The 72089-nt window shown below is 37.9% G+C and overlaps 2 protein-coding genes across 6 annotated transcripts; both read right to left on the bottom strand.

Moving 5' to 3' along the window:
- Positions 1–36561: 36561 nt before the first annotated feature.
- LOC140991415 (protease Do-like 9) lies at positions 36562–50913 on the bottom strand. Its single transcript, XM_073461360.1, has 9 exons — positions 50312–50913; positions 48563–48762; positions 48299–48479; positions 39704–39895; positions 38612–38844; positions 37499–37600; positions 37353–37403; positions 37139–37243; positions 36562–37046 (listed from the first exon to the last, which is right to left on the bottom strand). Exons 1-9 carry the CDS (start codon positions 50886–50888, stop codon positions 36948–36950), a joined length of 1740 nt encoding a protein of 579 aa, XP_073317461.1. The 5' UTR covers positions 50889–50913; the 3' UTR covers positions 36562–36947.
- A 1406-nt stretch (positions 50914–52319) lies between these two features.
- LOC140991530 (uncharacterized) lies at positions 52320–60637 on the bottom strand. Of its 5 annotated transcripts, none has more exons than XM_073461522.1 (6): positions 60417–60590; positions 59860–60316; positions 58971–59058; positions 57861–58232; positions 53245–57672; positions 52320–52507 (listed from the first exon to the last, which is right to left on the bottom strand). In XM_073461522.1, exons 3-5 carry the CDS (start codon positions 58977–58979, stop codon positions 53278–53280), a joined length of 4776 nt encoding a protein of 1591 aa, XP_073317623.1. In that variant the 5' UTR covers positions 58980–59058; positions 59860–60316; positions 60417–60590; the 3' UTR covers positions 52320–52507; positions 53245–53277. The 5 variants fall into 5 exon arrangements, with proteins under 5 accessions (XP_073317623.1, XP_073317622.1, XP_073317621.1 ...); XM_073461521.1 differs by having other exon boundaries at positions 58971–59055; XM_073461520.1 differs by lacking the exon at positions 58971–59058 and having other exon boundaries at positions 60502–60637.
- Positions 60638–72089: the final 11452 nt, after the last annotated feature.

Raw genomic sequence — 72089 nt, 5'->3', positions numbered from 1 at the left:
TTGTGAATTCTGCATCTCATTCAGTGCAGTAGATGACTTGTTACAAGACTGAATGAGCTCAGTCTATTTTGAGTTTTCAAGAAACAACTTCTGGATTAATGACTGATTTTTGTTTCTCTCTGCTTTTAACTCAGCAATTTCCCTTTTTAGACTCAACCCATCAACTGATTCATCAGTTTTTATTTAATTGTCTGTGGGATCAGTTTGCTTTGCTTTGATTTTTTCAAATGATGATGCAAGTTTTTGATACTCATTTACCATGTCATGTAGTGTTAGAATGAGTTCTTCTCGTGTGAAATCAGTTGAGCTGAAATCAAATACCTGTTGGCTAGATGATTCTTCTTCTGCATCATTAGCCATTAAGCACTTGACTTCCTCATCATCACTAGAGCTGCATGAGCTTTCTGGTTCTGACTCCTCACTGTCAGTTTCTGCCCATTTAGATTTGTTTTCTTCAGCTAAGAGTACCTCATGTTTCTTTCTGAAGGACTTCTTATCTTCCTTGGGTCTTCTTTTGTGCTCATATGATTTCTTTCTTCTATCAGTTGAGCCTTGACTGTCCTTCTTGGGTTTAGGACAATCAGCCATAATGAACCTTCCAAATTTTTTGATGAACAATGACATAGCATCACTGCTCAACTGATCAGCAGATTTCTCGACTGAACTGATTGGTTCTGTTCTGACAGCAGCTAGAGCAGTTGTGGCTGCAGGGGTAGATGGTTCTCCTTCTCTGGTCTGCAGCTCAAATTCATAAGCCTTTAAATCAGCAAACAGATCATGAAGTTCAATCTGGTTCAGATCTTTGGACTCTCTCATTGCCATGGTCTTGACATCCCATTCCTTGGGAAGACCTCTCATTACCTTTAGTGCAATCTCTTTGTTGGTATACACTTTTTCAAGTGCATTTAACTCATTGATGATACTGCTTACTCTTTCATCATACTCGTGCATTGATTCTCCTACTTTCTTTTTGATGTTATCAAACTTTTGAACAGCAATAGAAAGTTTATTTTCTTTGGTTTGATCATTTCCTTCACTNTTGTGTTCTCCGTGATATACTTAACACACTCTCTCGAGAATAAAGATGTTCTCCTCGTAACCGATACTGTATTAAAAACCTTACCCACAACAGCAGCACCCCTAATATAATTGCAACAGCTGGAAAGGCACATTTTTCTCTACTTATCCAGTAAGGACTTGAGTAGTAACACGCACTGGTTGTATGAACATCTGCACTGCCCTTCGGCTACTTGGTAGATTAGATCCGTGGACTCCGTTTCAACACAGAAGCCTTTCTTCTACTCGAAAAAGATCAATAATAAATAAAAACTACTATACTTCTGGCTTGCCGGCTTAACTACCGCTCTTGTTCCGATTCTTCCTTTGTGTCCTTGGTTCCCTTACGATCGGTTGTTTAACTAATCTTCTTTCTTCTAGTCTGGCTATTAAACCAATATCTCATACTCGGTTCCATCCGGTCAGGTCAATATAATGGTATGGTATGATTAGATCTGAGGAATCTTTGCGTTTTTCTTTAAAAAAAGTTTATTATTTATATAAAAAGAAATAACTTAATTTAAAATAAAAAAATAAAATACACAAAAACTCATATTAGTTCATCTCATATGTCAATTTAATGAGACGAATATTTTTATTTGACTCGATTGATGAAAAAATATTGTTTTTTATGTTGAAAGTATTATTTTTTATGAATCAGCATATCTCATCACAGGAGATGCACTCAACAAACTGTATGCAAATGTCATATTTTATTTCTTTATCTCTAGAGCAGAATCATGTTTTTCAATATATGTATTTCTTTCAAACAAATTGTGATTGTATGAATAAACTTTTCTCCACTATCGTATTTAAATATTAAAAGTAATTTGGTTTACGTCATAAAATAAAAAAAAATAAAAACACTTTTCAAAGTAAAACTTATATTGATACAAATTATACACAATAACCCGGTAAGGTTGTCTAATGTCACTGCAAAATGTTACTCCCAATCATTCCATTTTTTATTCAAGAAAAATGGGAACTCCATGGGATAAAAGTTTGGAACTTTTATTAAAGAAAGCTGGGCCAATGAAAAGATGTCAGGTTAAAAACTTTTGCCAAGTAAATTATTGGTAATATGAATTACATTATTCACATCAAAGTTAAATATCATATGAATAAGTGGCTAAAAAATTAATTGTATTATGTAAGAATGGGGCTACACAGATTCAACCGAAATGAAAATCGTGGTGACGTAGATTGATATTTACCGGTATCGCATTATCAATTATCATATACAACATAATATTATTGAAATATTATATAAGTATATTCTGAGAGTCGATGTTTGATGTCTTCTCTTTCAAATATTTGTTTACTTATACACATACCTCGATTTATGTTCTCATTTGGTTCAAGACTTCTTACTCATATAGGAACTTTATCACCATCGTTAAAAATGTTGACTGACCAACCATTAAAAGTATCAAAAAAAAAGGCCACCGTCAGATTTATTAAATCAACTTTTCCCTGTTTTCAAGATTCTTATAAACCGTTGGATCTTGGTCTTTTGGGACATTTTAATGTTAATAATTAATAATAATATGATGACGCCAAGCCGTGACGCTATTTTGCGGTAATTGATTACGTAGGCTATGGATGTATATATGTAATTAATTAATTTCCTAAATATATTTAGATTAGGGCAAAAACTTGTGTGAGACGGTCTCACGGGTCGTATTTTGTGAGACGTATCTCTTATTTGGGTTATCCATGAAAAAATATTAATTTTTATGCTAAGAGTATTACTTTTTATTGTGAATATCGATATGGTTAACCCGTCTCACATATAAAGATTCGTGATAACGATCTTTAATATTTCAATAATATTATGTTGTATATGGGTTATCCATGAAAAAGATATTAATTTTTATTCTAAGAGTATCACTTTTTATTTTGAATATCGATATGGTTGACCCGTCTCACATATAAAGATTCGTGAGAACGATCTATAATATTTCAATAATATTATGTTGTATATGATAATTGATAATGCGATATCGGTAAATATCAATCTACGTCACCACGATTTTCATTTCGGTTGAATCTGTGTAGCCCCATTCTTACATAATACAATTAATTTTTTAGCCACTTATTCATATGATATTTAACTTTGATGTGAATAATGTAATTCATATTACCAATAATTTACTTGGCAAAAGTTTTTAACCTGACATCGTTTCATTGGCCCAACTTTCTTTAATAAAAGTTCCAAACTTTTATCCCATGGATTTCCCATTTTTCTTGAATAAAAAATGGAATGATTGGGAGTAACATTTTGCAGTGACATTAGACAACCTTACCCGGTTATTGTGTATAATTTGTATCAATATAAGTTTTACTTTGAAAAGTGTTTTTATTTTTTTTTTATTTTATGACATAAACCAAATTACTTTTAACATTTAAATACGATAGTGGAGAAAAGTTTATTCATACAATCACAATTTGTTTGAAAGAAATACATATATTGAAAAACATGATTCTGCTCTAGAGATAAAGAAATAAAATATGACATTTGCATACAATTTGTTGAGTGCATCTCCTGTGATGAGATATGATGATTCATAAAAAATAATACTTTCAACATAAAAAACAATATTTTTTTCATAAATCGAGTCAAATAAAAATATTCGTCTCATTAAATTGACATATGAGATGAACTAATATGAGTTTTTGTGTATTTTATTTTTTTATTTTAAATTAAGTTATTTCTTTTTATATAAATAATAAACTTTTTTTAAAGAAAAACGCATAGATTCCTCAGATCTAATCATATCATACCATTATATTGACCTGACCGGATGGAACCGAGTATGAGATATTGGTTTAATAGCCAGACTAGAAGAAAGAAGATTAGTTAAACAACCGATCGTAAGGGAACCAAGGACACAAAGGTAGAATCGGAACAAGAGCGGTAGTTAAGCCGGCAAGCCAGAAGTATAGTAGTTTTTATTTATTATTGATCTTTTTCGAGTAAAAGAAAGGCTTCTGCCCAGTAACGGATCTCAAACAAACCGTGGCTGACAACACAACGATACAATTATCAGGGACGTGCACTACTATTGAGCTAATAGTCGTCGCAGTTGATTTACCTAAAAGAGGGAGTCCTATTTTCCAATCATCAAATTCAACCGCTCTGATACCACTTGATAGGATCGATTAACGAAACAAGAGTGTTTAGAAGGGGGGTTGAATAAACACTCACAATTAAAACTGATCTTTTCGAGTTTTGAGTTCAGTTTGGTGAGAAACTGATTCTCGGAATCTTGTTGGTCAATGACAATCAGTAAACTGAAGTAGTTGCGGAAATTAACTGACTGAAAGATAAAATATAAAACTGAAATAAAAGACACAAGGATTGTTTCTGGATGTTTGGAGATTTCAATTACTCCTACGTCACCCCTTCTATTCAAAGATAGGATTTCCACTAAAAGACATTGATTGAATACAAGATTTGTACTGACCCACTTCAGTTTTGACTTATCACTGCCAAAAACTGAAACTCTTAGTATTACAGAATGTTCTTAGTGCGTAATTGATCTTAGCACAATCGAATTTAACGATTATTACAAAGTGCTAGTGAGCTCATATTGTAGCCTTGACTGCTACGAATAAATCAAGTAAGTGTGAGCTAAAATTTTGACAGAGTAACAGCAAGCTTTGAATAGAGAGTCTGTGCGCGTCCCTTTTTCAGCTGATCTTCTGTCATATTTATAATCTTCCCTTCCAACGGTAACTTGAGATATATTAGAATCTTTGTATCTGTTGATTGCCACTTCATCATTCCTTGGGCATTTTTTGCTTCGTTTATTGTAATGCGGCGTCTTAATTGCTTTAGCCGAAATGCGTTGTTCTAAGTTGTATTAATTGAAGTGCAGCGTTTCGTATTTAGTTGCAATCTGCTATGTCTCTTTGTCGGTTGAATGTTCTTTCCCGAGACATGTTTAGTTGAAGGAAGCATACGGCTGAATATATCAACTGATCGGTTTCCAACTAATCAGTCAGCTGTCTTCGAGAATTCAATTAAGTTCAACTGATCAGTTTCCAACTGATCAGTTGGTTTTCTTCGAAAGTTCAGTTCAGCTGGGTTCGGTTGCCTTAGATAATATGCGCGATACTCTTCAGTTAGGCAAGCTGTATAGATCGAATATTTGATCAGTTAGTTCCAATAAATAATCGGTTTGTCAAACATCCGAAATTAAGTTTCCAACACTGACCCACTTCAGTTTGGTCTTATCAGTGCCAGAACTGAAACTCTTAGTTATAACAGGCTATTTCAGTTCGTGACTAATCTTAGCACAACTTAACAATATAACAAAGATTACAGTGTGCTAACAAGCTCAAAAAATAGCCTTGAATGCTACATATAGAACTTAGTAAGAGTGAGCTTTTGATTTCAGCAGAGTAACAACTTGAGTAAAATAGTTGTTCTTGTATATTGTTCTTCAGCTGCTCTATTCGCCTATTTATAGGCTTCTATTCCAACGGTAACTTGACATAATATTTGAATTTTATATCCGTTGATTGCCACGTCGATATTCTCCTGACAATCGTACTTTGTAGACTCTGAAATGCGGCGTTCCATTATGAGTTGCAGTCTGCTTGTACTGATGTCGGTTGAACATCCCTTTCATTTGATGACGTGTATGGCTGAGCGATCAGCTGATAAAAGCAGCTGATAAGCTTGTGCTGAGTGAATCAACTGATCCGTTTCTAACTGATCAGTCAGCTGTCTTCAGAAATACAGTTAGGTTCAACTGATCAGTTTCCACCTGATCAGTCAGTTAACATCGAAGGTTCAGTTCAGCTGGATTCGGTTGCCTTTGATAACTCACGTGATACTTCAGTTAGGCAAGTTGTATAATACGAATACTTGATCAGTTCGTCCAATAGATGAATTGTTTGTCAAACGGCCGAAATTAAGTTTCCAACAATTTCCCTCTTTTTGGTGTTTGACAACACTAATCGAATGATAACTGATCAGTTAAGATTATAGACGTCCTTCAAATCGGTTGTAGATAAAATAATAACTGTCGTGTACAGATTCGTACAATGAAAGAATGAAATAATCTGTATAAATAATTCCATGTACAAATAAATCCGTTAAATCCGTCAACTGATTTGACTGTAGCTTAGGTCTTTATTCCCCCTTTTTGTCAAACGTCTCCATTCTGATAGATAATCTTTTAATATCAGTTGATAGAACTTTAACAGAAGTGGCTACGTCTGAGACTGCATTCAGCATAATGGTTTGCATCAAGTATACCTTTCTGGAAACAGATGTCTCCACAAAGTCAACTCTCTTGCTGATTACATCTTGGGTGACAGAGAGACTTTCAGCTAAGTCTCTATTCTTTCTAATATCTTCTATTGCAAGGGAAAGAGAGGTCACGGTAGCATGAACTGCCTTCAGCTTTTCTGAGTTGAATACCACTACATGTTCCAGTTTTAGAGTATGAGCGAGTTGAGTTCGCTAAATCTGGGAAACGGCAGTAAGTATTTTGTGCATATTATTCTGAATGTCTTGAATTTCTTCGAGAACTGCTTCAAGATCACCAGACGACTGAGGAGGTAGATGTCCAGAAGTTCTAGGTTCTTGTTCTTTGGAGACTTGATCAAAGACCACCAAGGTCCTGTCATATACAACTGTCTCGGCAATAGTTTGTTCTGGAACAACTGATTCAGTAATCTCTACTTGCGCTGGAGGAGGAGAAGAAGGATCCTGAGTAGCAACTGAACTGTCCTGATGTAGAGGTAAATCTGTGATACCTTCAGTTGGAGGATCATCAACTGGTGCTTATGCTTGAGAATCAGCTGAAATTTGGGTTGGCTCGTTAGTTGGAATATTTTCAAAATTGAGCAACTGAGCCACCACATTTTCAACGATTTCTTTATCTGTGGACTGAGCTGGCACATTAGTTGGATCATCCTGCTGAACGGGCTCTTCAGTTAAGATAGGAGCCTCTACAATTGCTTGGTCAGTCGAGTGATCAACTGATTCAGAAATGAGCTCCTCTGGTTGAGATTCATGTACTACTGACTGAATAATTTCATCAATATTTGCAAGTGTTAAGTCAGCTTCTGAGTACAATGGAGGATCAGCAACAGAGGGTTCAGGCACATCCTGAGCTTGCTCTTTATTCGGAGATGAGGGTTCTTCCTCTTCTTCTGAAGACCCTCCATGAATAACTAATTCTTGATCTTGTTCCCAAAATCGTATCTGTACATGCAGGGAAGTAAGATCTGAATCCAACTGAGTAAGAACAGCTCGATCATTGTAAGCAGTTAGATTCGTCGGAATGTAGTTGGCTTTCAACTTTTCAACTAGTTGAGCCAATTTCTTGGCTCTCATCAAATCAAAGAAATAATTTTTTCTTTCCAAAGCCTGCACAATAGTAGCAGCTTTGACTATCCTCAAAACGATGGCTTCCAACCTGATAAACTTCTTCAGCTGAGACTTCTTCTTCAATTGTTTGGCAAAGGTGTGAGTTCTGTATGTGATCCAAGCCTCATAAGTTTTCAGTTTGGATGCTGCAAAAGCATTGACCTGTTCCCAAATTCGGTCAATATGGGTCTGGATTGCATTTGTTGGCCTGGGCTCTTCAACCATCTTGCCCTTTCCTTTCTCATCAGAAAGAATGTGTGGAATGTTCAGACCCGAACGAGTCGTTTCCACCAGTTCTCAAATAGTGATCCCTTTAGGTCGAGCCTGAGTAAAAATGGTAGGGCGGTTGACAGTTTGCAGAGAAGATACGGCCCTGACTGACTCCTTTTCACCTGCTGAGGTGATGACCTTCTTGGATGGATCAGTTGATTTAGGCAACTGATCTCTTGCTGAAACTTCAGCTGGAATGGCTTTTAGAGGAATAGCCTGGATAGGCAGTTGAGCGTCTGAAGGTTTCAGCCTTTCAGTTTGAATAGATTTCAGCGAAACTATTTGCTTGGTTTTCTGAGTTCTGGGTTTTTTGGTAACTTTGGGAGATGGAGTTTTCTCCAATTCCGATTCACTGACAATCAGCTTCCTCTTGGAGGTCTTCAGCTGTGCTAGAGTTTTTGCCCTTTTCACAGATTTGGGAGCAGCCTGCTATGCTCCAATCTCCTTTTTGATCTTGACGAATTGACCAGGAGTAAGATCCAGTTTGGCTTTGGGCGGCAGAATATTCTTAGCATTGAAAACCATGAATTTGGATGATCTTTCAGAATCATCAGCCACCAACCCTTTGATTTTTAGAAAATAGCTCAACTGAACAGCAAATCCTTTGGACTGTTTGGTGGATTGAAGCATGTTTTTCAATATATTGAAGGTGAGTTGCCTTCAGTTGAGTCTTCGTCCTGCCATGATAATGGTAAGGGCTTGAAATTTCTCCAAGGTAAGGGCAGCAAAGTATCCTGCCTTTGCCACTAACCCCTTGTCTACAATGTCAGCCAACAACTGAATCTCATGTTTGAGTTCCTTCTTTGGATCAAAAACTTTGATTTTTCGTCCATCAGCGGAGAGTTGTGTCTGCATCTCTTCAATATCTGATGCTTTAACATCAGCAAGGTGTGCCAATCCATCAGACGGCAACAAGAATATCTCACCAAAAGAGTCTTCAGATATGGTCAACAACTGACCATTGACAATAGATGAGATGCTTCCATCCTGATTGATAAATCCACTGGAGTAGAAATCAAAAAGCTCTTTTGGATAGATCTCTTGGGAAGATTGTCCCAAGAATGTTCGGAGTCCAGCTGATTGAAGCTTCTGAAATACATTCTTGACCTCGGCTTCTTTAATAGATAGGACTGAATCATAATTGATTGCCATAGCATTCAACATATGCGCTGGAATCTGGTTTGCCATTTGAGCTGAAAGATTTTCTGCGAAATGAAGGCTTGAATTTGCTTTTGCTCTGAGAAATTTGGATAAACGTAAGAAGAAGAACTGAAATGGAGCGGGAAAAGTACTTTTGTACGCGACTGTTCGTATTATTGGACATGTGTCAGTCCATGAAAATTTTGCAATAAAAACGGGTGTTTGTGTGGTAAGAACGTGTGTAGTAAATATGTGGATTATATGAGTCCACGATTCAACTTGTCATTTGTTAAAAGATAGCATTTAATGCTTGATAGATAGTCACGTCACTTAATTTGGAATAAAAAAATGGTTAATTGGTTAACGTATGTGAGAAGATTAGTGGAATATCCGACTGAACGATCAGTTGTAAAACTGTGTCCTTTCAGCTAAAAATTTACTAACTTCTGTCTTCTCAGTTAACCTCTTAAGACCAATATTCTCCCTTAATAAATGCATATAAATATTAAGCGAACTTAAGCAAGATTAATTAAATAAAATCTTATGCTTGGAAGATTAATCTTCTGCTGCAGTGACTGAGCACTTTCATCTTCTTTGACCCTGCGCTATAAATAGAAGTGGCTCAGTTAGTATCAAACATATCAGTTACGAATATTCAGTAGATAAAATGGCAGGTGCAAGTAGCTCAAGGCTTCCAGATATCGCTGAAGAGTTTATGAACACTGCTCAGGAGAAACGTAAAGTTGATATGGAAGATGAGGTTTTTCATAAAATTCTTCGCTATTGTGAGCAGCTGCAAGGACTCTAGTTCTTCTATGAATGTGGAGAAGCGAACACTCCTAGAGTGTTGGCAAAGCTGGAAAAATATAGAGAGCGTTTGCACGTCGCCGAGACGGTGAGCCTCTTTGAGGATGATTATGTCTACCAGCTGATGCTCCAGAAGGAGAGGACTATTCTGGAGCGAATAGCTGTTTCTGATAGTTTTCTTGAGACTGCAACTGTGAAATATCCGGTTGGATGAAAAAATGGAGGGCTTTTGTTGAAGAAGAATATTTTGGTGTAATCCGCAACAATTTCTTTAAATAAAGACTCATTTTGTTTTAGCGTTGCCTTTTATTTTTCTGCAATAGTTAATCTCATTAGCTGAAAAATAGGTGACTAACTGAATCATAATAACAAACTGACAAGCTAACATCAGTTAAGAATTAGATAAAAAGCACAAATATATTAACAACTGAGATATAATCATGGAGAACTAATTAAGATAAGTCTATTAAACCAAGTATGTTGCGAAAGTGAGAAAACTAAGTCTCGGGTAGTGGTTTGGTGAAGATATCAGCTGCTTGCTGCTCAGTTGAGACGTATTCCAGTCTGATGTCCTTCTTCAAGGCATGATCTCTGATGAAGTGATGCCTGACATCGATGTGCTTGGTCTCTGAGTGAAGAACTGGGTTATACGTGATAGCAATCGTGCTTGTATTATCACAAAATATAGGTGATTCCTTGACGATAACTCCATAGTCTTTAAGTTGTTGCTGAATCCAGAGCAGTTGAGCGCAGCAACTTCCAGCAGCAAGATATTCTGCTTCAGTCGTGGAAGTAGCTATGGATGTTTGCTTTTTGCTGAACCAAGAGATCAGTCTGTCTCCTAGAAACTGACATGATCCACTTGTACTTTTTCGATCAAGCTTACATCCTGCATAATCTGCATCTGAATATCCAACTAAATTGAAAGATGAGTCTTTAGAATACCACAGCCCAACATTTTGTGTACCCTTAAGGTATTTTAAAATCCTTTTGACGGCTGAGAAATGTGATTGCTTAGGGTTTGCTTGAAATCGAGCACACATGCATACAGCAAATACAATATCAGGACGGCTAGCAGTTAGGTACAATAATGAACCTATTAAACCTCTGTATAATGTCGCCTCAACTGATATCCCCCCTTGTCATTGTCTAGTTTGACTGATGAACTCATGGGAGTGCTTGTTGCTGAGCATGATTCCATGCCAAATTTCTTAAGCAATTCCTTCGTATATTTGGTCTGACTGATAAAGATACCAGTTTCCAGTTGCTTCACTTGCAGTCCAAGGAAAAATGTCAGTTCACCCATCATGCTCATTTCGAATTTGTCCTGTATCAACTTAGCAAACTTCTCGCATAATTTGGGGTTATTTGACCCAAATATAATATCATCAACGTAAATTTGATAAGCAGAATATGATCATTCTTAGAGAATTTGAACAAGGTCTTATCAACTGATCCAACTGAAAAATCATGATCAGTTAGGAATTTTGAAAGCTTTTCATACCAAGCTCTTTGAGCTTGTTTCAGACCATATAAGGCTTTGTTCAAATGGTAGACATGATCAAGAGAAGTATGATTGATGAAACCTGGAGGTTGCTCTACATAGACTTCTTCCTGCAGCTGACCGTTTAAAAATGCGCTCTTCACGTCCATCTGGTAGACTTTGAAGTTCTTGAATGATGCATAGGCAAGGAATATTCGGATAGCTTCCAGTCTTGCAACTGGGGCATATATTTCATCATAGTCAATTCCTTCTTCCTGCCTATATCCTTGTGCTACCAGTCTCGCCTTGTTGCGCACATCTGAACCATCCTTGTTCAGTTTGTTCCTGTATACCCATTTTGTACCTATAACAGTTTTTGAAAGTAGTCTTGAAACTAAGTTCCACACATTGTTATGGGTAAACTGATTCAGCTCTTCTTGCATTGTATTTATCCAGTTTGGATCAGCAAGAGCCTCATCAGTTTTCTTTGGTTCCAATTGTGATACGAAAGATGAATGAATAAATAAATTAAGCATCTGATTTATTGTTCTTACCGGATCAGATGGATTACCTATCACCAATTCTGGAGGATGTGATTTCTTCCATCTGAGTTCAGTGTTTGTTGTATCCAAGTTGGTAACTGCTTCTGTATCAGTTGGAGCTTCATCAGTTGGCAGTTGAATATTCTCAATAAGCTCCTCCAACTGAACATCAGGAATAGCTTCTTGTTCAACTGGTTGTTCTAGTACTTTTGGTTCTGGTGTTTGGAGGTTGTTGTGATTGATATGATTATCTTCTTCATCTTCATCCTCCAAACTGATCTCTATAAGTCTATCAATTAGCTCAACTGGATCAGTTGGCTTATCAATTAGAGCGTTTTCTTCAAAAACAACATGGATAGATTCTTCAACATTCAAAGAATTTTTATTGAAAACTCTATATGCTTTGCTAACTGAAGAATATCCAAGAAATATTCCCTCTGCAGATTTTGCATCAAAGATTTTTAAATGATTTTTACCATTATCGAGAATAAAACATCTGCAGCCGAATATTTTAAAGTAGGAGACCACACTTTTTCTTCCATGCCAGATCTCATATGGTGTTTTCATATGATTCTTATTAATCATCGATCTGTTCTGAGTATAACACGCAGTGTTTACTGCCTCTGCCCAAAACCTTTGAGAAACGCCCGAATCAGCAAGCATTGTTCTAGCAGCTTCTTTAAGAGTCCGGTTTCTCCTTTCAGCTACACCATTTTGCTGAGGAGTTCTAGCTGCTGAGAGCTCATGCTTAATTCCAGCATTTTCTAAAAAATTTGAAAGAGTTTGATTGATGAATTCAGTTCCTCGATCAGATCTGATTCTATCAATTCCAACTGATTTTTCATTTAATAATCTTTTGAAAAGCTTTATCAGTTGTGCAGCAGTTTGGTCTTTGGATTTGAGAAAAATAACCCAAGTAAATCTTGAAAAATCATCCACAATCACCAAGGTGTATTTCATTCCCCCTAAGCTCATGATTGGTATTGGACCAAAAAAATCCATATGTAATAGTTCTAAGCATCGGGAAGAAGATTTACTGCCCTTGTTTTTAAAAGAAGACTTTACTTGTTTACCAAACCGACATGCTGAACAAATTTTATCTTTGACAAAGTCCATTTTGGGCAAACCAGTTACAAGATCGTGGTTACTCAGATATGCAATGGATTTAAAGTTCAGGTGGTTCAATCTCTTATGCCACAACCAGTTTTTAGAAATTTTTGAAGCAATGAAACATACTGGTGCATAATGTTGATCATTCCAACTAACTTTGTAAGTGTTTCCACACCGTTTGCAAGTTAGAATAACCTCATCAGTTGAGTCTTTGACTGAACAAGGGTATTTGTCAAACTGAACTGAGAATCCATTATCGCATAACTGACTGATGCTAATCAGATTATACTTGAGATTCTCAACTAATAAAACATCATTAATGGTAAAGTTACCATGGATAAGCTTACCCTTACCCACAGTTTTACCTTTGGAATTATCTCCAAAACTGATGTTTGGTCCAGTGTACTTGATCACTTGAGATAACAGATCTGCATTTCCCGTCATGTGTCGTGAGCATCCACTATCCAAGTACCAGATTGATTCCTTAATTGTACCTGTTACCTGCAGTCACATACAAGATATAATTTTTGGTACCCTTTTCTATTTAGGTCCTAAGCTGATTAGTCCTTTAGGAACCCAGACTTGGATTAGTTTGACTGACTGTCCAGTTGCTGTATTCCAGATGGTCTTTCTCGATTTGTGTGTGTTTGGTGTGTAGTGTGCAGATGATACAACATGTGATTTAGCTTTGTTCGACCGATTGTTCAGCTGATATCTTTTCTGAACCGGCTTGCTGTTATGGTAATTGGAGTAGCCATTTGAATATTTTCCGCTGAATCTTTTTGATGACTGACTACGTGAGTCAGTTGAAACTTTTGGGCTATAACCAATACCATATCTTCTAGCTTTGTTCGTACTTTCAGTCGGCTGTTCAACCAGTTTACTTGGCTCAGCTTGTTCTTGTACCATAACTGATTTGTTCCGAGCCTGTATGAGCTCAGTTTGCTTTGAATTCTCAAGCGTCAACTTTTGAATCATTGATTGATTCATGCTCTTTTCAGCATTGAGCTCAGCAATCTCCCTTTTTAGACTCAACACATAAACTGATTCATCAGTTTTAGTTTTATTGTCTATGGGATCAGTTTGCTTTGCTCTGGCCTTTTCAAACGATAAGGCAAGCTTATGATACTCATTAACCATGTCATGAAGAGTTGAAATAAGTTCTTCTCTAGTGAAATCAGTTGAGCTGAAGTCAAAGACCTGTTGACTGCTTGACTCCTCTTCTGTATCACCAGCCATTAGACACTTCACTTCATCTTCACCATCATTGGAACTGCATGAGGTTTCTGGTTCAGACTCCTCGCTGTCAGTTTCTGCCCATTTAGATTTACTTTCTTCAGCTAAGACTACTTCATGCTTCTTCCTGGAAAACTTCTTATCATCCTTGGATCTCTTTCTATGCTCATATGACTTCTTTCTTCTTTCAGTCAAGCCCTGGCTTTCCTTCTTGGGTTTGGGACAGTCAGCAATGAAGTTACCAGGTTTGCCACAGTTGTAGCAGCCATTTGATTCTTCTTTAGAATTATTTCTCTGATAATTCTTCTGGAAGTTCCCTTGACTTCTTCTAATAAATCTTCCGAATTTTTTAATGAACAATGACATAACATCATTGCTCAATTGATCAGCAGACTTCTCGACTGAACCAGTTGGTTCTGTTCTGACAGCAGCTAATGCAGTTGTGACTGCTGGAGTAGAAGGCTCTCCTTCTCAAGTTCATAACTCAAAATCATAGGCTTTCAGATCAGCGAATAGATCATGAAGCTCAACTCTGTTTAGATCCTTGGATTCCGTCATTGCCATGGTCTTTACGTCCCACTCCTTGGGAAGACCTCTGATTACTTTTAATGCAACTTCTTTGTTGGTATATACTTTTCCAAGTGCATTGAGTTCATTGATGATGCAGCTGACTCTCTCATCATACTCATGGGCCGATTCTCCAGTTCCCATCTTGATGTTGTCAAACTTCTGCACAGCAACAGAAAGTTTATTCTCTTTGGTTTGTTCGTTTCCTTCACACACCTTGATCAACTTTTCCCAAATCTCCTTAGCTGTCTTACATATCTTGATCTTGCTGAAGGTTACTTTGTCCAGTGTCTTGTACAGTATATCCTTTGCCACATTATCCATATTTGCTTTTCTTTTGTCTTTTGTTGTCCATTCATCTCTGGGCTTTTCAATACAGTGAGGTGCCCCTTCAGTAATAGCCACTGCTATATTGGCTTTCAGAATCTTCATCGGTCCGTCAGTGATAACGTAACACATGTCATCATCTTGTGCAGCTAAGTGAGCCTGCATTCTTATTTTCCAGTCATCGAAGTCCTCTCTGGAAAACATAGGGATCTTGTTGAAAGAAGACATAATGACCAGTTTGAAAGTGTAGATATTCTGAGACGAGATATAACCGCTCTGATACCACTTGAAAGGATCGGTTAAGAAGTGAAACGTGTTTAGAAGGGGTTGAATAAACACTCACAGATTATTTTCGTTTTTCGTAAGTTGAGTTCAGTTTAATAACAAACTGACACTTAATATCTCGTTAGTCGATGACAATCAGTTTAACTGAGAAAACATTTGCGAAATAAACTGACTGAAAGATAGAATGACTAAAATAAAAGGTAACTGAAGTGAAAAGCACGCGATTTGTTTCGGGATGTTCGGAGAATGGAATAACTCCTACGTCATCCCTTCTATCACGAAGATATGATTTCTACTAAAAGACTTTGATCGAATACAATGTTTGTACTGACCCACTTCAGTTTGTTTTATCAGTGCCAGAACTGAAACTCTTAGTTACAACAGGCTATGTCAGTTCAGGACTGATCTTAGCACAACTTAACAATATTACAAAGATTACAGTGTGCTAACAAGCTCAAAAAATAGCCTTGAATGCTACAGATAGAACTTAGTAAGAGTGAGCTTTTGATCTCAGCAGAGTAACAGCTTGAGTAAAATAGTTGTTCTTGTATATTGTTCTTCAGCTGCTCTGTTCGCCTATTTATAGGCTTCTCTTCCAACGGTAACTTGATATAATATTTGAATTTTATATCCGTTGATTGCCACGTCGATATTCTCCTGACAATCATACACTGAAGACTCTGAAATGCGGCGTTCCACTACGAGTTGCAGTCTGCTTGTACTGATGTCGGTTGAACATCCCTTTCATATGATGACGTGTATGGCTGAGCGATCAGCTGATAAAAGTAGCTAAGAAGCTTGTGCTGAGTGAATCAACTCATCAGTTTCCAACTGATCGGTCAGCTGTCTTCAAAAATCCAGTTAGGTTCAACTGATCAGTTTCCACCTGATCAGTCAGTTAACTTCGAAGGTTCAGTTCCGCTGGATTCGGTTGCCTTTGATAACTCAAGTGATACTTCAGTTAGGCAAGTTGTATAATACGAATACTTGATCAGTTCATCCAATTGTTAAATGGTTTGTCAAACAGCTGAAATTAAGTTTCCAACACGTGGGTTCACATCTCAATGTGATTCAGGACTAAACATGTCCTTATATGAGCATACCCCAGTTGCTCCATTCTTACTTATCAATTCCTTGATAATAAGAACGTCAGAACTCAAGTCTGATAGTACCCAACCAATCATGTTAAACGCCTAGCTGCATCGCTTACATGATTCCCTAGGTATCAAATGATAGTGCCTGGAAGAACCAATCTATTATGGTTAGCGTATAGTACGGTCCCTTCAGGCTTCATCTCATATATCCCAACCGATTCGACAACTATTGGTATATCGAGAGCTGTCAAAGAATCGATGCTATGTGTCATGTCGTAGTTGCATCGATGGTGTAATCTATGAAACCCCTTTCATAATTACCACCAACACTTTGATCTGAGATTTCATACTACATACACATAGGATACCCATACCCGAAGGTAAGCGGTGAATCCCCGACTACAATGCATCGACTCCTATATGTTTCGACAGAACACCCAACCTTGCCATATGATGACCCTATGAGAATCGGTAAACAAGTCAAAGTGCAACGCTAACATATAGAGTCTCAATGTTGTCTCGGGTCATAAGGACTAATGGTGTACAACCATAAACTAGGACGTTTCCACTCGATAAGTGAGAACCACTTGGAAAGTCATATATGGGGGGTTGTTCAGTGCACTCTACCAGGATCACCTATCTGCATGCTTGGACATCACAATGTCCCCTACCAATGAAACATGGTACTCACATCGCAGATACTAGTCGCAAACTCGAGCGACCTATATCCTTCTTAGCGGCGGCTGAATCGACTAGGAACTGTTTAGAATATACAGTATTCCAAATATGAGTTTCATGATACTCATCATATGTGCATCTCATATTCTTTCTACTATTTGTATATTCGAGGACTTTATCTATGCAACTAGCATATGTATACAGATAAAGATGTGCCAAAACAATAATTTCAAATATTATTAAAAAAAAGATTGTTTATACATAGAGTTTCATTGTGAACACTCGGCCAACACTTGGCTCGACGGGCACCTAACAATCTCCCACTTGCACTAGAGCCAACAACCCATATGCTTCAAACCCATCGATTAGCGATGCTTCTCGAATAATGGTCCAGGTAAAGGCTTAGTTAGTGGATCAGCAACATTATCTGCAGAGCAGACTTTGTCAATCGACACTTCTCCTCTTTCCACAATCTCTCGGAGGATGTGGTACTTTCTCAATACGTGTTTGGATTTCTGAAGAGACCTCGAATCCTTTGCTTGAGCTATAGCTCCTGTGTTGTCAAAAAACACCGGGATAGGAGCAAATCCATTAGGAATGACGCCCAACTCTTGGACGAAATTCCTTATCCAAACAGCCTCCTTTGCTGCAGCTGATGCAGCAATGTATTCTGCTTCAGTGGTGGAATCCGCAGTACTGTCTTACTTGGAACTCTTCCAAGAGACAGCAGCACCATTGAGCATGAATACAAACCCAGAGGTTGACTTCGAGTCATCGATATCGCTTTGGAAGCTAGAGTCGGTATAGCCTTCCAATTTCAATTCTCCACCCCCATAAACCAAGAACAACTTATTAGTCCTTATCAAATACTTGAGGATGTCTTTCACAGCTTTCCAGTATGGAAGACCAGGGTTCGATTGATATCTACTCACTACACTTAGTGCAAAAGCCACGTCAGGACGTGTAGATATCATCACATACATGATGCTACCAATTGCAGATGCATAAGGAACGCTTGTCATTGTCGCTATCTCTGCATCAGTCTTGGGAGACATAGACTTGGATAGGGACACGCCATGACACATTGGTAGATGTCCTCTCTTGGACTCATCCATCGAGAACCGCTTCACGATGGTATCAATGTATGTGGACTAGGTGAGACCAAGCAATCTTCTTGATCTATCTCTATATATCTGTATTCCCAATACAAAAGATACTTCACCCAAGTCCTGCATCGAGAACTTACTAGCTAACCATATTTTATTTGATTGCAACATCCCTACATCATTCCCAATGAGTAGAATGTCATCAACATAAAGCGCCAGGAATGTCACAGCACTCCCACTGACCTTCTTATACACACAGGGTTCCTCATGATTCTTAGTAAAACCAAACTCTTTGATTGTACTGTCGAATCTGAGATTCCAACTCCTAGATGCCTACTTTAGACCATAAATAGATCTCTGAATTTTGCCTACCATATGCTCACTTCCGATAGATGTAAACCCCTCAGGTTAAGACATGTAAATCTCTTCCTTAATATCCCCATTAAGAAAAGCTGTCTTTACATCCATCTGCCATATCTCATAGTCATACCATGCAGCTATGGCCAGTAATATCCTCAACTGGAGAACAGGTTTCCTCAAAGTCAACACCTTGTCTTTGAGTATATCCTTTTGCCACCAATCGCGCCTTGATGGTAAATACCTTCCCATCCGCCCCAAGTTTCCTTTTGTAAATCCATTTACACCCTATGGGAACAGTTCCCTCGGGTGGATCCACAAGATTCCACACTTGGTTTGAATGCATGGAATTCATCTCAAATTCCATAGCTTCAAGCCATTTGGATGAATAGGCATCAGATAACGCCTCCTTTAAGGTCCTTGGATCACATCCATGGTTAGGCTCATCATTGCCCTCTTCAAGAAGCAGACCATACCTCATAGGTGGTCTCGAGACTCTCTCGGATCTTCTAGGAGCTTGTAACTCTTATCTTGGCTCTTCAGGTGTGGGTTTTTCAATTGTGGGTGTCTCTCAAACCTCTTCGAGTTCTATCATCTCCCCTTTTCTATCCAATAGAAATTCTTTTTTCAAAAAGTTGCATTCCTAGAAACAAACACCTTTATATCTTGGGGATGATAGAAATAATATCCAACTGAATTCCTTGGATATCCCACAAAGTAACATAAAATGGATCGACTATCCAATTTATCTCCCACTACCTGCTTCACATAAGCAGGGCATCCCCATATTCTAAGGTAAGAATATTTGGGAGGCTTACCCATCCATATCTCATATGGTTTCTTATCAACTGCCTTTGAATGGACATTGTTCAACAAAAGTGCCGCTGTCTCAAGCTCATATCCCCAAAAAGATGGCGGCAACTCCGTGAACCCCATCATAGATCGAACCAAGTCCATCAAAGTTCGGTTAGGACGCTCTGAAACACCATTCAACTGTGGTGTAGCAGGAGGAGTCCACTGCGAGAGAATCTCATTCTCCCTAAGATACTCTTGGAACTCGGCACTCAAGTACTCACCACCTCGATCCGATCAAAGTGACTTGATACTTCGTCCCAATTGTTTCTCTACTTCATTTCTGAATTCTTTGAACCTTTCAAAGACTTCAGATTTGTATTTCATCAAATACACATACTCATTCCTCGAAAAGTCATCGGTAAATGTGATGAAGTAGGCATGTCCATGCTTAGTGGTGATGCTAAGCGGACCGCACACATCGGTATGGATCAAATTCAATAACCCTTTGGCTCGCTCCACATGGCCCTTAAAGGGAATTTTGGTCATCTTTCCTTTTAGATAGGATTCACAAGTCGTGAGAGAATTAATATCAGACATATCAAACATGCCCACTCCCACTAGCTTGTTCATCCTTCTTAGAGAAATATGTCCTAATCAAGCATGCCATAATTGTGCTGAATTTAGAGTATCTTGTTTTTGTTTGTTTGTTGTTGTTATTGCTTGGACATTGTTTAGTGGAATATCTTTAAATTTTAAGTTATAGAGATCGTTTTCAAGTTCTCCAGTACCAATCAAACATTTATTCTTGTAAATGTTGCAAACACCTTTGCTAAATAAACAAGAATATCCATCTTTATCAAGCATAGAAATGGAAACAATGTTCTTCACCAAATCAGGTACAAACAAAACATCTCTTAAAATCAACGTAAAATCATTGTTCAAAAGCAAGTAAACATCTCCTATGACCTTGGCAGCAACTCTTGCTCCATTGCCCATCCTCAAGAAGGTCTCACCTTCACTAAGTCTCCTACTTCTTCCAATCACCTGTAAATCATTATAGAGATGTGAGCCACAGCAGGTATCCAATACCCAAGAAGCAGAGTTAATTGAAATGTTTACTTCAATTTAGAACATACCGTTTCCAGAACTCTTCTGGGCAAGATATTATCTGCAGTTACGGCTCCAATGTCCAGGCTTCTTGCACTGATGACATATGTCAACAGTCTTGTCAGCTTTAACTGGTGTAGCTGCCACAGCGGGACTCGAAGCTTGCCTCTTCAAGGGCACATTCTTCTTGGGACGTTGGAAAGAACGCTTATTTCCCTTCCCATGTGGACCAGTCTTCGCACCAGATGAATAACCCACATAAAGAACCGATTTCTCTTTCTTGGTGTTAGCTTCAAACGTAACAAGCATGTTCACCAACTCCTTAAGGGTAGGCTCCAGCTTGTTCATGTTGAAATTCACCACAAAAGGATCAAATGAGCTAGGCAGCGACAAGAGCAACACGTCAGTGGTCAACTCCGAAGTCAACATAAGATCCATGCCAACGAGCTTGTCCACGAGCCCAATCATCTTCAGGGCATGCTCATGGACCGAGGTCCCATCTCGCATGCGCAAAGTGATCAACTCCTTGCCTAAGAGGACAAGTCTGCTCACCAAAGAGCTCCTTGAGATGCAAATGAATGTCAGCAGCACTCTTTGCATCCTCAAAACGCCTCTGCAGCTCATCATTCATAGAAGCCTGCATATAACACTTCACTCGCAAGTCATGGTCACACCAATCCTTGTAAGTCAGCAATTCCTCAGGAGTGCAGCTAGTCGGAGCCTCAACAGGGGGCGACTCAGTCAGTGTATATGTTATCCTTTCAGAATTCAAGACGATTTTCAGATTTCTTAGCCAATTGAGATAATTAGGTCCAGTTAAAACGTGTTTTTTGAGTATTGCAGATAATGGATTGCGAATCGAAGACATTGTCAAATTTGTACTGAAAAGTAAAACAGATAAATGTTAATGACTATTTTAAAATATTTAGTAAGATATAAAGTATGGATTTTTACTTTATAAATATTTACTCCCACCGTTTTAACATCTTTCACTACCCTCTAGTGAAAACGAGAAACTCCTTTCCTTAGTAGGTACGTAAGGTCCAATTAGCAAATTATGATCCCGAATAATATTAGTCAATCATAATTCCTAAAAGGTAATTTCCAATTGCATCACCATGCAACCCTTTACGTAAACTTTTGTAACGCCCTTACTTCATGACATTAAACTATAAATACTAAAATGCGGAAGCCTTATAGAACATTTGGAGAAAATAATAATTAATAAAATTTTGGCAAAGTTTTCACATAAGTATAGACTTACCAAATATTCCCAATCAAACAAAATAAGTAATTACCAAAATCAATCTTTCCAAAATAAACATATATTCTCAAAACCTCCACTAAATATTTAGATCTCATCTCCATAAATACCAAGTGTTTGACAAAAGTTAAGACATAATTTTCTTGTTCAAAACATGAACCAACCTCGATATATTGTTACCTCGACTAATATTCTCCTTTCGTCTTTCTCAAGCTTAACTAATGAACTCATAGGGGTTGTTGCAGCAGAGCAAGTTTCCATTTCAAATATTTTAACAACTCTTAGTGTATTTGACTTGGTCCAAGTGAATTGCTATCAACATTGTTTGGAGTGGAATCAGTTTGGTTCTCCTCAGCTTGGGTTCCCATCAGCTGGCAAAAACTGCACTTTTTCTTTCGCATTAGCCAAAGTGGTAAACATGAAAGTTGTAGCCCTATGTCTTTTCTTGAATTTCCCACTAGTTTCAGGTCATTTGGAGGTCTAGGTAAACAGTTATGCCGATTCTACCAAACTGTGTCAGTGCAAGAATGGCGATATACATAACACACTTCGGGCCTTTTTTGACTCATCTTCCTCCACTACGTGAACAAAACTCAAAACATGAAAGTTGTAGCCTTGGATCTTAGCTTTCTAATGCAATTGGCCTCATGTCATTTGGATCAATATCTCATTCATTGTACTAAAAACCGTAACAAATACAAAAATTTTCATACCGTTTCTTCACCCCAATTACATATTTGGCTCAAACCATCCAAACCATCAATCAAACTCCCAAAATTAAACCTTCACAACAATAACAACTCCTCAAATACACAACCATCTACTTAACCATACCCAAAACCATATAATAATTAACCATGAATACAATGTAATAACCATATTGATGCTATAACATAAAATACCAACCATTCCATCAACTATACTCATAAACCATAACAATAACCATGATCAATAATAACTTAACCATATATCCATAACACCAAACCATAGAATAAAATCATTAACAATAAAAGGATTAAAGGTTGGGATATTACAATCTCCCCCCTTATAAAAATTTCGTCCCCGAAATTTGCTTACATCAAAATAAATCCGGATAACGTTGTCTCATCTCTTCCTCCAGTTCCCATGTAGCCTCTTCAATCACATGATTCCTCCAAAGAACTTTAACAAAGACAATTTCTTTGTTCCTTAGCACTTTAACTTTGCGATCAATAATTTGAACCAGTACTTCTTCATAGCTCAGATTAGGCAAAAGATCTAATGCTTCGTGTCGAAGAACATGGGATGGATTGGACAAATACTTCCGTAACATTGAAACATGGAAGACATTGTGAACTCGATCCAAATCCGGAGCCAAAGCCAATCGATACGCTATTTCACCAATCCTATCCAGAAGCTCGGAAGGTCCAATATAGTGAGGACTCAACTAACCTTTCTTTCCAAACCTCATAACTCCCTTGAGGGGAGCTATCTTGACGAACACATGGTCACCTACATTGAATTCCAAAGGCCTTCTTCGAACATTTGCATAACTTGTCTGTCGAGATTGAGCCGTCTTCATTCTCTGTCTGATAAGTGCGACCACATCAACCATTTGCTGAACCAACTCGGGTCCCAACATCTTCCTTTCTCCTACTTCGTCCCAATATAAAGGTGATCTACACTTCCTACCATATAATGCTTCATATGGTGCCATGCCAATCGATGACTGGTAGATGTTATTATATGTGAACTTGACAAGAGGTAACTTCGAATCCCAACTACCGGGAAAGTCAATAGTACATGTCCTCAACATATCCTCCAAAATCTGTATAACTCTCTCTGATTGCCCATTGCTCTGAGGATGATAGGATGTGCTGAAGGCCAACTTTGTACCCAAAGCTCCATGGAGACTCTTCCAAAACTCATATGTAAACCTTGTATCACGATCTGAAACAATCGACATGGGTATCCCATGAAGTCTTACAATCTCTTGGACATACGTTTCCGCATATTGAGTCATAGAATATGTCGTCTTGATAGGGAGAAAATGTGATGACTTGTTCAATCGATCCACAATCACCCAAATAGAATTATAGCCCTTCTGAGTTATTGGCAACCCAACAACAAAATCCATAGTGATGTGTTCCCACTTCCATTACGGTATAGGTAAGGATTGCAATAAGCCCGCCGGTCGTTGATGCTCAATCTTTACCTGCTGACAAGTCAAGCATTCAGAATTAAATGCTGCTATATCTTTCTTCATACCTGGCCACCAATACAAACGATGAAGATCTTGATACATCTTGGTGCCACAAAGATGTACTAAATAAGGTGCAGTATGAGCTTCCGTCAAAACATCACGATGAATAGCATCACCAACATGAACACAAATACGGCCTTGAAATGTAATCAGGCCATCACTGTTAAATCCAAACTCAGAATTCCCCTTCTTCTCTGCCTTTGCTCTCAAGTCCAACAAAAGAGTAACCAACTGTTGCTCATGCTTAATTCTGTCAATCAACCTCGGTCGAATAACTAAGGCTGAAAGTCGAGCGATCGTACCTTCCTCAACCAATGCGATCTCACTTCTCTGCAAATCCAGCAACGGAGGCTTTTGAATCATAGAACACAATTGCATACCTGACTTTCAGCTCAATGCATCGGCAACCACATTCGCTTTTCCTGGATGGTAACTGATAGTGCAATCATAATCCTTCACAAGTTCTAACCACCTTTTCTGACGCATGTTCAGTTCTTTCTGAGTAAAGAGATACTTAAGACTTTTATGATCTGAGAAAATATCACATTTCATGCCATATAAATAATGTCGTCAGATCTTCAAAGAAAATACCACGACTGTCAACTCAAGATCATGAGTCGGATAGTTTTTTTCATACTCCTTCAATTGACGAGAAGCATAAGCAATAACTTTACCTCTCTGCATCAACACAGCACCAAGACCTTTCTTGGAAGCATCTGTATACACCACAAAGTCTTCAACTCCCTGAGTAAGTGCTAACACTAGAGATGAAGTCAATTTGTCCTTCAATACTTGAAATGCCTGCTGACATTCATTAGTCCATTCAAACTTAACTATCTTTCTCATCAGAGTAGTAAGTGGCAAGGATATTTTAGAGAAATCAGCAATAAAACGACGATAGTACCCTGCCAACCCAAGCAAACTTCGTACCTCAGCAACTGTCAAAGGAATAGGCCACTTCTTAACTGCTTCAATCTTAGCCGGATCCACAGCAATTCCTTTCTTGGAAACGATATGACCTAAAAATGCAACTTGCTCCAGCCAAAATTCACACTTCTTGAATTTAGCATATAACTGGTTGTTCCTCAACTGCTGTAATATGATCCTCAAATGCTCCCGATATAGATCTCGAGTCTTTGAATAGATTAAAATATCATCAATGAAGACAATAACGAAACTGTCCAAATATGGCTTTCAAACCCGATTAATAAGATCCATAAATACAGAAGGAGCATTGGTTAATCCAAACGACATAACCAAAAACTCATAGTGACCATACCTGGTTCGAAAGTCGTCTTAGGTATGTCACACTCCTTTAATTTCAATTGATGGTACCCAGATCGTAATTTAATCTTGGAAAATACAGTAGCACCTTGCAACTGATCAAAAAGATCATAAATTCTGGGCAGAGGATATGTGTTCTTGATCGTTACTTTGTTGATCTCTCGATAGTCAATACACAATCTCAAAGACACATCTTTCTTCTTCACAAATAATACTGGTGCCCCCCATGGAGATGAACTTGGTCTAATAAAGCCCTTATCTAATAACTCTTGCAATTGACTCTTCAACTCTTTCATTTCAGTTGGGGCCATTCGATAAGGGGCTTTAGAAATCGGTGCAGTACCTGGTACAATATCAATAACAAATTCCACCTCTCTATCTGGTGGCAATCCCGGCACATCATCCTCAAAGACATCAAGATAATCCTTCACAATATCAATGTCGCTCACATTCCCACTCCCTTCTCTAGTTATATCCACCACCGATGCTAGAAACCCATGACAACCCTTAACCAACATCCGTTGCATTTGCAAGCAAGAAATAAAATAAAGGTCAAGAGAAGTACCCGACCCCGTGAAGACCCTGCTATCACCATGCCCTGAAGGAAAACGCACTGTCTTGGTTACACAATCTATCACAGCTCGATAAGTAGATAACCAATCCATTCCCAAAACAACATCGAATTCAATCATGGGAATGACAATCAAATCAGCATTCAACAATTCCTCATCTACTTGAACAGGGCACGCTCGAATAACACTTGAAGAATGAATATAATCTCCCAAAGGAAGCCCAATAGAAAAGTGGACAATTTCACCAATAGGAGCAAGACCCAGAGAATGCATAAATTGCTCAGATATAAAAGAATGTGTGGCGCCAGTATCAATAAGAGTAATAGCTACCTTGCCTGAAATAAGAATGGTATCTGAAATGATTGACGAATCAGGATTAATTCCTTCCTTGGTCAAAGAGAAAATACGCCCCTGAACTCGGCCCTTGCCCGATGATTGGGTGCAATTAATCACAATGTTCTCAACACCTCCACATCTATAACATTTGTTGCTTCCAACTAGGCACTCTCCTTTATGTGGTTTGTGGCATTTAGGACATAAAGGCTTATCTGATTCAGATGGCACCGAAAGAGCTTTACCGCGATATTCTTCCTTTCCTTTCCTCTTGTGTCTTCTTTTTCCTCCTTGAACTGAAGCTTGACCCTTTTGGACAAATTATTGCCTCCTGAATTGTCTTTCTTTATCAATCTATGCTTTCTCAACAATCTCCTTGTAAGAATTAGCCTTCGACATTCGAACATCTCTTCGAATCTCCGCCCTCAACCCCCGCTTAAAATGCTCAGCTCTATCTTTCTCGTTGCTAGCAATGAAAGGAACAAAAAGACAACCTTCTTCAAACTTCAAGATGTAATCACTCATGCTCATTGTCCCTTGTTTTAGCTCTAAGAATTCTTTCACCTTGCGGGCTTTAACATCGCTAGGAAATTACTTTTCATAGAACAAATCTTTAAACTCATTTCATTTCAATGTTTGAACATTAATCGTTACCTTGGTTGCTTCCCACCAAATTCTTGCGGTCTTGGTTAAGAGAAACACAGCACAACTCACTCGATCTTTATCATCAAAGTAAGGTAATCAAAGATCGCCTCGACCGCCTTCACCCTCTCCATTGCAATCAAAGGGTCCGGACTTCCTACAAATTCGGGTGGATTCATTTGAATTTATCATAAGCTCCCTCAACAACTCGTTCTTAAACTCGTTGATCACGGCCTTGGCCTCTACCTTGAACCGGTGTTTGCAATCGGAGAAGTTGTTGGATTAGTTCCCCATGCACTTTAGCTTGCTCATGAAGTAGCCTACTAAACTCATCAACTACATTAGAGGAAGTACTGTCTCAGTCTTCTCCGGCTCTCTTTCTAAGAGGTACATCAGGAGCTTTTCTCTTGGGTGGCATTCTCCTATATTACATCTCAATTTAAAATCATTTTCATAACATATTACATGTAAAGCTTATCATCATACCAATACATCAATGAGAAGCAGGAAGATACATACCGAAGTGTCACAAGCATAGGGAGACATGTGCCAAATCATTGGTCCGAAAAACGTTGCTCTGATACCACTAAATGTAACACCCTTACTTCATGACATTAAACTATAAATACTAAAATGCGAAGCCTTATAGAAGATTTGGAGAAAATAATAATTAATAAAATTTTGGCAAAGTTTTCCCATAAGTATAGACTTACCAAATATTCCCAATCAAACAAAATAAGTAATTACCACAATCAATCTTTCCAAAATAAACATATATTCTCAAAACCTCCACTAAATATTTAGATCTCATCTCCATAAATACCAAGTGTTTGACAAAAGTTAAGACATAATTTTCTTGTTCAAAACATGAACCAAGATACAATACTCAAAAGCCATGTTATAATTGCCACATTTTATCAAAACATCATTCTCCAAGCTTTGGCACATGCACCTTCCATGCCTCGACACTTCTATCGCTATTCTTTTTTATCTGCATCACATGACATAACTGGAATGAGTTTACAAAACTCAGTAAGTGGAACTTTCAATAACAATTATATATACAATAGTGTAAAGAAAGGAATCACTACAATTGAACCATAGGAAATGCCATCGTTCAATGGAATATATAGATAACAATTATAAGATGGCATTCTATCAACCATTTCTTTTATTTTCCTTGTATGGCATTGATAAATCATCCGCCGATGGTATACATGTACATTTCAGTCAAAATCAGTCACTGTACATGTTAAATGTCGATCAACTTCCGTTATGTAGGTTTAGAAGTGCTAAAGCACCACCACTACCATATAACTATCAAGCCATAAAAAGAACCATTGAATCATTCTATCAAACATGTGGTGTGCATGAAAAAATAGAACTAGCTCATTTCTTAGCAATTGACATCAAAATTCCTTTCCCTTTTATTTCAATCAATGAACCATTACATAACAAGTATATAATCAATGAATTAAAGGAGCTAAGAACAATAACAATATCATTCATCATACATATAGGCCATGAGATGCATTCAAGGAAAAGCCCACTTACAACCAATAGAACTTGTTGTGATAGCTTCTTGGTAGTTGTTCCTACAACGCAAGATCAAGATTATAACATTAACGTCACATCTTTAACCTATAACTATCATTCAAGCCTAAACCACCATTCCCTTCACTTCAACCAAATATCCAAAAGATAATTTTCCTTACCTTGGTTACTTGCTCTTGAGGATATAAAGATCACACCTCCAACTTGAACATCCAAACTTTGGAAAGAAATGAATTAAGAGAATAAATGAAGAGCCCTAGCTCCCCAAGTCGATGGATGCAAGAGAAGTAAGAGAAATGGCATAATAATTGGCTTAGAAACTCTTTAAAATGTTTTTTCTACGCCATAGACACGGATCCCATGCCCCCTACGTGTATAGGTCCGTGTACACACTGAAAATCACATATTTAGCTTGGCAAGACCAGGACCCTGTGCTTGGGTCCGTGTGGGGTCCGTGTACCCTCGGTCCAAGGGCCAAAACTGCATTTTTCTTCCGAATTAGCCAAAGTGGTAAACATGAAGTTTGTAGCCCTATGTCTTTTCTTGAATCTCCCACTGGTTTTAGGTCATTTGGAGGTCTGCATAAAAAGTTATGTCCATTCTACCAAAATGTGTCAGTGCAGGAACGACGATATACATAACACACTTCGGGCCACTTTTGACTCATCTTCCTCAACTACTTGAACAAACCTCAAAACATTAAAGTTGTAGCCTTGGATCTTACATTTTAATGCAATTGACCTCATGTCATTTGGATCAATATCCCATTCATTGTGCTAAAAACCGTAACAAATATCAAAATTTTCATACCGTTTCTTCACCCTAATTACCTATTTGGCTCAAACCATCCAAACCATCAATCAAACTCCCAAAATTAAACCTTCACAACAATAACAACTCCTCAAATACACAACCATCTACTTAACCATACCCAAAACCATATAATAATTAACCATGAATACAATGTAATAACCATATTGATGCTATAACATGAAATACCAACCCTTCCATCAACTATACTCATAAACCATAACAATAACCATGATCAATAATAACTTAACCATATACCCATAACACCAAACCATAGAATAAAATCATTAACAATAAAAGGATAAAAGGTTGGGATATTACAAACTTTTGTCTCACGTTTGATTAGGACCCAATAATATGACGTCGTTCATCTTTATGTGTCAAGCCTTACCCATCGATGTTGAATCTTAATGGACGGTCGCCATGAGTTTCATCAATAATATGAGCCGAAATCTTGGGAGTTCCACTTAGTTCACATCACCATGTCAATGGATCTCACAGCTTTCCGGTGTCCAAGGCCCCCCCAATAATATTAGCCGAGCCCTGAACACGGGTAGCGTTCATCATGCACCAATTTTCGATGGAAGACATGGAAATTATAAACACCTTTATAATTCCACTTTTCGGACTTGATATTAATTTTGACACGTGAAGACACCTATAGGCTCGAGTGAAAAATTGTGCAAAGATGATGTTGCCGAAAATGTTAACAACACTTTATACCGCAGCATCATAGGTAGCCTCTTGTATTTGACAGCCAGTCGACCTGACATTATGTTTAGTGTATGCTTGTGTGCTAGATATCAAGCCAATCATAAAATTTCTCATCTAAAAGCTATGAAGCGTATCCTACGTTACACAGCAAGAAGTATTGATTTAGGATTATGGTACACTCAAGAAAACAATTCGAAATTGGTAGGATTTTCTGATGCTGATTGGGCCGGTGACTTAGATGATAGGAAGAGTACATCTGGAGGTTGTTTTTATCTTGGAAATAATTTGATCTCGTGACATAGTAGAAAACAAAATTGTGTTTCACTTTTCAAATGCTGAATCTGAATATGTGGCAGCTGGAAGTTGTTGTTCTCAACTTTTATGGATGAACCAAATAGTAAAAGACTGTGGGCTTAAGAGTGAAACTCTAGTTGTGTACTGTGATAATTCTAGTACAATCGAAATTTCAAAAAATCCAATACAACACTCTCGAACAAAATACATTGACATTATACATCACTTTATTCGAGATTTAGTAGAAAAATGATTGATTCGAATTGAATTTGTTGGTACAAATAACCAACTGGCTGACATATTCGCAAAAACATTAGATTTTGAGAGATTCTCCAACATTAGGAAATCTATCAGCATGTGTTCTGCCTAAACATTCATAGCTGTTGTCTCAGATGTTACAACATCTCGGAAAACACCTAACATGCATGTGCATTTTTAGGACTTAGGCATTCTGCATTACATTCATATTATGATATGTTGTGTTGAACTGTGTTGCATAGTTTTCTGATGCACTTACAATTCATTGTTTTATTTTAAATCCTCACAATTATACATGTGAACACAGTCACAAATGATTTAAAGAATGGTCACGTGACTCTAACCAATGTGACAAGTAACTTTAAATAAAAAAAAAAATGGGTCTGTGTCAGAAAGAAAGATGGAAAAAACTGCCTAAAAGAGCCCAATGAAGGCTGTGCTTTTAGTGCGGGAGCTACATCTTCTGAAATTAAAACAGAAATAGAAAAAAATGAAAAAAGCTACCTAGAGGAGTCCAATGAAGACCGTTCTTCAAGTGTGGGAGCTACCACTACTATGTTCAGGAAGTTGTTAAGTCAGTAAGTGTGAAGAAAAATAAAAATTGTTTTTCTCGAATTGTACGGGTTGTCGGAAGATGTTGCTAACATTTGTGACAACACTTCATCTGTAAACATATATCATATTTGTTTTCATTTCTGTTACATTCTGCTATTAGGCATAAATAGGACATGCATAAAAATAACATTATGAATATTGTTGTGTCATGAGGAATGAGTATTTCGACAAAGAAAATTCGATGAAAATCCAGATTTTACGAAAAATTGGATGTGTTATCTTTGATGTTTTAGTGGTGTTAAAATCGTTGTGGGTTTCCAATTCTGGCAATTATTTTGAAATCAAATTGAGCTAAATTAACATCATCGTACATAGCTAAATTTCCGGCGGTTTAATTTTTATCTCGTTAATCTTTTTACTGTTAGAAGCAATCAATTGATTGTAGACCCTGATTTTGTTACCGTTGTGGTGATTGCGGATGCTTATCTCTTAATCCACACTTTTACTTCAAAATTCAATTTATCCGCATTTCTATTTGCAAATCTTCGAAAATCATATGTGCGATTTCACTTTTCTTTCTGAAATTTCTTATTGTTCTCCCTTTCTTGAAATTCAATTCATAATCAATGGTAGGCAAAGACTATGATCCTCATGATATTAGAATCAAAATGGGCTATCAGGACGATGTTGCTCCTGCACCCGCAACATCTGCCACAACAACGACGGAAACACCCATTGCAGAACCATCCATGGCGTTGATGCCAGTTTTTGAACAACCTGAACCGTTGGAGACCATTCTCCCAGGAGAACTAGGGAATGAATATGAGGTTGAAATCCCTCCTTGGGATTGGGATGCTTACAGGCGTATCGTTCCACCCTCTCCTCCAATACGATCAAAGAGAATGAGGGGATACAATCCTGACTTAACCACAAACAAACGGTTTCATCACAAAGGGGAACCATCAAATGTCCCATCTCTTACAGATCTAGAGAACACTTCGTGGGATGACTCAGATGACGCCGATTATGAACTCGTGGCTTGGTAGAAAGTTGAACCTGAAAAGAAAAGCAGCTCTCGGTCTGATGAAGCAACAGAATCCGATGACAATACCACCACTGTGTCTCCACCGGAGCCTGAGCAGCCTGATGAGGATGAAATTTCGTTGGCCCAATTTATGGCCACCTTGAAGAAGGACAAGCATCATGTCCCTTCTGCTTCTGTGCCTACCCAGAGCACATCTCTTGATGAATCTAGTGATGAACAGATGCAATAATCTGAGCAAAGCCGCCCTGATAGTTTAGACTCTGCTGCATCCTCCCACAGCTCTGAAGAGGCCTCTGATAAGGCTACTGCTCCTGTTCATGAAAGCAATGACGATTCTCCTGCTGATGCAGATGTTGCCGAGGATGTTGAGGACACGGGATACAACACTGATCTCAGTGAGTATGATCTGACTACTGCATTCAGTAACAAGTTCTACAATGAAAAGGCAGTTTCTTAGTGGCACTTATATGCACATCGAGATTTCCTGGAGGAAAAGAATGTAGACAGTGATGTCTTTGCAAAACACAACTTGATCGCATTCCTCAAACACTACCATCTTCTTTCCACAGTTTCTACAGTCACACCATTCTGCCGAAGACCTGTACTGGAATTTTACGCCAATCTATCACCTAGAGTAGGTGATGAAAGATCGGCTAAGTATGAGAAGGTTTTTGTTCGAGACAAGGTCTATGAGTTCAATGCCACCACCATCAAATCGCACTACCAGACTCCAACGAAAAATGAAGATGGCCTTGCCCCTGACATTCACGTGGTCACTTCCACATTAACCGGGGGTCTAATTAGTAAATTTCCGGTTCATCCACAACGTCTCTCAGCTGCAAACCTGACATCTTTTTACTCAGTACTCCACAAAATGGCAATCCGCAACTGGACACCCTCCACAAACTCCACCATAGTAACCCGTCACCAAGCAGTGGTTCTGTACGCCATTGGGACAAATGAGGTGTTTAATTTTGGGAAGCTGGTCTTCAAGACCGTGCTTCAATATGCTGACAGAGGTCTTAAAGCATCTAAGCTACCGTTTCCCTCTTTGATATACGGGATGCTTGTTTCTCAAGGTTTTGCTAGGGATATTGATGAGCAACTATCCGACACCAGTGACACATTCAAAATTGCTCCGACTTTCTTCAAAGGCAGCCAGAAGATTGATCTTCCTTGGTATGCCTCGACCACTTCTCCTACTATAGCTGACATTCCCCAAGACACTCCAGCTACGCACCCATCCACTGACTATGTGCTGCATTCCACTACTGCATACAGGCCCAAATCGATCATGCTCTGGCAAAGATTGTTCAATACAAGGCTGATATAGCCTATTATGAGAATCTTGTTGCAGACTACAGGGTGCTATTGGAAGTAGGTGTCCATTCTGGACAAAAAGGGGGAGATAATGCCGATCAAACTACTGTAGATGTTGGACCATCAGGGACCAAGGATAGAGAAGATGATGATGCTGAGTGAAGATGAAGGCTGATAGTTCTTTTTGTTGTTTTGTTGATGTTTTTGTCTTTTAATCTTTTGCTCTGTTAGTTTCTCTCTGATCTGATTGATAAAAGCTTCCTTCCCTCGTATGTTTTGTTCACTCTGTGATAATATTCTGAATGTGTTATCTAACGTGTTGCCGACACGCCTAACAACACCTGTGCTAACTTGTTTTTATTCATGGGGAGAAAAATTCTCGAATTCAGGGGGAGATGACTTGAGCTAATATGGATAAATGGGTTTGATCTCATTTTATCCAGAAAGGCAAAAAAAAGAGGAGATTGAAGGGAAATATAATTTACTAATTTAATTTATTTCCCTAATTATATTTTCCTTGTTGATTTGATTACATATAATATTTTGTCTTTCTATATAATGAGATAATTATGCAAATATTATCATGATATAGTATCAATGTTCAAAAGGATTTTGTTCTTAATTAAAATCCTACTTTCCTTGTTTAATAGGCTTCCTTATGGAGATAAACTCTATGAGAGATGAAGTCTATAAATAAAAGAAACAAGGACATTGTTGATGCGGCGCTTGGATTGATCATTCACGCACTTTGCACGACACAAACTTTTCAGAGAAAATTAATTCACAACGTCGCTGCTGATTGAAGAAGTGCTGATGCCGCGTGTTGCCTTGATTGTTGGAGACATCTACAGACAACATCCGTGACGAAGTTGGCTGAAGATCGTTTTTGTTGCTCCAGTTTTTGGCATCACGTTTTTGCTTTCTTAATTGTGTTTTAGTGTTGTTCTTTATTTTAGAAAGCATTTATTTTCTCCATGTGTTGAGAAAATTGATTTTAGTAACAATCACTATTGTTATTGTTTTCGTGTAAACTCATTGGTTTTATAGTGATTAATTTTTGTCCTGAGGCACCGCACAAGTATAAAATAATTGTGCAAATTTAATCTTGTCCATCGTATTTGTTTAAAGTCAATTTGTGTTACAAACTTTAATATTCCGCTGCATGTTGTCTGAAATGTTGTAACATTTCACACAACACTTAATTCTGATAAAACACAAATTTACAATCTTATACTAATACTGTCATATAAACTCACATCTGTCAAGCAATATTCCTTACAAATAAGAACAACTGATCTCAAGGTAACTTTAAAAGAATTCGTTTTTGACAATTCTCATTAAGAACAATAGACAAACGCCACAAAGTATGAAACTTTGATAAGTTACATTTTAGGAACAAGCAAAAGGTGTAAACAAAGTCAAAGTTTTTTGAAGAGAATATTTTCAAATATATGATAAAATCAATTATGTTTAGAATTCTTAATCATTAGGTTTATACAACTTTGTTTAAATTAAAAAAGTAACAATTCATGTAAAACTCGCAAGCTAGGGTTTCTATCTTAAAATCTGCAATGCGGCACACCAAGATGCTTATGTTGGAGCGTTGGGGCACCCAGGTTGCATACATGGTCCGCTGGGACGCGTCTATTTGGGCGTTGGGGTGCGCGTGGGTGTCCAGGGTCATTTTGCAATCGAATGCTTGGTTGCTCGACACAATTCCATGAAATGCTTCTTTGAATCTCGTTGCCTGAACACAATAGATTCTTCATCTTCAATCACATTTAAGCTTGTACGATCGAGACAATAACGTTTTTTGAAACTCTTTCCAAAAGTTAGCTCGTAATGTCCGATCATATTCATATCAGAATTTGTCGAGTCTTTGCATGTAATTCACATGGTTCGTTAAATTATATCGCTTATTTTTATCTTTTGAATAGAAGCAATATGCGAAGCAAGACCAGGTCACCTAGAAAATAAATAAATAAAAATAAACTCTTAATAATGAAGCCGTATTATTCGCTCCACCTATATATCTATTTTTTATTTTAAAAAATAAGTTGGAAAAAAAATTAAGTTTAAAATCGTTTTTATAAATTTAATGAAATATGTTTGACATTTTAGGTTTAACAAAAGTAACTTTGCGAATAATGTAATATAGATGAACATGGAAGTATAGGTCATCCTATAACACAAATCCCATACATCATGGCATTTGGTCTAACCATGATTCTAAAATCAACGATATGGACTCAGAATCGAATTGCATAACCGGTTCTTGTTTTTAACGGCTTTCATCTTTTGTTTAGATATAGTTAAGACCGATTTGAATCAATATTTATTTTTTAAAATATTAAGAGTCAAGAAAAATAATTGAACAACGTTTGGAAGATAATTAAACTTGATTATTTGATAAATTATATTATAAAATAATATGAAGATTTATTTTTTTACTAAATAAAAGAAAAAAGAGTTAAATTTAACTGACATAAAGTTACGTAAGTTAGTTATATAAACTAAACTGTCTATACATACAAAAAAAATTAAAATTTAAAATTACTGTATAAATTCAATTACAATTTTATATTAATTCAATTACAATTCGGATTTCTAATTTTTAGGAATTGGAACTAGACAAAGAGAGTTATGTTCTAGTTCCAATTTCGACTCCAATCTCGAGAATAGTTTGCAGCCACAACTACCGTTATATTAGTTAAACCAAATTAAATTGAAATTTTTTTCGATTCATTCGGAAATTCGATTTCAATTTAGATAATTGGAATCAATTCTATTCGATTTGGTTTCGTAAAAAACATTCGGTTAACCAATAATTAAATTTTGAAAAAAATATCATACTTCAATTATTAATTTCATATAAATTTTTTATTTTCTATTTTAAAAAAATCGATTAATTCGATTCTTGACCCAAATAACTGATTTTAATTATGTTTAGTTAATTAGTTTTTATTTAGAAATTCAGTTCAGTTCAATTAGCCTAAAAATGTTCGGTTAAATCAAATTTCAGTTCGGTCGGTAACCAAAGTAATTGATTGCTCATCCCTAGCCACAACATAGTACACAAAAACCCCACCACCTCTCAACCTAAAAAATTCAACTGATTGACCAACGAGGTTGATCGGATTAGGGAAATAGGCTAATTTTAAATATGAAAATTATATATTTTTTTTAAGTAAATCAACTGAGATTTAAGGAATTTTTCAAGGATAGAGAACGAGTAAGCTATTTGTTCTATGAAATCCAACCAACGTGGCCAGGATATACCATAATAGATTACTAGTTCGAGTAACAACAAAAATAAGCAGTTGTACTGGCTAAAAGTCAGAACTTTTGAATTGCATAGTTAACCATTATATATTCAACTAGTGACGAATCAAGAAACACAAACACTGTCATCAAAACAAAGGAACGCCTAACTTTAAATCTGCAGTTATTTTTAAGAGGGGATTGGAAAAGCAAAAAATATCACCCCTCCGCCTCACCTAAAACGGCTCTTAACCAGCAGATACAGACAACTCAAAGAGCCTAGTTCGCTACAGTCTGCTTCAACCCCCTTGAAAGTCGCTAGCTAATAGTTTCACTGGTAGGTACTTGAAAAAGTGGCCTCCCAACACCGAGAAAAGCAGAGATGTGATATAAGAATGAAATTTCAACAATCCAATTGGAAAGCAGATGTAGATCCCCAGATGGTGTGATATCATATCTTTAGATCATCTGACATTGCTGACGGTATACAATGTGTTGCAAGGATGTCCAAAGTCGCCGCTTTCGCGGTCTTTGTTTGGAGGACAACAATCTGCTAAAAATATTATTGCGTTAAAATATACTGCAACAGGATATATAAATTGACATAGTACACCAACACTACAAAAGAACAAAGAGATCCACCTGCTGGTATTCCAAATCAAATTTCAAGAATTCATCATTGCTGCTTTCTACCATTCTTGCTAAGCTTTTCAGATTCTTCACAGGTTGACCATCAAAAGCAAGAACCTAACAAGACATGAAACATAATGAATAATAATCAAGGAATAGGCTAGAAGACAAATTACTTGCAGCCATTGAACTCCTAGCATGAGTTAACTGTCACCAAACCACAAACCTGAGTATTGACAATATCTTCATACCCAATGTTGATGTCAGCGACAAGCACCTTAAATAATTTGGCAATAACAAAGAAGCAAGGGTGAGAAACACTCTTCTTAGATAAAATACAAATGGTTTCTGTATTATAGTGATGTGGCGCACCTGAGAAACCACAACAATTTGTTCATCTGGAGATTGAGGCATTTCATGTAAGAGTTTGTCCAGTAACTTGACTGGAGCTTCATACTCATAATCCTTTCCGTACTGGAAGTTCCGAAGAAATACGTGAGAACAAATCTAAATGACTGACTATATTTATTTGTTTCATATATTAAATTATCATATAAAATTGTAATCAGCATTAATGAAAAAATAGAGCAGACATTGGAATCTTGAGTATCATGGGGATATGCAAACTTCACAGCCAAAGAGAGAAACAAATAAAGTTTTAGCATTAAGCAAGTAGACAAGATTTTTTTTTTGGCATAGAACATAAGATCTCCAAATTTAGGAGTCAATAGAAATGGATCTCAAGAGGAATTATATAGAAACTAAACATGGAAGCTGTCAAACATCAACCTGAAAATCAACAAGAATACCTCTTTAAAACGAAAGGGGACAAGTTTAAGCATCAAGATAGAACACATTGAAGAAAAATAAATCAGGGAGAGGAAGGTGGTGAAGGAAAGGGAATTCTTCATTTGATGGCTAGAACCTTGACAAACAATGCAAAGTCAGACAAGTTCCAGAGCCAAAAAAGCCATGCCAATTATGAACTATTTTGATGCTTAAGTGATCATTAGCTGCTAGACAAAAAACCTGCCAACATAGATAAGACACTAGGGCTGGCAATCAAAATCTGTACCACTACAACGCAGCTCACCCTTGCTTCCGAAGCACATGCCCATTATCATAAGAAACCAACCCAAAGGGGAAAAGAAAAGGTAAACATTACTTTGAAAAGAGCAGTTTTGAAAGACATCAAATTAAAAAGTAAAAGGTTAGTAGTCCATGATTAATATCTGGTACAGATGCTATCCCACTGGAGTTCAACTTTACTGTATTTACATAGCTCAAATATCATGTTTCCCACGTTTGAGTGAGTTAAAGTTATGGGAAACGACAAAATTTTATAGGTGTACAGCACAATCCATGTCGCATTAAAGACACTTCTAGTTGCTGTGAACTTAAGATGTCAGAAGCTCAAAATGACAATTACATTGCATATATAGAATCAGGAAAACCTGAAGGCTGTAACAAACATGGAATACTCACCTCAGAACGAAAATATGGAACAGAAACAGTAGTAAAAACAAATCCAGCAATGATGTAATAAGAGGGAGGTCTTCCCTTGTTGTGAGCTGGAATCAACCTTCTATGAGCACCAAGCTTAACATTGAACTTGAAAATTTCAGAATTACGAAGAACTTTAATCGAGGCACTATCTTCGGTGTATTTCTGGGACACAAGGTAGCTGAAACCAATACGCTCTCCATGCCTAAATGGAACTGCAAGAGACCAAAAGTAATATAAGGAGCATCATCAATTGAAGAAATGTCACAACAATCACAACAAATACGAGACAAGCTTGCAGTTTTTGTAAATCAAGTACAGAATGAAGTACCCAATAGAGAAAAATATATGTGGCAAGGGAAAATAAGTAACAGTTTAGCTAATCTCCATTGGCATACTGCTTTTACCACTTCCCTGCATTGATGCCCCAGGGTGGGGAAGAGGGCATGATTCAGACAAATTGCATGTTTGCCCAAGCATGTTCAAGTAGTTAAGTCAAAGGGACACAATAACAGAATGCATCCATTGCATGTGAAATTTACCTGATACTTTAAGAAAGCAAGAATAATATAACAGGAGTCATATTTCGACAGACGCTGATATGCAAAAAGTCACATTCAAGACCCACCACAAGACACAGTAATGAGACATTGTAGCCATGACATCTGATAGCAACTATTTGCATTAACCATTGTTATGCATATATGGTTAACCATGCTGTCATAGAAGCTCATCAAACAAACTCACAGACCAGCCACCTCACTCTCAGTTGGAAATGATTTTGGGAAACACAACATATTTATACTACACGAGAAATACATACTGCAGAGGTCCAGTTACGGTCAGTTATTCACAGTGACATTAAATAGAATTTTATGAACTTTCCTCCTCGATGGAGCTCAATTCTCCATTCAATGTCAAGCGTGAAAATTTCAACATTAAGTTACTTGAGAAATAATTGATCACCAAAGATAACTTCATAAAAGAAGCACATGATTAAGCACAAAGATGAAATGATAGCATTTTTACATGTCATTATGTAAGGGTCACTAGAAACTGTTCTCTGGATCTTACCAGTTCCATCATTCGCAATGTCAACTCCATCAAAGCTGAGAATGATATCTGATGGCTTCAAAACCTTGAATTCTGGAGCAGTGGGATCAATTCTTCTTATACGAACACCCTTCTGATCAGATTTCATCCCCATGGACAACCGCAAGTCCGGATTTTCCATCTTTTGCCACTCAACCCCAAGAATAGGGAAACCTAACACATAGCACTCAAATAATTCAGGTCATATATTCTCAAGAAAATTTCAAGTGCGAGATATATTTGCTAATAATTTCACATCGACGTCATCTATGCATGTAAGATGATGAACTCAATCTTAATTCTTAAGTCAATGATAACCATGGAGAGCTTATTCAAGTATCCAAGTCGGACAAATTAAATAATTACCCTAATACCAATGCTAGTTGTAAGACTGGGGGAACAGAAAAGTTAGTTGTGAGAGAGCACATTATTTTAGATATGTAGGAATCAGAATCCTGGAATGCATATTCAAGTCGCAATTATGTCAACTTGTCTTCTTGGATCTCACACAAGCACATTGACATTCTACAATTTCTCTCTAATGTGTAAACCATTTCTTCTAGGTATAGAATATAAATCCTATACAATACAATATAAATCAACCTGTTCACTTAACAACCCATGAAAACCTGCAAGTCAAACGCAAAAAACAGGAGAGATTGAAATGAAATAAGTTAGGTAATCTCTATCTCAGTGAATGATACGGGCGGCATAGATAGTGTGGGCTTGAAGAAACAAAGGCCCATGATCCGATACGTGTACTCTAGGAGAAAGTTACGAAAGCCACGTGGGGGTAGTAGCAGAATAAAAGTGAGAGAAGAGTAATTTTCATCATATCAGTACAAAACTCCAAATTATATTTCTGTAATTGCTTCTTAAATTATATCGGCTCGGGTGTATTCTATCAAATTGGTCCGATCTGCCAGATAGCCTGAGCAGATCAGAAGTAAGGTTTGAGGCACTGAAAAATCCGGTGCTGGGTTTGAAGGAAGAGTTCCTCGGGATGCAAGGAAATGTGGGAGCAGATATATCCGAACTGAGAGTAGGGGTCAAGGAATTGCAAGGAAACATATCCAATCCCAACAAAGCAGTGGGTGAAATATCGGAAATCAAAGTGTTCCTGGCCAAGCTTACAAAACAGTCCATTCACGAGGAGTTGCCCCATTCTGAAGGAAATGAAGAAGGAGGCGACTCACAAATGGGTTGAAAGCAAGATACCCAACATGATCTGGGAGGAATTTGCGGAAGAACTAATAAAATGCTATGGCGGAAGAAAAGCGGCTAACCCTTTCGAAATATTGGCATTATTGAGACAGGGCAATCGGCTGGCTGAAGATTATATCACGCAAATTGAGATATTTATGGCTCAGATCGATGATATGCCGTAAAATCGAGCATTGGGCTACTTTCTCAGTGGATTACGCACTGAGATACGCAGACTAATTGGGATTCATGAGTCCAAAACAGTTATGATAGCCATGGCCCTGGCCCGCAACATGAATCCAAAACAGTTATGATAGCCATGGCCCTGGCCCGCAACATTGAATAATCAATTAAGGGTGAGCCCATTGACCCATATTCTGCCTATACCGCCTTGCTATGTTGCATGGATGTGGGTACGGCTATCGTATCGAATACGATACGGATACGATGATACATCAAAATTTGAAAATATAAGACACGATACGGCTAAGATACGACAATCATTAAAATATACATAAAATCATTAAGCGGCAGCGGCGGCGGCAACGACAGCAAAAAGGGAGGCGAGACACAGAGTGCGTGACGAGACAATTAGAATTGAGAGCCGATCTCTCTGTTGAGTAAAATGAAGATTATTAGAATTTATTTAGAGATTTAAAAGCCCAAAGCCAATGCCCAATTCCTTTTAAATTATTTTCCAACTAGTCCTCAGAAATTTCAATTTTTTTCAAATAACCCCTGAAACTTTTAAATATTTGCAATTTTGCCCAAAACGTAACCGTATCATGGCGTGTTCGCGCCGTGTCCAAAACGTATCCAATTGGTCAACCTTAAAAAAGTCAACGACACTGATTTTGTTGTATCCGACATGCGTATCCGCGTGTCGTATCCGTATCCGTGTCGTATTCGTGTCCGATATTTCAAAAAAAATTCAAGGTGTCTGTGCTACATAGTCGCCTTGGGCCCAAAAACAGACAAGAAGACGGGCCAAAGTGTGGGCTGGGTCAGTAGAAATGAAGTTGCAAGTAGAATACAAGGACGCAAGGTAGTGACAGTTGGTTTCCTGACAACCACCGGAAAATCAGTATCGATGAATGAGAAGCAGGGGTCCAGCGCCTGGGGAAATCAAGGAAGGGATGGGAGAATTGTTTCGCACCAAGAGTATTTTAGAAGAAGAGAGAATAGGTTGTGTTGTAAATGAGGAGAGTCATATACACCACAACAGAGGTGCACTTCTAACATCATGCGAGTCATTGTGATGACGGACGATGAAGGGGGAGAGGATAAGGGCGAGCAAGTAGGGGGATAGGAAGTGGAATATGGAACATTGGAGTTGCCGATATTTTCAGTGGGAGGGGTCAACCAATCTCAAACTATGAAGCTGAAAGGAAGGATAGTGTGTACCAGTATCGTTGCCATGATTGACAATGGCGCTTGCAACAATTTTGTTTCACAAAAATTGATCGATGAATTGGGTTTAGACATGAATGAGATTGAGCGATTTGGGGTATATATGGGTAATGGTTGTCGAGTCCCATGTCAAGGGGTGTGAATAGGGTTACGGGTTGATCTTGGGGTATGTCAGGTAACTATCGATGGGTATTTGTTTAAGCTAGGGGGTGTGGATTTGATCCTGGAGTGGAATGATTGAGCTTGCTGGGAGAAGTCCGGGTAGATTGGGGGAGGATGGTGATTAAGTTCTTACAAGGGTCAAGAGAACTGGAGATTCAAGGGGACCCATCCATCAATATGTCCATTGTTTTTCTTCGGTCTCTAATCAAAACTGTGGATGTGGTATTATGTGGTGCAGTTTGGGCTATGGTTGATGGAAACCTCCCGAAAGAAAGGAGTATAACATTCACATAAAAGAGGGTCGTGGACCGGTGGTAACGAGGTCCTATAGATACGCTCATTGTCAAAAAATTGTGATGGAGCGGCTGGTAAAATAAAGGCTATCTGCAGGGCAGGGGTGATTCAGCCTAGCACAAGCACGTATTCTAGCCATGTGATCCTTGTTAAAAAGAAAGCTGGTAGCTGGAGGTTCTTTGTGGACTATCGGGCCCTAATTGACATCATTCTGGCTGATAAATATCCTATTCCAGTGGTGGATGAGTTGTTGGATGAATTGTATGGGGCAAAGCATTTTTCCAAGCTGGATTTGCGATCCGGATATCACCAGATCCGTGTACGAAGCATGGATGTCTCTAAAACAGCTTTTAGGACACACTCAGGGCATTACGAGTTCCTTGTGATGTCATTTGGGCTAAAAAACGTACCGGCGACCTTTCAGGTGATGATGAATGAGGTACTTCGCCCATACTTAAGAAAACTTGGTTTAGTGTTTTTTGATGATATTTTAATCTACAGTGCTATGTGGGAAGATCATTTGAGGCATCTTGGCATCATATTGACAGTTTTGAGCCAACATCAGTTAGTGTTGAATCGAAAGAAATGTCAATTTGGGCTAAAAGAAGTGGAATATTTGGGACATACAATCTCCGGGTAAGGAGTGTCAATGGATGATAAAAAAAAAAATCGAGAGCGTGCAGAAATGGCCTACGCCTCTGAATGTTAAGGGCATTCGAGGGTTTATGAGATTAACCAAATATTACATATGGGATGATAGCCAAACCTTTAACTGAACTTTTGAGGAAGAATAATTTCAAATGGAATTCGGAAGCGCAGAGGTTTGAGCAGCTCAAAACAGCTATTAGCACAGCCCCGCTTTTGCGGTTACCTGATTTCAATAAAAAACTTGTGATGGTGTGATGCTTCAGGAAAGGGGATAAGAGCAATTTTGTCTCAAGAGGGGAGACCCACTGCATATTATAGTAAGGCTTTGGCAGCTCGGGCCTTAGCTATATGTACTTCTGAGGAGTTGATATCCAACATTGGAGGCCTATTAGGAAAGATATTAACAATTATGACTGACTACAAGTCTTTAAAGTGCCTATTACATCAGAAGATTAGTTGTAAGGTCTAGGAAATTCGAACTACGTAACCTGACTGCATGCAATATAGGGTTTTGCTAAAATATGTACTTAATTATTTTTAATGCATGATCATAACATGGATAGGTGTTTTATTTCATGGTCGTTAAGATTTCATGTATTAGGGCTTTTAGCAGTATTTCTCGCTCGAACGAGGAACGTAAACCGGAGACAGTTAAGGAAAAATGTTTTATTAAATAATTATTTTTAATTATTTAATATATGATGTATATATGTGTGATTTTTCGTAAATAGGTCTTGGTAGGGTATTTTTACTCATCGAGTCATATTTTAAACCGATATGCAATTTTTAGCAAAATGGAGGGCTTTTTGAGGGATCGGGCAATATTTTCAAAAACATACTTAAAAGAAATATTTGCAAGGGTGTTTTTGGGCTTAATGGGCCTACTTTAAGTTATATTGGGCCTAAACTCCTACTCCAAATTATTTTTAATTAAGGGGCCCATCGTACAATCTTATTATAACAAACCCCACCCAAAACCCTAATCCCCTCACTCATTGCATTCGGCCGCCCCTCCCAAGTCCCAGCAGCAGCATCTCGTGGCATTTCAGCAGCCATTGTGCTCGGTTTTCTCAAAAATAATTCATAAGAACTCTTCCCCGTCCCTTCGGTGCCTGTTCTACGCGATTGTATCGAGGTTTCGAGCATAAATATGCACAGGCACCCCCGATACCTCCATTTTCTCGTCTTTCACACCATAATACGAGTTTTTGATTGATTGTGCATGATCTATTGTCGTTCTAATGTTTTATGTGAGTTTCGAATGCAAGTTCATGGAGAAAACCATTTTTATGAATTGATTCTCACATTTTTTACTCTTGTTGCAAGGGACTGGCAGGACTGATGGGTAGAAGGCTCAAACATGTCTAGTTGAAGGTGCATAGGCGTGAGAAACAAAGCGGGAACGGGTTGTGTGAGAGTTGCGATTGGATCTTTATGTTTTGGGCTAGGAGGGGGTTCGATCGAGGGATGGGTCAAGGTGGCTGTGTGCAGGCCTGCTCCAAGCAGTGGTTCAGACAGTGGAGAGTCTAAGTCAGGGTCCTGGGAGGTCGGTGCTAGGCTGGTTCGAAGGGTTAGGGGCAAGCCGTGGCAATTAGGCGTGTAGACGCATGGGAAGCTTGATCGGGCGATGCTGCGTTCTTGTGTGCATGGCTCGTTGCGGGTAGTCCAGTCAGGTGCACGTGGGTCTGGTCATGGTCCTAGGGTGGCTGGCTAAGGTCTGGACGTGCTGGTTTGGGCCTAGGATTGAATATGGTGGTCAAGAGGGGCAACTAGGGTTCGGATATGTTGCGCAGAAATTTTCCAGCCGCTATTCGGTCATTTTCGAGGGTCTAAGGTGGTCCGAAACAAGTGGTTCAAGGGCTGGTCATGTAGATTCAAGTCTTGGTTTAAGTTTGGAAAGTTTTGGTTGAGTTTAAAATTAATTCGGCTTAAAACGGGGACCCCGGTCCAAGTTTTAAAACGAATTATAGAAGTTCTTGTATGGGCTCGAGTTTACGTCTAAAAAATAGTTTTAAATATGTTTTGAGGTGTTTTAATAAGTCTGGTTGAGTTCGGGTCGAAATTTTGAAGTCCAGAGGTAAAATAGTCAATTAGGGTTTCCAAGGGCAGAATGGTCATTTTGCACCCGGGTCGAGTTAGCAGTCCTGGCAGCGTACCGATCGCCAAAATTGCATGTTTAAAATGTTTATCCTTATTATGAATATGAATTTTTATGAAAATACGTTGCATGCTTGGTTCTAAGAAATTGTACGTATATGCATGATTTTCATAAGTGATGAATACGATTATATGTTTTGAAGGAAGAGAGTCGGTTGTGAATAATACGAACACGAACACGAACATGTAAAACCAACGCTCAGTGGATGGGTAAAACTATCGCTGATGTCCTGCCGCCGGGTACCACGGTTATACGTAGATGGATCCATCGAATTAGAGCTAATACGAAAGTAATACCTAATTAACTGAATTCAAGAAAAAAATGAACACGTATATGTGGATATGATGTGATATGTTATGGATACGTTTATGCTTTGACATGTTATGTTTAAGTTCATGCTTTTAAGATCATGAAATGTATTTTAATTACAGTACGTTTCATTGTTGCATGTTATGTATATGTACTAGCTATCACGATTCAGGTGTGTTAAGTCTTGAAACTCATTAGATGTGATGCAGATGTGCATGATGATGTGGAGACTGGAGGCACCGAAGACTGAGTAGGCGGAGCTGGGTGTGTGCACGTTAACCTCAGGACTATACGTTTCCCGCATTATGTGTTTATGAGTTAGGATTGAAACATTGTTATTTTTATACATTTTCATCTTTTACTACCTTGATAATTAGCAGGATTTTGGATATTACATTTGAGTTCTTTTAAAACCATAGTCTAGGAATTTGACGAGATTAAAATTATTTAACTGCAGTATTTTCCTCTAGTAGTAAATAATCTTTTAAAATGCATGTGTTGATTGTAATTTTCGAAAATAGCTTACAAAAAAAAAAAATTCAGTAGTAGACGTCTCATTAGTTGCTGATGCAATGTCCAGGATGGGTCAGGATGTTAATTGACAATTCTGTCTGGTATGGCTGGAATGGGAAGAACTCAAATTGGAGGTAGAAAGTGATCCCAAGTTGCAAGCAGTAATTAAAGACATCAGAGAAGGAATTGGTAACCATGCTTTTTACTCACTGGCTAATGTGCGGTTGATGTATAGAGACCGTGTGGTCATTCCACAGAATTCTGTATGGGTGCCTAAGTTGATTAAAGAGTTCCATGTTACACCTATGGGAGGCCACTCTGGGGCTTTACGAACCTTGAAAAGAATTGATAAAAGTTTCTATTGGCCGGGGATGCGGAATAACGTGTGTACAAATTTGTGTCTGAGTGTGACATTTGCCAACAACAAAGTATATGGCTAAGTCACCGGCTGTTTTGTTACAAGCACTATCTGTACCGGAGGCAATTTGGGAAGATTTGGCAATGAACTTCATTACAGGGCTGCCTAAGTCCAAAGGTTTCGAGATAATCATGGTGGTGGTGGATACACTCTCTAAGACAGCTCACTTCATATTGCTAAAACATCTTTTCACAGCAAGAGGAGTGGCTAAAATGTTTATGAAGGAGGTGGTGCGATTGCATGGTATTCCCAAGACGATTGTTAGTGACAGGGACAGTGTGTTTTTGAGTCATTTATGGTCGGAGTTGTTCAGCTTACAGGGGATCGAACTCAAAATGAGTTATACATATCATTCGGAAACCGATGGACAATCTGAAGTTCTTGTTTGGAGACTTGTCTGAGATGCTTTGCATCGGAGCAACCTAAGGGATGGGCAGAATGGATTCTGTGGGCAGAATATTAGTATAACATCACTTTCCACTCTTCCACAGGCATGACACCTTTTGAGGCCGTATACGGAAGACAGTCACCTAACATAATTCAATATCTACCAGGAGAATCCTCGGTGTCTGTAGTTCCTCAAGAGTTGCACAATAGTGATGAGTTGCTCTGACAGTTAAAATATAATCTGCCCGAGCTCAATAGAGAATGATCAAGTATGCCCACATCCATTGAAGAGATGTTTCTTTCCAAGTTGGGGATATGGTTTTTCTGAAATTAAGGCCACGCCGACAACAATCTGTTTGCAAGAGGGTATATCAGAAGTTAGCTGCACGGTATTATGGACCCTTTAAAATCATGGCAAGTGTAGGAAATGTTGCTTATAAGTTACAGCTACGTTGGGGTCAAGGGTGCATCCAGTTTTTCATGTGTCTTGTTTAAAGAAAGCATTGGGCAATAAGCAACAGGGTGAAGCAAAGCTGCCAGAAGGATTGGAGAAAGATCTAGCTATCACATATGAACCTGAAAGAATTCTAGCCAAACGGTTCAGGAAACGAGGTACAGAGCAAATATTACTACTCTTGGTTGGGCGCGGAGCAGAAGAGGCCACCTGGGAGGATGCAGATGTATTAATTACTCAACTTACCACCACCTAGAGGACAAGGTGGATTTCAAAGGGGGCCTAATGATACGGGCATAGATAGTGTGCGCTTGAAGAAACAAAGGCCCGTGATACAATATGTGTACTCTAGGAGAAAGGTAGGAGAGCCACGTGGGGGGGGGGGGGGGGGGGGGGGAGGGAGTAGTAGAAAAGGAGTGAGAGAAGAGAGAGAAGAATCATTTCGTTATTTTGTTATTGGAGTTGTAACTAGCAGTGGCTAGGGAGAATATTTGCACAGAGATCATCTCTGGGGTTGTTTTCTTGTTATTTTCATCATATCAATACAAAAGTCCAAAGTATATTTCTGTAATTGGTTCTTAAAATTCTATCGGCTCAGGTGAATTCTATCAGTGAACTTACCAGTATATGATCCATTCTTCTCATAATCTTGTATAAAGTGCATGATGACCGGTGTCGGTATCACATAACCAATATTCTCCACATCTTCATGCTTGAGTGATTGAAATGCAATACCCACACAATTTCCCTTGTCATTAAAAGCAGGTCCACCAGAATTCCCAGAATTAATAGCAGCATCAATCTGCAAAATCACAATTTGAAATAAATTGGTATAATTCATTCTGACAGCTATTAATAATTGTGATTGAAACAGAAATGACCTACCTGTAACCCCAGAAGTTCAGTGGACCCATGAACATAAGAAAGGATCTCTATCCGTGACACAACTCCACTTGTCACGGAAATAGTGTCACCTCCAATTGGATAACCTACAACTGTCACAGCATCTTGTAGTGCAGGCAAATTCCCAAATTGTACAGGTGAAACCCCTTCCCAGAATTCATCACCTTCCACTGTGAGCATGGCTGCATCATCGCATGCGAAATAACTTCATGAACTAATCCGATCTATTGTATATTTCTATAGATGTAATGAGGTATTTTATCCTTTTTTGTCATTTAACTGTAAAGTATTAGCTGCAAGTCACTGAGCATATTAACATTCCATAGGGAAAACAGTTATTTGAAAAATTCGATTTCGCATATTAGCAGCAACAAGTTATCCGCTTTTCCCTCTTGAGACCCTTTCGTAGACAAGTTACCTACAAATCAAGAGGAATATACATATTTTTACACGCTTCTTTTCCAATTTAAACATCTTTTCTACCAGAACTTTCTTCCTTTCATGTTTCTGGAAACAATGATAATGGATCTATCCAGGTTTTCTCATTCCAGATGGCCTTTAAGGCTCCTAATGTTAATATCAGGTACTCAACAGTGTCCACTATGACCATGTATCAGGAAATACCGACATAGAATATGTGCCTCATCACAAAGGCCCAACAACATTTTGTAACCGAAAAGGCCAAATTGTTTACCTTGTTCATTAACTCAAGCGAAGTCATGAATGTTATAGTCCATGCCCCAAGCATTCTTTGTAATTCCTATTATGATCTACTTGGACAATAACAAATACAAATTTCTCCAATTTATAAGATTGGAATCTTCACAATTGAGGAGAAATCCCATCTAGACTAGCATGAGTTCAGCAAGACAATCCACGTTGGTGAGAGTTATAACACTCATCACCTACTCAAAAAACGTGGAACTCACATGCCACAAACACATTATATTAACACATATTCTCTCACATTCATTTTAAAATCAAGACTCATTATTTATGGATCTCATTGTTCCCTCTTCCATCTTTATTCTTATCTAAATTAAACAAATACATTTTAAATTACATTTACACCATTTAAATTATTATTTTTTAAAATAAATAATAATATTATTTTTAAATTTTTTATTATTACTTAAAATTATTTCATCTCATTTTACGAGTAGAATTTATTTTAAAAATAGAATTTATTTGAACACCAATGTGGATGCCATAACATCAACTTCTTTCAAATTTTGTCACACGCGTTTTTGGATATTTTACAAGTAACACATCATAAAGTTTGCACTCAATTACAAAGAAATTATACAATGCCGAGAACACCAAAACACAAGACATATTTACCTTGGATTTACAGAGTCAGAAGAAATAAATAATATTTTGGCACTTCTCCATAAACTAAATTACTACAAACACAACTAGTTTGTTTTCACTCTCGATTACCCAAAGGTAAATGAGACAACAGAGTGAACTAAACTCAAAAAGGCTCCAGCTGGATTTCTTTCACAAGGTCACAGGTAATTCACAACATCGACAAGTTCAATTACAATAAAATCAGGCTGGAACCAGATAGGTTGAGGAAACAATAACAATCAGCAAAACGAAAAAAATCTAACGATCAAATTTTATGTGTAATAGTCAGCTTAAAAGTAGATTAATCAACTTAAAATCAATTCCCCCTAGGAAAATATGATACATCACTCATCAATCAACATAACAAATAGCAAGTCTCACCAATGTCACATTCCGTCCCTATGGCAAGCACGGTAGCCACATACTTGGTATCTGAGCCTCTCTTCTTCAACTTAACCTGTGTATAATGCTCCACGGAATGGGCATTGGTTAAAACTCTCCGCCCTTCAATAACAAACCCACTACTACTCGAGCTGTACTGCCTTTTCCTCTGCCATGGCAAAGAGAAATTCGGTTCCGTATGAACGCAAAAGACCTTAACCACGGAGCCCATGGCGGGAACAACCCTAGCTACACTATCCGCGTTAATCAGCGCAGCTGACAATGATCCATTGGGGATAGGTGGAGTGGGTATTGCCAGGGTTTTTGAAGTAGCAGGAGGTTCGGGCTTCGGGATTTTTCTTGGGCGGCCTCGGCGTCGGAGGTGGTGTTGGGAGGCTTTGGGAGAACTAGGGTTGATGAGCTCCACATTGCTGACTGAAAATACAACGTCATTTTCGGAGGAGACAGCGGCGACGGAGGGAGAGGAATCATTTTCGTTATCAAGTGCGTCGGCGACAGGCGGCCGGGATTCGGCGCCGCGGCCGCGCTTCCTTTTTAATTTGGTTTCCTGGCACATGATGGAATTGAATGCAGAATGGCGAAAATCTAATTAAAAGAATTGGAAATATCATTTTGGGCCCATATTTTGGACTTTTTTTGTGAAACCCAACATTTCTTATTTCTAAATTATTCTATATATGTCAATTTTTTTATCTCTACATATTTTAAATTCATGGCAGTATTTCATATTTTAACTCAATAACCATAGACTATTACAAGCAATCACATTTTCATTATTTTTATAAGAATTTAAAAATAGATAATTGGAAATATAACATAAGCTTAGTTCCCACTTTATAATCAGTCGATGTAATTTATTAAATTTAAAATATCTAGGAAAATATATAATTTCTTGTCTTGTTAAGTATGAATCTAAGAAAAATGATTTTTTTTCATTTTAAATACTTCAATAATGTAGTATCGATTTCACTTAAAATAAGATATATTCAAATCACATTACTATGTGTTTGATGCATTGTATTATTAATCTAAATTTTTTGAGTTTAAAGTTTCAAACATATAAAATATTATTAATGGTTAGTTTCTCTTAATGAATCTCAAAAAAATGTTTTCAAACTTGAGTTTAAATCAAATATCAATGCTTTCAAACTCTTGAAATTTTATATTAAAATTTCTAAGTTCTGATGAAATTTCAGAAACTCTGGTCGTATACCACTTTTTGGTCACAAGACGACCCTTCGTCCATTCTTTCTCCAAACATAAAATAAATCAACCATAATATTTATTCATGTCGATCACAAAATTACTTTGAAATTTGGATTTTAAACTTCTAATCATTTGACACGATCGATGAAGTATTAGATTATTACATATTTTTGTGTCATCCAACGTTCGACTTGTTGTAGAATTTGAGTAATAAATCATTAAATTAGTTATATATTGATTATTATTCATAAATTATACATCATTTATCATCTTGCACATTGATTATTATTCATATATTATATATCATTCATCTTATATCACAATTCAGATGATATTATTTCTCATTACAAAACTAAACAAATATTATATTCGGCCAATATTTTCCAAACCCATCCTCCAAAACCTTAACCTTACGAAACAGAACAAAACAGAAATTTGAGTTACATTATTAACATATGTCTATGCGCTTAGATAAGAAAGAAACTGTACATTTTTCACATTCATCACATCAACATGCAACATGGAACCAAGCAAAACCAATGGCAAATCCCACAGGATCCATGAAAGATATTTGTATGACTCGTCACCATTTATATGTCCATCTCATAAAAACTGAATATATATACATTATAAGATCCTCGAAATGAAATTTCAAATAACACGTACTGTATATGACATGTTATGCAGCAAGTACTGAGGCAAGATTAACAACCATGTTGTAATACCACTACAAAACAAGGTTAAAACCTGCTCATAAATATGTATTGGGAAAGATTCATACGTGAAAGGTTAAAAAGGAAGAGCTCGATTGTTGAAGGTTTTCACTTGGGTGCCAATTTTTAAGAACTAGTTGCCTCAGATTCACTAGTCTGAAAGGGGAAGCTTGTCGACCTTCCACACAAACCAAACTGCGCATAGTTTCCAAAGAGCCAACCGGCAGCATGGTGGTTCATAAATGGGCTTCAAACACTAGAGAGAGTAAAATAACAAGTCTTGTTAGCAAAGAAAAGACACCACCTGCTCCTTCATAAACAAAATGCAATTGCATACAATTATAAATATGTAATGAATTTTACAAGCATTACTTGAAAACCAAGGCTCTGAAATCTGAACACAAAAATAATGATTCCCTGGCAGCTTTATATACACTCATTAAGAGAAACATTTACCCAAAAGGATATCCTGAACTCCTCTCAAACTCGGCCTTACATACTCATCCCAAAATATTTTTTGACTTAAAAATTTCTGTCATCCCCGTGGGAAACAAAAGGAAGTCACAACATGAGTCATCAACGTCAACTAATCTTGAGAATGATTATTGGTAGAATGAAAATTTTCTGTTTCCAAATTCACTTCTCTTATTTTCCACGCTAAATAAAAACTTGCCTAGAAACTTCAATCTCAGCGTATTATGACAAACTTGTATGGAGAAACTAGAAAAGTACAAGTGTATAACATCATCTGTAAGTGTGGGGATGCCAGGTGTATTTGTACATGCACTATCTTTTTACCTTATTTAATGGAAGTAATTTCATTTAGAAAAAAGATAATGATGCGAAGCAAGAAAATGCACAGTATGCAGATGAGAAAATGCAGAAGAGCTTCTTTTTTGTAAAAAAGAGGACGATCTGTTACTAAAACATACAGATATAGATTAGCACCATACAAAATTAGGAGTTTCTCCCAACGACGGCTATTTTACTTACAAGAGTTATAGAGACTGGTATGCACCAAATTTCCTACTGCCATGAAAATTGCTTGTATCTGACACTCTCATTGTCCCAACCTCCCTCGGGATCCTTCCTTTTCGAAATTCCACTTGACACCGAAAGCATCCGGGCTTGCTCGTCTGCCACAGCTTGTGAAATGGCAACAGAATGTTGTGCTGATGACTCCTCCCTAACTTCACTTTCCACGATTCCTGGGCCGGCATTGAGATCCAAACCTGGTTTGCCCCACTTTCTGTCATTCTCCAACACACCGTTACTTCCATTATCTGGAAGGTTGACCAAATATGGTCTCTGAAAATGCGATGTCATTGAACCAACTGGTCCCAGAAACTGCGGGTTTACAGGAGGTGCAAACAATCTTGCACCAGATGAGGAATCTGCAGAAGAGTTTGCACCAACAGAAAAATTGGCTGACGGAAGCGGAAAGGTAGTCCCAAAAGGAAAGACTGGAAATTGGAAATGGCTAGATGAGAAAGGCACTGCAGGAGATGATGATAATACTGATCCTCGGTAGAGCTCAGGAGTAAAAGGGGCAAGACCAATAGGGCCAAAAGTTCTTTGGGATGCACCAGGTGGAAAAACTGGAAAAGGCTGGTCAACTCGATCGGGTAATGCTGATGGTATGGCTACTGTTGAGTATGTATTCCCAGGAGGGAACCAAGAAGAGAAACTCCCCAGCCCGGGACTGTTTATTCTACATCCTGCAGAAGGCAACTGAGATGGTAAGCCACCCTTGACTTTCTTACTGCTTGAAAACTGATCGGCGCTAGTATTATCAACCACAGGCCCATCGTTGAGATCAAAATCTCTCTGAATATCACCTGTAGGTAAACCAACAAATTGTTTAATATGAGCAATGGAATTCTCCCCTCTATGATAGCTGCTGATAGAGCAGTGCGCATTATCATTAGCCTCATCAGCCCTATTCAAGTCAAGATCTAAACCTCCAGAACCACGTAAAAGCAAAGAACCTGGGCCTTCATTCAGCAAGGTACCATGCTTGCTTGCAAGATCGGTTGTTAAATTAACAGCCAAAGCACAATCTCGAGAAGCCAGTTCCTCAAGAACCCTCTCATCAGGCACATTTAGATCAAAATCCAAGAGAATTCGACCATGTTTATTGGTAGAAATATCAGTGTAAGGTACATTTGTCGAACCAACTTGCGTCTCAAAAGATTTTCTGGGTTCAGCAGGCCGAAATGCACTAGTTGCAGCAGATCCCTTCCATCCAAGTTCTCCCTTGATTTTCATTAAGTCCTCCGGATGAACAAAGGGACCTTTAGCGGCCGCAGCCACAGTGATGGAAGCAGGATGGCCACTTGGAACAGAACTTGCAGAAAATGGTATCGATTTCATCATGTGAACAGCTGCTGAAAGCGAGAATACTGAATTGACAGACTCCCCGTATTTCCCATCATCGGAACTAAAACCTTCATTTAAGTCGAACTTTACTTTGACATTAGGATCTGCTTCTCCTACAGCAGAAGTGGAAGCCTCAACAGCATTGGAAGTACACTTCTCTGCTGCATCTAACTGCATGCTGGAAAACTTCGATCCCTTTAACTCGGCCTTTTGTTGTGCTTCACAGTTCACAGAACTACTAAATCCATTTTCAGAAAGTGACATATGCTCGGTGATCTTTGACTTGTCCACATTGACATCTTTGTCACTCTTTATATCGTTAGATGTGGAACAAAACCCAGAGATGCTATGATTTTCTATATCAGCATTCTTGCTGACTTCCACATCAAAGTTTGGTATTTTAAGCTCATTCGTGCAACTCTTAGCATCATCTCTATCAGGTTTGCCTGATTTGACTTCATCGCCGCCTTCTAACACCGAGTTCTGCCCATTTGCACTTTGGGTTAACTTGGAATCATCATCTCTTTCTGAAAATTCATGCTTGATATGTGTACTCACTTTCTGCTGTGCATTAGTTAATGCGTTCAATCCATCATTTAAATCCTTTTTACCTTTACCTTCACACAACCGCTTGGACTCAGTAATATCATGTGTTAGTTTGCCCTCTTCGACACCAATACCAGCCTTTTCCCCAGTCTCCATGGCAATATTTTCCTCGCTTTTACAGTTCAAAATACTATTAGTTCCAGCATTGCTAAAATTGACCTTCTCCTCATGAATTTCTCCATTACATTGATCATCTCTTAACTTGTCTATAGAGAGCGGTGGTGTCAAAGAAGTAGTGGCAGTCTTTTCATTAGAATTATCACACGTCTCCCACTCTGTGTCTGCACTTTTTCTGAAATCCGTACTAGAAGAGTCCAAGTGGTTATTGCCTTCTCCAGCTAGTATATCTTCAGAAGACCGGGATGAAGGACATTGTATGTCACCAGGGAACTTGATGGATAATTTTTTAAGCAGATGCATATTGTCGTGAGACAATGAATTACTGTCTAAAGCAGCCTGATTCTTATCATCACACTCCGCATCAGTGCAGAACTCACTTTGAATTGCTGACCCGTGCTTTTCAAGGGAAGACTTAGACTTTGCTTCATCCACAACGCCATTTTCCTCGACAGCCGGGGTACTCATTTCTGTAGAATCAGTCGGAGAAACCAAATCAGATATGGACATTTCCCTGGTAGCAACACTAGCAAGTAAGTTCATCCCAACCTCATCCTCATGTGATAAGGATGAATTTCCTGCAGAATATTTGACACAACTCTCAATTAAAGCATTCATGGGGCTGAAAGAAGATTCATGTAACTTCGAAGACTTCAAATGATTTGTTGGGGAGTCTTTAGTTGACATACTTTGCTCTTCATCAGGAAGAGCAGAAGGTGAGCCGGCAACTTCTCCTGACCCAGTTACTAAACCTTTAAATTTGCTATGCTGCCACGACTCCTGATTCATATCTGAAGCAACATTAGATCTATATGCATCGTTCTTGTCCTTTGAAGTTCGGTCAAACTGCTCATCTTTGTCCAAAAGCACTGTGGAAGAAGCTCGACTGCCCAAAAAGGTAGGATCTTCTAGAGATTCTCCATTGACACCATGTGGGGGACTTCGTACCCGGTTTGGTATCTTAACAATTAGCTTATGAATGCTCCCCTCAGCAATGGGACTCTCAAGAACCCTTTCACATGTTGAAGCAGACTGAGACTTCTCTGAAACCAGACTTTTGTGTGCAGAAGAAACTCTGCTGAAGCTAATTTCTTTCTGGCTTCCAGACACCGAGGCCACAGAAAAACCACTGATTTTTCGGTTGTGAGCAGTGCCACCTGATATCTTACTAACAGTTGTTAAACCTGCGGCGGAACTCTTCCCATCCTCCTTCCCTGAGAAAGACTGACTGCAATTATTAGACTGATTTGAACTACTGCTCCTGTCCTCCCTAATTACAGGGACATCAGGAGTGCCTCCAACTGAAACTCTGGGCTGGCTCTCCTTGCCAGATGCAGGCGATGAAGATGATTTTAGTGGCTCCGGTGAAGAGGTTGCAGACTTTACATTACTCTCCCCATGTGAAGACCTTGCTGAAGTAGTTTTTGATATAGAACTCTGAGTAACTGAGCTTTTCATGGCAACATCAGACCCACTTGGGGTTCTACTCCCACTTTGTGACGCTTCTGGAAGGCGTGATTTGGAAGGCCACACAGATATAGTTTGTGCTGAACCAGATTTTGTGTCAATACTGTTCATTTCGGCTTCAACGCGTTTCTTCCATGTGTCAACTAAACTTCGTGCTTTTTTCTGGATTTCTAAGTTTTTATGCGATCGTAAATGATTCACAGATTTACCAATGTTGCACATTTGAAGGGCAAGGAGATTAACTGGAAGTTTATCAAGGGCACGGAGTAAAACTAAAAGGAATTCCTCAACAAATTTATCACCATCCTTTAAATTATAACCATCACCAATCTTCCCTCTATGAATATCCTGTAGCCATTCGTCCAAAACAGGTAAGCCCCTCAGCTGAATAAACCCATCAAGGCAATCAGCCTTATCGGTAGCAGCTACCACACCTGCAAGCATGGAACGGCCAAGCAAATCCTTGTTTCTATCCATTCTGCTTGATTGCATTAGCTGAATAAGTTTCTCAACCCCATCCAAATGTGTAACTCCTCCTTTTTCAGTTATTCGTGCAATCTCAGACTTCAAATTAGTTCCATATTTGCATTGAACAGATTCACTATCGTCAAGTCTTAATGAACGTTCTCGTTTAACAGGATCAGTAACATGATCTCCTCTTTCCCTCTTCTTTCCCTTGACTTGAGAAGGAATGGATGCCCCACTATTTTGACCACTATCACAACCAGGTTTTAATTGTGCAGTTGAAGATGGACTATTAATTTGCTTTGGAGAACGATCACCAGGCTGCAATGTACCATGCATTTCTGTCCTTGTTTTGTATAGAAGCTGGTCTATTTCTTCCTGTCGCTCCTGCAAAACCATTGTGCATCTCAGTATCGCCATCAAAAAACACACTGATTCAAACCTAAAGTAATCTATCCTCTGACCACCCCCAACCCATATCAAAGCAACTGTGTGCGTGTGTGTGCGTCTGCTGAGCGGGTATGGGTATAGAAATTATAGTTTAAAGAAAAATTTTATCAACAGCAGCAGCTCACATTAATGTAATCTTGATCCGTTAGCCACCATAAACACTTGTTTGCAATGTCATAGACACGTCGACAAACAAAAGATGAAGTCCCTGTGGGCAGTTCTATGCCTCTAGGTAGAAATGCAACTTTACAAGGATGGAGAAGTGAAGCAGCAGGAATTTCGTCTTTGTGAAAGGAATAGAAAATCTCATTAGGAGCAGCGTCCAAAAGTGAGCCCTTTCCAAGCTTTAATTCCGCTGGTCGATAAAGCCAATTCACTCCTAGATGCAAATTATTCTCTTCGCTCAATGCCAAGCAACGGATTAAACCAATGAAAGGAGGAGAATCCTGAGAAGGTTTGAAAAGAGCACAATCGCCAACGCTTATTCTGCGATCGTCCTGAAAAAAGAGAGAAGAACTTGCTCCCTAGTAGGATATATTGCACAACATGGCAAAGTCATATCACATTTCATAGACCAAATGGCATAGAAAATATGAAACAGAAGGAAAGACAAAAAAAGTGGCCATACTTCCAAGCTCATGCCCAAAATTACCACAATAGGTAGTGACGATGAGTGTATGGTACAAATATTTGGTATCATTCAAGTATGTGCTTCCATATTTTTGGACATTCACCCCACACCCCCACCATGATGACCCATGAATAGTAATTTTGGATGGATGCAAGTAATTATCCCAGTATTCGCAACTCACAAAATATGTATTCACAATATCGCCTTAATGAAAATAATCAGCAGAGATCTAAGAACACACCTAAAGTATCATCACCATGTTCCTAAAAAACAATGTAAAAGTTATACCACAAAAGGTCATCATAGATAATTGAACATCGTTAATTCATGAATTTCAACACTAATACAAAATGTCCAACATAGATTGACAATCGTTTCGGAACAACATAGATATGATCTTTCACAGCATGATCAAATCTTCTAGATACCCCTCTCCCTCCCCACTCCCACTGATTCACAGTGTTCTGAAAGTACTGTAAAGGACACGTTGACCAAAGCATTTTATGTCCACGAGTTACAAACACAATATGATTACAGTAAAAGAGAGAGTAGAGTCAAAGGCATGGCAAACATATGATAGTTCTGAACAAATTTCTATCATTACCTCAACCATTCATATATATTAAACACAGTGTCAAAGACAGGTTGATAAGGATGATGTTTCGAACGGGTGTATACTATCACCTCATCTGCTGATGCAAAAAAGAGGAAAAGGAAATGTCTGTTAGCATCAAAGCAGTTTTGCCCAGATGCACAGCATTACTGTGAAATTTATTAGCGTAAGCAATAAATTCAGACTATGGTAATCATCTTAGTGAATGTCAGTAGGTCTACCAACTGGACAAGATCACATTCCTCAGAGCTTGAACAAGACCATGTGCTGTAATACACCCTTCTCCTGCCTCATACTAATCTAAGTCATAAATTTCTACCCTGGCTTTGGGATACCATAGCTCGAAAAGGAATATATATAATAAAATATGTTGAGACAACGATCATAGCATGAACATAATGAGGTGTTGCCGTGTTGGAGGCACAAGTAGAGAGAAGTCAACCAAATTCGGACAGATTTGCATATCTTCCCTCACGTTACTACTAACAAAATATTAAAATAAATGGCATTCTAATTCCAAGTTGGCTTTGGCATAAAAACAAACTGTACTATTTTCCACGAAGAGCAAAATAACTTATGGTGGAACTTTATCGTTTGAAGTATGAACCGAATAAGAAAACCGTCCAGCAACCATTTTTTACTCGAACACCAAATTAAGAAACTCCAAGCTGCAAATTCACAACAAATAGACTATAGATGCCATCAAACAATCAGGTTACATGTTTCAATTCACTCATCACAACCAAATCCTGATAGATGGAAAGCACACTAACGACATTCAATGATGTCACAAAGCAAAGGAAAAAATTCAACATCATCCAAAGGCAATAGAATGGCAGAATCTGCAGAAAGGCAAAAAATTTAAACCCAAAGGCAATACCTTGCAGAAAGAATTGACAGTTGTGCTGGCAGTGACAGAAGAAGCAAGAGACGAAAGATGATAACCCCCAACAGCTTCAGTCGCCGCGGGCAGGACCGACCGCATGTGCTAACCACACTCCTTGAACTCCTACAATTCTATCCGTCCCATGAACCGTCCGTGCATATCTACATTTTCTTCTTTTTCATTTTGTACAATTTCTGTTCCGCCAGACGCCACGACTTCAACCATCAAATATTTCCAATGACCCCCTCAAAATCACGACTTTAGCCCAAACCCTAACCCGTGTTCAACAACTTAATATCGTTCCCCCAATCACCAAATTCAAAGAACCAGAAAACCCACAAATAACTCCGATTCCCCAATTCAGAGAAAACCCTAGATCACCTCAATTATATTGAAACCGCAATTTATCCTGCTTTATCTCATTCACAGCTTCGATTCGCCTATTCACTACCTATCAAATTCAAGTTCAAAAACTTCAGATCGAAAATAACAAGCAAACCAATAAAAAAAATTACAAACATCACAAACGATTAACCCTCAGGTACGATTACCAGAATAAAAACGTAAAATTGCGCGCGCGCATCCACGCGTGCGGCTACGCGCCTTAGAAAGAGGAACAAGGAGACAGAGAAAGACCTGCAAAATTTTCCGATTCAAGAGGAGGAACAGCGAGAGGTTGCACAGAGAGTAAACGGTGAGATATAGAGACAAAAGGATTGTACGTATAGGGAGAGAAATTAATTTAAGTTTAAGTAAAAATGTAGATGGCGGGCAGCTCGGGCAGCTCGGGCAGACGATGATAATATTACCTGGAGAGGCACTAAAATGCGTGTATCGTCTCCACGTCGTCTAACTTTTCACCCGTTGCCCATATGGTCTAGCACGAAGATATGAGCTTCGAACCTAATATCAAAGTACAACACTCAATTATTTCATTATTATTATGTGATTATTAATTATCAATTTTTTGAAACTAATTATATAAGGTCTAAGAAATTCGAATTACGTAATATGACAGCATGTAATCTAGGGTTTTGCTAAAATATGTGTTTAATTATTTTAAAGCTTTAAATTCATGATTTATTGCATGAATATGTGTTTCATTTCATGTTTTATTAAGATTTCATGCATTAGGACTTTTAGTAGTATTTCGCACTCGAACGAGGAACGGAGACGGGTACAGTTAAGGAAAAATATTTTTATTAAATAATTATTTTTAATTATTTAATATATGGAGTAAATAAGTGAGATTTTCGAAAATGGGATTAGGTGAAGTATTTTTACTCGTCGGGTCATATTTTAAATCGGTACGCAAATTTTAACAAGTCAGAGGACTTTTTGAGGGTTCAGACAATATTTTCAAAAACGTACCTAAACGAAATATAATTCGGGAGAGTTTTTGGCCTTAATGGGATTATTTATTGCATAATGGGCCCAAAATTCTACTAGATTTCTCTATTTTAATTAGGTCTCATTATACACTAATCTTTTATTAAAACCTACACCCCAAAAACACCCTAATCTCCCAACCCTAGCTCGGCTACCCCCTTCTCCCATCAGTAGCCACATTTCGAAATAATTTCCAGCAGCAATCATCGAAATCCTCATAGGTTTTGCAAAGAAATCATTCTCCGTCTTTCCGGTACGAGTTCTACGCGTTGGTATCAAGGTTTTCGAGCGTATTAACGCAAAGGCACGCCATAAATCTATCTTTTATCGTCATTCACGCTATTATATGCTGATGTGTGTGTGTTTGCATGAGAAATGCATAGATTTTTTATGTTGCATCGATTATGTATTGTTTTTTCACGAAATATGCATACACGTTTATATGTAACTCACGTTTTTGTTGTTCTTGTGTAAGGGGCTGCCGATTTGAGATGCTAGGGGGTTGTACATGTTGAGAGTTAAGGAGTCAAGGTGTTGGACTCTCAGTTTGGCTACGTTTTGGTGAGGGCCGATCTCTTCGTGGTTGATGGTCTCGGTTGGGGTTAGATCATGGGATAGGAGTGAGCCGTTGGTGCAAGGGATGTTCCAAGCCTTGGACCAGACCCTGGTAGGTCTGAGTCGTGGCCTAGGATAGCCCAAACACCCTGGTTGTGGCCATAGGGCCAATCGAGGGAGTTAAGCCGAGGGGTGTCACCGTTAGGGCTCGTTTTGATGGCATTCCGATAGTCGCGCTCAACAGCATGCTTGGGACTGAGAGCAATGCTTAGGTCGGTCCAAGAGGGTCCAGAGGTGGGCTAATGGTTCGGGTCTGCCCCTGTTGGTTTGGTCTAGGGTCAAGAATTCGAGGGTTTAGTGCACTAGGGTTCGGCTCGCTTTTGTGTAGAAAATCCAACAACTTTCATGTGTTGTTCGAGAGTCTTAAGTGGTTTGGTCTAGGTGGTTTAAGGGCTGGTAGGGTACGGTTAAGGCCTGGTTTAAGTTTGGAAAGATTTGTTTGAGTTTCGGGTTAATTCGGATTAAAACCGAGACCCTGGTCCAAATTTTAAAACGAATTATAGAATTTTTTGCATGGACTCGAGTTTACGTCTAGGAAACAAATATAAAAATTTTTTGAGATGTTTTAAGGAGTTTGGTTGGCTTCGGGTCGAAATTTTGAGGTCCAGGGGTAAAATGGTCAATTAGGGTTTCTAGGGGCAAAATGGTCATTTTGCACCCGGGTCAAGTTTAACAGTCCTGGCAGCGCCCTGATCGCAGATTGACATATTTTAAATGTATATGTTATCAGGAACATGACTTTTTATAGAAATATGAAAAATACGTTGCATGCTTAATTTTAAGGAAATTTACGTATATGCATGATTTTTATAAGTTATGAATATAAGGATTCGTTTTGAAGGATGAGAGTTGATTGTGACTAATACGAACACAAACACGAACATGTAAGGCCAATACTCAGTGGATGGATAATACTGTCGCTGATGTCCCCGCCGTCGGGTACCACAGTTATGCGTAGATGGATCCATCGCTTAGAGCTGATGCGAAAGTCACAACTAATGATCTAAATTCAAATAAAGAAAATGAACACGTATATGTTGATATGATGATACATGTTTTGGACACGTTATGTTTAACGCCCCAGATTCGACGACTGTCCTCACTGTACCAAGACGAGTCTTTCCAGCGTGCTTATGTCCTCACTCACACGCACCCTGGGAAACTTCCCAGGAGGTCACCCATCCCAGAATTGCTCCAAGTCAAGCACGCTTAACTTTGGAGTTCTTATGTGATGAGCTACCGAAAAGAAGATGCACCTTCGTGATATGAGTAGTACATATCAAATCTTTTAAGCCCTCTTCAACTGTACAGTCCATTACATTGAACAGTCTCGGAATCCCTCTCCTTCCCGTGTGGGATCGGTTCATTCATGTTCCCTCCACCTAGAAGCCTGCCAGGAGCCGCTCATTGTCCGTTCAACTGATGGCACCGGCGATCACCCCCCGCCCTCCTCGGCCCCGGGCCTCACATTATGCTTTGACACGATATGATTAAGTTCATGTGTTTTAAGATCATGAAATGTATGTTAATTACAGTACTTTTCACTGTTGCATGTTACGTATACGTGTTGGGTGCAAGAATTGTCCCTGCTTGGTAGAGCGATCGAACCGTGGTGCTTGAGCTGATGTGCGGTTTAAAAGATTTGAGTTGCATCATTACCACCAGCTATAGCTCTTGGTAAAGCGGTAAGCGCTCGGTCCTACAATTGGTATCAGAGCCAAGGTCACGGGTTCAATTCCCATTGATTGCAAGGAGTGCAATTATTGGGAGGGAGATTGTTGGGTGCAATAATTGTTCCTGCTTGGTAGAGCGATCGAACCGTGGTGCTTGAGCTGATGTGCGGTTTAAAAGATTTGAGTTGCACCATTACTACTAGCTATAGCTCTTGGTAAAGCGGTAAGCGTTCGGTCCTACAATACGTACTTGTTATAATTGTAATGATCATGGGCCATTAGGATGAACCAACATGGGCCCCGGCCCATACCCATGCACCACTACTGATCATGGGTCATTAGGATGGTCCACCATGAGTCCTAGCCCATGCCCATGCACCGCCATTCATAGAATATCACATCCCTAGAAAGTGGTTTCTTTCGCCTCCTCCAACACTCAAACCAGGATCTCCAGGCATAAGTACCTAAATTCTTAAAGTGTTGGTACCAGTTGAGCTAAACATCTGCTCATTTTAAAATTCTATCGAACATTTTTTATTTTTTTTAAAATACAATGGCCGAAACCATAACTACGTAAATCCATAAAATTTGAAACATGCATTTTGTAAAATCATCCACTGCTGAATATAATAACTACAGTTAAAATTATGAAAAGAGCAACCAACCTAAACCATTACTGTTTTAAAAAATAAAACATCCAGCACGTGACAAATCTGTCAAACCCTCAACAAAATAAAATCATCAACCATTTTTAAAAAAAATTGTTTAAACGTGTTCCCATAAAATCATATTATTGCGGAAGAATACAAGGTCCTCGGGTTAACGTGCGCCACCAGCTCTGCCCGTTCGGTCATAATCACCTCCAGTCTCCTGATCAAAATGCTCACCTGCATCATTCACACCTAGTGAGTCTAAAAACTCAACACACCTGTAATGTTAATAGCAAGTACATATACATAACTTGCAACAATGAAAATACTGTAATCAACATACATTTCATTATCTTAAAAGAATAAACGTAAACATGTCATATAATATCATAACGTGTCAAAATATGTCTCATCATATACGTATACATTTTCTTTAATTGAATTCAGTTCATTAGTTGTGACTTTCGAATCATCATGTCAGTCGATGGATCCATCTACGTGTAACCGTGGTACCCGGCGGCGGGGACATCAGCGACATCATTACCCGTCCACTGACCCTTGGCCTTACATGTCATCGTGTCATCGTATTAGTCACAACCAACTCTCAACATTCAAAACATGTCATCATATTCATCACTTAATAAAATAATGCATATACGTAAATTTTTCTTAAAATCGAGCCTGCACCGTATTTTCATATTTACGTAATAAGGTCATATTCATGATATCATAAACGTTTAAATACATGTAAAATCGTGTTTAGGGCGCTGCCAGGACTTCTAATTCGACCCGGGTGCAAAATGACCATTTTATCCCCGGAAACCCAAAATGATCGTTTTATACATGGACCTCAAAATTTCGACCCGAAACCTACCAAACTTCTTAAAACACCTCAAAACATATTTATAAGCATTTCTTAGACGTAAACTCGAGCCCGATTAAAAACTTACACGATTCGTTTAAAAACTTGGACCGGGGTCCCGGTTTTAACCCGAAACTTAACCAAGTCTCTCAAGCTTAAACATGCATCAACCATACCCTACCAGCCCTTAAACAACCTAGACCAGCCCACTTAAGACCTTCGAACATCACCTGAAAGTTGCTGGATTTTTCTGCACCAAAGTGAGCCGAACCCTAGTGCACTAAACCCTCGAATTCTCAACTCTAGACCAAATCAACGGGGACCAGACCTAAACCAACTCTTCCTAGCCCACCTCTGGACCCTCCAAGACCACGCCATGGCTTGGTTCAGCCCTCTTTGGCCGAGCCTACCCTCGCAACTTAAGAAAACGTGAAACCATTCACAAATTTTCACAGCTTAAGCGAGTTTACGATAAAAATCATATCTCCCTCGTTTCTTATCAAAAAATTAGGAATTTGCTATCAAATCGAAGATAACACAGAGTGCTACAAATCATGTGTTGAACACATTTCCAAAAAACCAACCTATAAGTCGTAGAATTTGAAATAATAGAGGGTGACGGATTTTGTGACACAGAAATTTCACAGCTTGTACGGTTTTATGATAAAAATCATATCTCCCTCGTTTCTTATCATAAAATTACGAATTTGATATCGAATCGAAAATAACACAGTGTGCTATAAATCATATGTTGAACATATTTCCAAAAAAACCAACCTATAATTCGCAGAATTTGAAATAACAGAGGGTGACAGGTTTTGTGACACAGAAATTTGACAGCTTGTGTGGTTTTACGATAAAAATAATATCTCCCTCGTTTCTTATTAGAAAATTACGAATTTGCTATTGAATCAAAGATAACACAGAGTGATACAAATCATATGTTGAACACATTTCCAGAAAACCAACCTATAATTCGTGGAATTCGAAATAATAGAAGGTGACAGGTTTTGTGACACAGAAATTTCACAACTTGTGCGGTTCTACGATAAAAATCATATCTCCCTCGTTTCTTATCAGAAAATTACGAATTTGCAATCAAATTGAAAATAACACAGTGTGCTATAAATCATATGTTGAACACATTTCCAGAAAACCAACCTATAATTCGTAGAATTCCAAATAGCAGAGGATGACGGGTTTTGTGACACAAAAATTTCACAGCTTGTGCGGTTTTACGATAAAAATCATATCTCCCTCATTTCTTATCATAAAATTACAAATTTTCTATCGAATCGAAGATAACACAGTGTGATATAAATCATATGTTGAACATATTTTCAGAAAACCAACCTATAAGTCCCAGAATTCGAAATAACAAGAGGTGACGGGTTTTGTGACACAGAAATTTCACAGCTTGTGCGGTTTTCGATAAAAATCATATCTCCCTCAAGAAGACAGATCGGCCCTCCCCAAAACGTTACTAACTCGTGACTACAGCCCCTTGACACCTTAACTCCCAACATATACAGGCCCCTAACACATCAAACCGGCAGCCCCTTACACAAGAAGTCAAGAAAACGTGAATTGCATCAAAGTGTAGGTGTATTTCATGTCAAAACTATGCAAAAAAGATACCATATAATAGATCAAAATATTTCTCATACATAAACACACAAACCAGCATTTATGATGTGAATGATGAGAAAAACAAGATTTTGGGCGTGCCTTTGCGTTTATACGCTCGAAAACTCGAAGTTATGCGCGTACGTGAACCAGAGAAGCGGGGAAGAATTTCTTTCTTGAAAATCTACCGGACCGTGACTTTGCTGCTGAAAAAAGGAGAGGAGCTGTTGTTTTCACATAAGAATGGCTGATGGGAAATAGAAGTGGGCGGCCAATGATTGAAAATTAGGTTTAGGTTTTAGTTAAGATGGTAATTAAGTTGCTAATGGACCCTAAACAAAAGTTTAAATGGATTAAAAAGGTTTTGAGCCCATTAAGCAATAAAATAAACACATCAAGTCCAAACACACTCCCGAAAAATATTTCGTTTAGGTACGTTTTTGAAAATATTGCCTGAGCCGTCAAAAAGTCTCCCAATTCGCTAAATTTTGCGTACCGGTTAAAAATATGACCCGACGAGTAGAAATTACCCACCAAGGTATATTTTAGAAAAATACACTTAAAAACACATCATATTAAATGATTAAAATATTAATCTTTCCATAAAAAATATTTTTCCTAATTATCCCCGGTCTCCGTTCCTCGTTTGAATGCGAAATGCAACTTAAAATCCTAATGCATAAAATTTTTATAAACCGAGAATTTAAAAAACTTATTCATGTTAAAATCATACATTTAATGCATTAAAATAATTTAATTAAAATCCATAAGAAATTGATAACTTGCATGCGTGTGATTTACGTGGACCTTCAAATTTTTGGGATGTTACAATAACGATTCAGGTGTGTTGAGTCTTTAAACTCACTAGGTGTGAATGATATAGGTGAGCATTTTGACGAGAAGAGTGGAGGTGCCGAAGACTGAGTAGGCGGAGTTGGATGTGCGCACGCCAACCCGAGGACCATATTTTTTCTACACATTTATGTTTATGAGTTAGGAGGGAGCATGGATATTATTTATATACGCTTTCGTTTTTATATGTTGATGGTTTGTCAAGATTTTTGCATGCTTTACATTTGTTTTATTTTACACGACAGTCTAAGGTTTGATGATTTCTCTTATTTTTAACTGCAGTATCTTACCAGTAGTGGAATCCTTTAATTTTAAAATGTGTGATTGACAGCTGTTATTTCATGCTTCAATTTAAATGTATTTTTTGAGATTTAGTTTACAAAAAAAAATTAATAATTCTAGCAGTATTTTAAGTAGTAGACGTTTCAAATTATGTCCCACTTTCTAAGCATCTTGAAATATTTATAGTTGATAATCCATGTCTCGAGCTTTTTAACGTCGAAATAATTCAATGATCATCGCTATTTGACCTGAATACTTTTAACTTGTTTATTTAGGGTTTATATCGGCCCTTGCATACGTTCACTAGTTTATAGCTCTTGTATTTCCATGATGTGTCATTTGAAGTTCCGTTCGTGCCTTGTTTCTTGTAATGCAAGCTTGATGAACTCGTAATAGTTTGTATTTTTGTCATCATATTTCTCATTGTTTTAATTTTCGACATATTTAATTGATATATTTTTGTGTTATTTCAATGTATAAGGAAATTTTATGGTCTTGGAACGAATTTGTGCTAAAAATGTGAGTTTTTATCACATTTGAAGTTCCTAAGATAAAGCTATGAAAGAAAAACAAAAACATAATAAGTCCAGAACAAGACGTGGCCACGCCTTATGACTGTTTTTCTGCTGCATGTGAAACTGAAGCTGACAAAATTTCAAGGAATGAAATTTGACATTTGCGAAGATTATGCCAAATTTTAGATTTCTAATTATGGTGTTTGACTTAAAAAAAATCTTGGAGAGAGAAATTGTTATTGAGAGAAAAAATACTAGGTATAGTTTTATTCCATAAAAACTATATAGTCTTTTTTTGTCATATTTTTAACATTAAGTTTTCTTTTAATTGATGGTTTTTTTCCTTGGGCCCAATTAATCATCTACACATGAAAAGCGAGAAGGATGCACAAAAAAATATACACAAGAATTCCACCATCTGCACGTGAAACACAAAGAGGTGCAAGAATTTTCATCTTCTCTCCGCAACTCTAGGCTAAGCTTTTATTTCTGATTCAGAGATATTTCTACTATTTCAATTTTATTACTGTGAGGTTTTGTCTTTTGAGTTGCACCATTACCACCAGCTATAGCTTTTAGTAAAACGATAAGCACTCGGTCCTGCACATTCTATATGGAGTTTTGTTGAGGAGACGAGCTTACTTATACACATCAAGACAAACTTGAGGGCATATGGAACCAAGACCCATATGTGGTGTCGTATGACACCTACTTTGTGCGTCAACCGCTCTTTGATGAGTGCTTATGAGGGTATAACTGATTACTAAAAAACTTACGCTTTTAGAAGGCAACCTAAATTTTTTCTTTTTTTATTTTAAATTTTTTCTTTTTAGGATTAGATATAATTTTTGGCATTCTCTATACAGAAGATAATTTCGATTAGGACGTGGGCATGCCTTGAAAGAAAACATATTCTGAAATTGAAACAAGGCCCACACAGCAACTAGCAACCACCAGCGCAATCCACAGCCCACCAACGCAGCACCACAACCTCGCAATGATGATGTCTGCACATCACTGTCTACCACCATCACATCTTGTCGTCACCACTGCAACAACATATGATATTTTACTACGATGTTCAACATTTTAAGGGGAGTTATCTAATTTCCTTGCGTTTTTATTGTTTTAGTCGAACATTTGCTTTTAGCGTCATTAAGGATAATGTCAGATATAGGTTTGGGAGGGGTATATAGCTTGAATTTTAGTCTTCAATTTTTTATGGTGTTTTAGGTTCATCTATTGTTTATTTATTGCATATCTCTTTTGAATCATGAATGCTTTTGCTGCGAGTCTACAAAAAAATTGATGTTGTCTTTGCGTGTCAACTGATTTTGCATTCTTACTACTACATTTATGGGTACTTGCTCTTGATGATGAGTTGAAATTACAAGTGTATGGGATCTAGTGCATATACCATTTTTCTAGAACTTGCATTGTTATATATGTCTTTGTTAACACCTTGTGGTGGATTAGGTGCATAAACAAAATGATAAGGGCATTAGTTTCAAACCATTTTCTTTCGCATCATCAATGTTGTTTTTTTGAGCCTACCCTGATTCATAGACCTCTAGTGATCCAAGTTCAAGCATGAGCCTTTTTTTGGGAAAATAACCACATTACAAACCATGATAAACCACTTTTGTTGGTTATGCCTCTTTTTGAACTTTGAATTGAAGAATCATATAAACATTTCACATGTAGCATCACTTTGATCCAAGTAAGTGCAAGTTGCTGATATTTTCTTATTCAAACTCTAAGTCTTGTAATCCTCTTCTCTACCTCTAGAACAAAAAAAAGAAAAAAAAGAGAAAATAAAAGAAAAAAAGAGAAGTGAGAAAGAAAAGAAAAGCAATGAAGAAGAAAAATGCTCTTAGATAATATAATGAGATTGAATAGTCTTTTTTTATTACATTGACGCAATTTTTTTTGTGGAAAATTTTACATGATTTCTTCAATTCCATAAACCCATTGTTACCTTTTTCCTTCTTTACCTCTAGTCACGCAACAACCCATGTACAACCCTTTTTGATTATGCATTTTAATCCATTCATTTAGGAGAATGATGTGATATATTTGTAAACTTATGGTAAAAGTTTTCAGTGTTTTGAAATGAGAGTTTCTATGATACATATCCAGACACTTATGAGTGAAACGACTGAATCTTGTGAGGAGTGTTTAAACCCCATGCATTTTAATTTCTAGACATTTTGATGGAATTGATTGTTTATGACATTAGTATGTGATATGCTCAACATTCAACTTGTTTTTCATGCGTGAAAAATTTTACGGATAAGTAGAGGAAGCGGAAAGAGGATAAAAAAGTTGATATAATAAATTGAATTCATTTATGCTTGAGGACAAGCATGTTTTAGGTATGAGAGATTTTGATAGACTCGTAATAGTTTGTATTTTTCTATATCATATTTCTCATTGTTTTAACTTTCGACATGCTTAATTGATACGCTTTTGTGTTATTTTATTGTATGAGAAAATTTTATGGTATTGGAGCAAATTTGAGTTAAAAATGTAATTTTTATCACATTTTAAGTTGTCAAAATAAAGTTGTGAAAGAAAGCCAAAAAAAGATGAAGTCCAAAACAAGACGTTGACTATTCTTCTGCTGCATGTGAAACTAAAGCTGATAGAATTTCAAGAAGTTACATTCGAAATTTATGAAATTGTAAGGTCCAAAAGTAAGATGACGTAATCCAACTGCATGCAAATATAAGGAAGATGTGAAATAGCTAATTAAATGATTTTAATTTCTTAAATTAATTATGTTAGATATGTTTATATAGTTAGGAAGTAGTTTCTACTTGGATGCATGTAAACTGTATTTTTAAAAGGTTATTCGAGATGCGATTGAGCAACGGAGACCGATGGCTGAAAAAGTAAAAATGTTTTTATTAAATAATTGTTTTTAATTATTTAAAATAAAGTTGATGCTTTATGATATTTTTAAGAATAAAGAGTTTTGAGGTGATTTTGTACGTCGAGTCGTAAATTTTAACGGTATTCGGTTTTCGACAAAAATATGAATTTTTCGAGAACTCGGCTAATATTTTCACGAACTTATCTAAACAAAATATTTTAAATATGCACTAATGAGCTTATTGGGCCTATTATACTAGACTATTGGGCTCAAGCTTACACACATGCTAATCAACAAATAAATAAGTCACAAACCCTCCCCATAACCCCATACATCACACGTTCCCTCCCCTCAAAATTTGCAAGGAATCTCCCCTCCCCCTAAACACAAGCACACACGAGATTTTGAGGACTTGGAGGCCACGGTTTTCATAGGAAATTCAGCCTAGGAGTTCTACGTCGCCGTTCTCCCATCGTCGATTAGTTTTCGAGCATAATTTACGCAAAGGCACGCCTTAATTTCCTTTCTAACATCTTTCACACCATATTACATGATTAAAGCATGTTTGTATGAAAATATGTTGTACTTTTAATTATTTTCGTTTTTATGTCATGCTATTTCAAAAACTCATGATTTTATGATGTAAAACCTATGTATATGAAGCATGAAGGGGCAGCCATCTTAGGACAATAAAAAAGGTCAAGTTTAAGAAGGTTTAAGGGCCTAGACAAACACACACCATGGCTGCACACGTTAGGAACGAGGCTTGATCGAAATCTTGTATGTTTGATCATTAGGGTTTGGTTAGGTAGCTTGGGGACGCACGGCTCAACCAGGGCTTGACAGGGTTCGAGCTGGACGTGGCAAAGGGTGAGGTAGAGTCCT

This window comes from Primulina huaijiensis, chromosome 13 (assembly GCF_012295235.1).
Source record: "Primulina huaijiensis isolate GDHJ02 chromosome 13, ASM1229523v2, whole genome shotgun sequence".
In the NCBI taxonomy this organism is placed as follows: Eukaryota; Viridiplantae; Streptophyta; class Magnoliopsida; order Lamiales; family Gesneriaceae; genus Primulina; species Primulina huaijiensis.
This window is presented reverse-complemented; position numbering and strand designations above follow the sequence as displayed.

Excerpts from the sequence above, each read along its gene's own strand:
- LOC140991415 (XM_073461360.1), bottom strand. The coding sequence starts at position 50,888 with ATGTGCCAGGAAACCAAATTAAAAAGGAAGCGCGGCCGCGGCGCCGAA. Across the intron at positions 48,763-50,311 it reads AGGGACGGAATGTGACATTG|CCATGCTCACAGTGGAAGGT; the intron begins GTGAGACTTGCT and ends GCGATGATGCAG. Across the intron at positions 37,244-37,352 it reads AAGATATTGTCAATACTCAG|GTTCTTGCTTTTGATGGTCA; the intron begins GTTTGTGGTTTG and ends ATGTCTTGTTAG.
- LOC140991530 (XM_073461520.1), bottom strand. The coding sequence starts at position 59,964 with ATGCGGTCGGTCCTGCCCGCGGCGACTGAAGCTGTTGGGGGTTATCAT. Across the intron at positions 58,233-59,859 it reads CTGTCAATTCTTTCTGCAAG|GACGATCGCAGAATAAGCGT; the intron begins GTATTGCCTTTG and ends CTCTTTTTTCAG. Across the intron at positions 57,673-57,860 it reads CGGATCAAGATTACATTAAT|GAGCGACAGGAAGAAATAGA; the intron begins GTGAGCTGCTGC and ends ATGGTTTTGCAG.